General features: G+C 43.8%; 2 protein-coding genes across 3 annotated transcripts; one reads left to right on the forward strand and one right to left on the reverse strand.

The window, feature by feature from the left end:
• The first annotated feature begins 33225 nt into the window (after positions 1-33225).
• Positions 33226-35056, forward strand: LOC123119105 (SKP1-like protein 11). Its single transcript, XM_044538785.1, has 2 exons — positions 33226-33867; positions 34432-35056. Exons 1-2 carry the CDS (start codon positions 33334-33336, stop codon positions 34606-34608), a joined length of 711 nt encoding a protein of 236 aa, XP_044394720.1. The 5' UTR covers positions 33226-33333; the 3' UTR covers positions 34609-35056.
• A 382-nt stretch (positions 35057-35438) lies between these two features.
• Positions 35439-37562, reverse strand: LOC123119090 (uncharacterized). Of its 2 annotated transcripts, XM_044538774.1 has the most exons (3): positions 37118-37562; positions 36547-37020; positions 35443-36453 (listed from the first exon to the last, which is right to left on the reverse strand). In XM_044538774.1, the coding sequence occupies exons 1-3, from the start codon at positions 37484-37486 to the stop codon at positions 35746-35748; spliced, it is 1551 nt and encodes a 516-aa protein (XP_044394709.1). In that variant the 5' UTR covers positions 37487-37562; the 3' UTR covers positions 35443-35745. The 2 variants fall into 2 exon arrangements, with proteins under 2 accessions (XP_044394701.1, XP_044394709.1); XM_044538766.1 differs by having other exon boundaries at positions 35439-37020.
• Between the last annotated feature and the right edge of the window lie 34527 nt (positions 37563-72089).

The following is a 72089-nucleotide window of genomic DNA, read 5'->3' on the forward strand; positions in this document are numbered from 1 at the left end:
ACGGTATGGACGACGATGCAGGAGAAGAACAGGAACCACCGCCCACAGGGCGCTGGATAGCCACCTCATCATATGATATATATATATATATGGTGGACACCCCCAAAGAAATCAACGGCAATGAGGCAATGAAGGATAATCCCTTGGAGAAGCACTCTAGGCACCGGCGTCATAGGCGCCACTATAAGCCCTACCATAGCAAAAATAGTGATACCGGCACAAGAGATAATAACAATCCGGATGGTGCCGAAGACGAAAACAATCCTGCCCAGCCAGGCTTTGAGCAGGCCGAGCAAGAAGATGGGCAAGCTAGCCCTAAGGAACAAGCAATAGATGGTGAATCAGAGGATGATAATTACATGCCTCTCTCCGAAGACGAAGTGAGCCTTGGCGACGAAGAATTCATCGTGCCTGAGGACCCCGTCGAGCAGGAGCGCTTCAAGCGCCGGCTTATAGCCACTGCAAAAAGCCTGAAGAAGAAGCAGCAGCAGCTTCAAGCTGATCAAGATCTGCTAACTGATAGATGTACCGAGGTCCTGGCAGCCGAGGAATATGGACTCAAGCGCCCAACCAAAAGTTACCCAAAGTGCAAGTTGCTACCTCAAATCGAGGAGGAGGCATTAAAGCCCACACTACTAGCGCACGATATGGATGATCGGCCACCTCGTGGCCAGGACAAAGTGGCATATCAGCCCGGACTTCAGCCCGCACCCCGTCACCAATCAAACAATAACACTAAAGCCCGGGGCTACACGAAGGGCGTGCGAGACGTATTGGAGAACAAAGCAGGACAATCAAGATCGATCTACGGATCATGGGGCGAGCCACAACGCGTGATGACGACCGTCACGCCGGATACACTAAACACAAGTCCGGCCGGGCCGAATACAATAGACCAGACTCATTTGAACTGCGTCGTGTTGTAGCCCGGCATAGAGGCGCCGCACACCCCCTATGCTTCACTGATGAAGTAATGGATCATGAATTCCCAGAAGGGTTTAAACCCGTGAACATTGAATCATACGATGGTACTACAGACCCCGCGGTATGGATTGAAGATTTCCTTCTCCACATTCACATGGCCCGCGGTGATGATCTACATGCCATCAAATACCTCCCACTAAAACTCAAAGGACCGGCTCGGCATTGGCTAAATAGCCTGCCGACAAACTCCATTGGCAGTTGGGAGAACCTGGAAGGTGCATTCCTTGGCAACTTTCAGGGCACTTATGTGCGACCGCCGGATGCTGATGACCTAAGTCACATAAACCAACAGCCCAGAGAGTCAGCCAGGAAATTCTGGACTCGGTTCTTAACTAAAAAGAACCAAATCATCGACTGTCCGGATGCCGAAGCCTTAGCGGGCTTTAAGCATAACATCCACGACGAGTGGCTCGCCCGACACCTCAGCCAAGAGAAGCCAAAGTCCATGGCAGCCCTCACGACACTCATGACCCGCTTTTGCACGGGTGAAGACAACTGGCTGGCTCGTAGCAACATCACACCAAGAAACTCTGACAATGCAGATGTCAGAGATAGCAACAGCAAGCCACGACGCAATAGACACAAGCATCGCAATAATGGCGACAACACCGAAGACACGACAGTCAATGCCGGATTCAGTGCCTCTAAATCCGGTCAGTGAAAAAAGCCATTTAAAAGAAACAATCCGGGCCCGTCCAGTCTGGACCGCAGACTCGATCGCTCGTGTCAAATTCACAGCACCCCCGATAAACCAGCCAACCACACCAACAGAGAATGCTGGGTGTTCAAATAGGCCGGCAATTTGAATGCCGAAAACAAGGAAAAGGGGCTGCACAGCAATGACGATCAGGAGCCCTGGCCGCCGAACACAGGAGGACAGAAGAAATTTCCTCCCCGGGTGAAAACGGTGAATATGATATACGCAACCCATATTCCCAAGCGGGAACGGAAGCGTGCACTAAGGGACGTCTATGCGATGGAGCCAGTCGCCCCAAAGTTCAACCCATGGTCCTCTTGTCCGATCACTTTCGATCGCAGGGACCATCCTACCAGTATCCGTCATGGCGGTTCAGCCGCATTGGTCCTCGACCCCATCAATGACGGCTTCCATCTCACACGAGTCCTTATGGACGGTGGCAGCAGCCTGAGCCTGCTCTATCAGGATATAGTGCGCAAAATGGGCATCGACCCCTCAAGGATCAAGCCCACAAAAACCACCTTTAAAGGTGTCATACCAGGTGTAGAGGCCTGTTGCACGGGCTCAATCACACTGGAAGTGGTCTTCGGATCTCCGGACAACTTCCAAAGCAAGGAGTTAATCTTCGATATCGTCCCTTTCCTATCATGCACTGCTCGGGCGAACCGCATTTGCCAGATTCAATGCGGTACCGCACTATGCATACCTCAAGCTCAAAATGTCGGGACCTCGCGGGGTTATAACAGTAGATGGCAACACAGAACGCTCGCTCAATACGGAGGAGCACACTGCAGCCCTCGCAGTAGAAGTACAAAGCAGCCTTCTTAGGCAGACCGCCAATTCGACGATAAAGAACCCGGACACCGTCAAGCGAGTCCGGAGTACCCTGCAGCAGGATCGTCCGGCATGTCCAGAGCTCGCCTAGCAATTCGGCCTCCATCCTAGTGCCAGTCAAGCGGCAAAATTCGTGTCGCGCGTACATAATTACGCACTCAAAATACCATCGCCATAGGCGGAGGCACGACTACGACACGGTCCACAATGTGGCTCAACCGCCCCAGGACCCGTATACCTTCACACCTTTTCTTTTTCAGGTCCCTATTTGCAGGAGGCCCTCCCGATAGTCCGACCATCGGACACATAACGGGACGGACACACCAAGGAGGCAAGAAGCTTTGGCGTACAAAGGAATCCCCGGGTGGTCTCTGATAAACGATCGTAATACCTGTTTTACATACCCACATGCAGTTTACCCTTGGCCAGGACATATCAAATAGTCCTATTTTGCTTATCGCACTACTTGTATACATACGCTTTGACGTATTATTTAAATGGAAGATAATGTATAGCGTCAGCTTACTATTACATGTCTTTATCCTTTCCTTTACTGCTTATTCATTACAAATTACACCCGTACATTTTGGTACGTCCGGCCCGCCAGGGGCTTCAGTGCACCCCATAACGCGGCAAGAAAAGTCTGAACACTTTCGACAGTGCGACACCCCGAACTTATAGCATTATATGCATCAACTCCGAATCATTTCTTGGATCAATAGTTGGGTTTGCCCGGCTCCCATGTTTTGCTACCTTACGTTCCGCTATATCGGCTAAGGTAGCACAGGGAGAACTACTGCGATTGTGTCCCGATTCTTCCGGACGAGCACCTCAGTAGAGAAAGCCGAAAACTGACTGTCATGATGAGGCGAAAGCTGGTCGCTGTTCGAGAGGTCTCAAATCCTTAAAGATTTTTTCTGCTTCAGGCGAGGAATCGGCCTTGTCCGATTTAGGCATGTATAGCGCCCCAAGTTCGGTCTTCCAAATACTAGGGGCTTCGTCAAAATTTAAAATTGTAGACTTCTATGGCTAAGTGAGAGTGATAAAGATGTATAGTCCGATTGCCTTGTTCGTTGCGCTAAACACCTCCTTAAAGGACCAAAAATTTGGATAAAGAGTGTTTAGATTTATCCCGAATACCCCAGTACTAGTTACATGGGTGCAGAAGCCGACGACTGGCCAACTCTCAGACTTTATAAATGGCCACACAGAAGGTAATATTTTAAATCAACAAGCGTTCTATAGCGCACCTGAACTCGTTTTCATATTACAGGATGACATGAGTACATTCATTCAAACATTACATCCTTAGCACATTCATCCGCCACAAGGCGGGCACCCTTCAGCACATTGCCATAATACTGTTCGGGGTGGTGATGCTCCTTGCCCTTCGGCGGCCCCTCCGTCACCAGCTTCTCGGCGTCCATCTTCGCCCAGTGCACTTTCGCATGGGCCAAGGCCCTGCGTGCACTTTCAATGCAGACGGACCGCTTAATGACTTCAAGCCGCGGATAGGCATTTACCATCTGTTTTACAAGGCCGAAGTAGCTGTTGGGCAGGGGCTCGCCAGGCCACAGCCGGACTATGAAGTCCTTCATGGCCAGTTCGAAAGCCTTGTGCAGTTCGACCAGTTGCTTCAGCTGGTCTCTCAAGGTCATCAGATGTTCGGTCCCAGTATATTGAGGCCAGAACAACTTCTCCGTCGAGCTCCCTTCTTCGGCACGGTAGGACTCCGTGGCATACGATATATTGCGTGGCAGATCTGCGAACGCTCCTAGAGAGCTCCGAATTCGGGTAAGTAAAAGGAAAGTCTCCTTCACATGCTTGCTTTGCATGATGAATGCCTTACCCGCCGCTATTTTCTTGGCCGCCTGAATCTCCTAGAGGTCCTTTTGGGCTTCGGCCTTTGCGTCTTGCATGCTCTGGAGGGCCTTCGCAAGCTCGAACTCTTGCGTCTTGGAGTCACGCTCCAAGGACTCGAATTTTTTGACAAAGTCCTAGAGCTCTTGCTGGACCTCATTAAGCCGAGCCTCCTGTTTCTCATGCTCCGTGTGCTCCTTGGCCGCTTTGTCTTCAGCCTTGGACATTGCCTTCTTAAGGGTCGTCAGTTCATCGTGGCCCCTATTATATTCACGATGCTTCCATTAGCATCAACAATTTTTCCTTTATATGAAATTCAGATGGGGTATCACTTACCTTTGTTCTCCTCGGGCTGCCTCTTCACGAGGTTGAGCTCTTCCTCGGCCCGCCCCAGGTCCCGCTTCAGTCCGGAGACCTCCGCAGTACGGGCGGCAGCGGCCAGCAGCGACGTCTGCTTATTCACATAGACATAATGTGATTAGACTCATGTGGATGTTATTTGATCCTCTGTTCAGCCTTTCTTTCGGAACACCAAACAGAGCATCAGGGCCTACTGTCTATACTATGATATTTTCTCATAATTTAATTACTTGCCTCAAAGCCTGTTAGGAGGCTGGCGCAGGCTTCGGTTAATCCGCTTTTGGTGGACCAAACCTTCCCAATCACTGTACTCATAAGAGTACGGTGTTCTTCTTCAATGGAAGCACCCTGAAGCGCTTCCAGCAAATTGTCCGATGCCTCTCGATGGACAGAGGTCATCGGCACAGGCGGCTCGTCCCCCTTAGCGAGGGGCTGCCTGCCTGAATCCCGAACCACTGGAGGTTCCGGCGTAGTATCCGGCTAGGGGCCAAACTTACTATGGCCCCCCTCATCAGAATCCATGGGGGTATTCCCCCCATGTGCCCGGCGTCGGGGATTTTGCCTTGGGGCGCCTCCAGAACTGTCTTCCCCTGGCCCGGTATCCTCTGAGACAACACCTCGGTGTCGTCCGCGGGCCGGGGGGTGGTGGCCGTCGGGAGCGAATCACTGTTCATCGCCGCCGCGCTCAAAGAACCATCCGAGGAGGATAAGTCAATGCGGGCTTTGGACGGACTGCACGATCATATTTAACATGATAAGCGGCAATAAAGAGAAACATGCCAGAAATATTATGGTATCCGGATACTTACGACTTCGCCGGGGGCTTGTCCCTGGGCAGCCGCTCCTCGCCGTTGTAGGCGCCTGTTATGGAGTGGTCCGGAGGGAGGGTCCTTCCCTTCTTGGACCCTTCGGCCTCCCCAAACGGGGCGGCCTTCCTTTTCTTCTCCCCCTCGGTTTCGGGGGGAGGGTTTTCCTCTTCCTCCTCCTCGTTTTCGTTGGAGGAGTGCGCCTTGGTGTCTTCGGATGATGAGTCTGATACAACCTTGCGCCGGAGACCTTTCCTGGTCCCCGTGGCCTTCTTCTTGGCCTTCTTCTCCGACACCTCATAGGGCGCCGGAAACAGCATCTCTGTTAGGAGAGCAGTCGCTGGATCTTCAGGTAGTGGAGCTGGGCAGTCAATCCGCTTCGCTGTCGCCACCCAGTCCTGTTAAATTAGTGTGGAGGCTTAGATTCCTTTCACAAATATACTGGGGAAAGGATCATCTTGTAAAACATAGAGAACTTACCAGATTGGTGGGGCGCTTTGCGCTGAGTCCGTGATCTTCAGTAACGGGAGGAGGTACCTCGGCGGCCTTGAACAGCACCTTCCAGATGACTTTGTGTGTCGTGTCGAAGAGCTCTCGCAGCGTCTGGTGTTCAGTCAGGTCGAACTCCCACATATTGCATGCCCGTCTTTGACACGAGAGGATCCGGCGGAAGAGCATGACCTGGACCACATTAACAAGCTTGATTTTCTTGCTTATCATATTCTGGACGCAGTTCTGGAGTCCGGTCAGCTCCGCTGGCTCACCCTAGGCTAAACCCTTCCTTTTCCAGGAGGTAAGCTGCATGGGGATGCAGATCAAAATCCGGGGGCCGCCGCCCAGTTGGAGTCACGCGGCTCGGTGATATAGAACCACCTCGATTGTCACCCCTTCACGATCTCCACATAGGAGCCTTCAAGCCAGGTGACGTTGGGCATCTTGCCCACCATGGCGCCTCCGCACTCCGCTTGTTGGCCGACCACTATCTTCTGCTTCATGTTGAAGATCTTCAGCCACAGGCCGAAGTGGGGCTTGATGTGGAGGAAGGCCTCGCACACGATGATAAACACCGAGATGTTGAGGATGAAATTGGGGGTCAGGTCATGGAAATCTAGCCCATAGTAAAACATGAGCCCGCGGACAAATGGGTGGAGAGGAAATCCCAGTCCACGGACGAAGTGGGTGAGAAACACAACCCTCTCGTGGGGTTCTGGAGTACGGACGGTCTGTCCTGCGTCCGGGAGCCAGTGCGCAATGTCTGCGGCCAAGTATCTGGCCTCCCGGAGCTTCGTATTGTCCTCCTCCGTAATGGAGGAGGCCATCCACTTGCCTCCCGCTCCAGACATGTTTGGAATGGCTTTACGAAGAAGGTGAGAACTTGGGCGCTGGAGCTCGAGCGTGCGAGAATGGATGAGTGAAGGAAGAAGAAGGCGTGGGTGAAAAAGGAGAATCCCTATCTCCTTATAAAGGCGGTAGAAACTGTGTGCCTCCCCACTTGCCCGTTAAAATCGCTTGTTCCTCAAGTGCCACGATTGATGGCGCGGTTGGGTTACCCACACCCGTATTGATGAGAATCCCGTGATAAGGGGACACGATCTCTGCTTTGACAAGACGTGCCAAGGAAACCGCCTCGCAATATGTGCGGTAGCTGGTTGAGAAAAACGGTTCAAATAATGACCGGGCCGTGGCGTGATGTCACGCTATGAAAAGTTGTCAGCAGATTAGATTTGTGGAATATTGTGCTCTCTACGGTGGTATGTGGAATTTGTTTTGCAGAGCCGGACACCACCCTTGTGTTTAAAATCTTCTATGGAGTGTTCGAAGAAGGAACCCGCCTTGCAATGCCGAAGACAATCTGCGCGCCGGACTCATTGTCATTGAAGCCTCGTTCAGGGGCTACTGAGGGAGTCCTGGATTATGGGGTCCTTGGACAGCCGGACTATATACTTTGGTCGGACTGTTGGACTATGAAGATACAAGATTGAAGACTTCGTCCCGTGTCCGAGTGGGACTCTCCTTTGCGTGGAAGGCAAGCTTGGCAATTCGGATATGTAGATCTCCCTCTCTGTAACTGACCCTGTGTAACCCTAGCCCCCTCCGATGTCTATATAAACCAGAGGGTTTAGTCTGTAGGACAACAACAATTATATTCATAGGCTAGCTTCTAGGGTTTAGCCTCTACGATCTCATGGTAGATCAACTCTTGCAATACTCATATCATCAAGATCAATCAAGCAGGAAGTAGGGTATTACCTCCATAGAGAGGGCCCGAACCTGGGTAAACATCGTGTCCCCCGCCTCCTGTTACCATTAGCCTTAGATGCACAGTTCGGGACCCCCTACCCGAGATCCGCCGGTTTTGACACCGACATAACCCACCTGGGCGCGCCCTGGTGGGTTGTGCTCCCCTCGGAGCTCCCCTCAGGTACTTTATTGGCCCACTGGATGTCTTCTGGTCCAAAAAAATCCACAAAAAGTTTCATTGCGTTCGGACTCTGTTTGGTATTGATTTCCTGCGATGTAAAAAATAAGCAGAAAACAACAACTGGCACTGGGCACTATGTCAATAGGTTAGTACCAAAAATGATATAAAATGACTATAAAATGATTGTGAAACATCCAAGAATGATAATATAACAACATGGAACAGTCAAAAATTATAGATACGTTGGAGAGATATCAGCATCCCCAAGCTTAATTCCTGCTCGTCCTCGAGTAGGTAAGTGATAAAAACCGAATTTTTGATGTGGAATGCTACCTAACATGTTTATCACATAATCTTTTATTTGTAGCATGGACATTTGGACTTTTATATGGTTCAAATCAATAGTCTAGTTTTGACATGAAGGCTTTAATACTCAAGCATATCAACAAGCAACCATGTCTTTCAAAATATCAACACTAAAGCAAGTTATCCATAGCCCATTATGCTCAATCATTGATCCATTCATGAAACACACTCGAATATTAGTACACCCAATGCTCAAATACGATCATAGTGCCCCTTAGTTGGTGCTTTATAAGAGAAGATGGAGACTCAAATTCGAAATAAAAATTGCATAAAGTAAAAGAAAGGCCCTTCGCAGAGGGAAGTAGGGATTTGTAGAGGTGCCAGAGCTCAAAGCGAAAATTTGAGAGATAAAAACATTTTGGGAGGCATACTTTTCCCACCAACGAAAACGACTTAGAGCTCCCAACACTTTCCATGGTAGATACATCATAGGCGGTTCCAAACAGAAAATAAAATGTATTCCTTTTTCCATCATACTTTCACTTTCCATGGCTAACCGTATCCACGGGTGCCCTCCATACCAACACTTTCCAAGGAATTTATTATTTGACAACATAAAGTAAATTCATTTTTCATTTCGGGACTGGGCAACCCTAATACCTTTGCCGTACTCTTGTGTAATGACAAGTGAATAAACACTCATAGTGAGAATAACACATCTAGCGTGGAAAATATTGGCCACCCCTCATGCCTCGCAAGCAGTACTAGCACACAAAATAAATTTATTTTGAAAATTAGAGATGGCACATGCAAATTTGCTTAGAACGACACAGAAATACCACATATAGGTAGGTATAGTGGACTCATATGGCAAAACTGGTTTAAAGGGTTTTGGATGCACAAGTAGTGATCATACTTAGTGCACAAATGAAGGCTAGCAAAAAGGTTGAGAAGCGACCAACCAAGAAACGGAAAATCTCGTACCCAAGCATTAAGCATAAGTAACACCAAATAATGCACCACAAGTAGGATATAGATTTCATTGCATAACTATTGACTTCCGTGCTTGCATACGGAATCACAAACCTTAACACCAATATTCTTACTAAAGCACAATTACTCATCAACATGACTCACATATCACATCGTCATATCTCAAAACCATTATTAAGAACCAAGTTTATTTTGTCTGGTGATCTTCATGAAAGTTTTTATTATATCCTCCTTGGATATCTATGACTTTGAGACTAATTTCATATGTTGCTTTTAATAAGCTCAAACAAATATAAGTGAAGAACATGAGCATAATATTTATTTCTCTCAAAATAATTTAAGGAAAGCAAGAGAGAATTTCTATAAAAAAATTACTAACTCCCAAATTAATCTAAGTGAAGCATGAGAGCATTTCTTCAAAAATAACAAAGCACACCGTGCTCAAAAAGATATAAGTGAAGCACTAGAGCAATTCCATGGCTCTAAAAATTGAAGTGAAGCATATGAGCAAGCATAGCATAATTTTTGGCTCTCTCAAAAAGGTGTGTCCAGTAAGGATTCAAGACTTAAAACACAAAGCAAAACAAACAAAGACTCATATCATAGAAAGACGCTCCAAGCAAAACTCATAATATGTCACGAATAAAAATATAGTTCCAAGTAAAATACCGATGGTTGTTAAAAGAAAGAGGGGATGCCACTCGGGGGCATCCCCAAGCTTAGTTGCTTGCTACTTCTTTGAATATTATCTTGGGGTGCCTTGGGCATCCACAAGCTTAGCTTTTTGCTAATATTTATTCCTTCATCCATCGTAAGATCACCCAAAACTTGAAAACTTCAATCACACACAACTCAATAAAACCTTCGTGAGATCCGTTAGTATAAAAAAGCAAACCACTACTATAAGTACTCTTGCAAACCCATTCATATTTTATTTTTGCATTATATCTACTGTATTCCAACTTTTCTATGGCAAAAACTCTTCAAAGAAAAACATAGTATCATCAAAACAAGCACACGACGCAAAGAAAACAGAATCTATCAAAAACAGAACAGTCTGTAGCAATCTGACTACTTCGAATACTTATGTAACTCCAAAAATTCTGAAAAACTAGGACGACGTGAACAATTTGTTTATTGATCTTCTGCAAAAAGAATCAACTCAAAAGCACTCTTCTGTTAAAATTGGGAATTTGTTTCGTGAGTGCAAAAGTTTCTGTTTTTCAGCAAGATCAAATCAACTCTCACCCAAATCATCCCAAAGACTTTGCTTGGCACAAACACTAATTTAAACCACAAAAACACATCTAAACAGAGGAATAATTGGGTATACACTCAATAACAGAAATAAAAAGACAAAAATAAATTTTATTCATTGGGTTGCCTCCCAACAAGCTCTTTCTTTTATAGCCTTTAAGATTGGCTTTGAGATTTCAATGATGCTCACGTGAAAGAAAGTAATTGAAACACAAAGAGAGCATCATAAAACATGTGAAAAACACATTTAAGTCTAACATACTTCCTATGCATAAGAATTTTATATGCAAACAAATTATCAAGATAAGAAATATTTAGCATATGCAAGGAAGAAGAAAGAAACAATAGCAATCTCAACATAATGAGAGGTAATTTAGTAACATAAAAATTTCTACAACCATATTTTCCTCTCTCATAGTAATTACATGTAAGATCATAATCAAATTCAATAATATATCTATCATAGAAATTTTCTCTTCATGATCCACATGCATGCAAAGTTAACACTCTTCCAATATATTGGGATTATCATCAAATAAAGTCATGACCTCTCCAAACCCACTTTTATCAAAAATTTCATAAGATTGAACGCTTTCCAAATATGTGGGATTATTTTTACCTAAAGTTGACACTCTTCCAAACCACATTTCAATATTATTTCAAACATATTCATCACGAGGCTTAAATAAACTTTCAAGATCATAAGAATCATTATCACCCCAATCATGATCATTGCAACAAGTAGTGGAGATAGCAAAATTAGCATCCCCAAGCTTGGGGTTTTGCATATTATTATCACAATTGACATTAATAGAATTTATAGTAAAATCATTGCAATCATGTTTTTCATTCAAGGATCTATAATGAATTACTTCATAACTTTCTTCATCACAATTTTTAGATTCACGAATCTCAAGCAAAACTTCATAAAGATAATCTAGTGTACTTAAATCACTAAAAATTGGTTCGTGATAATTGGATCTCTTAGACAGATTAGCAAGTGGATGAGGATCCATATCAATAAATTTTTAGCAAGCGAAGATGCAAGCAAATAAAAGGCACATGACAACACAAGCAAACATGAGATTGAACAAGAAAAAGGCGAACGAAAAAGGAGGCGAATAAAATGGCAAATTTTTGTGAAGTGGGGGAGAGGAAAACGAGAGGCAAATGGCAAATAATGTAAATTGCAAGGAGATGCGATTTGTTATTATGAACCTGGTTGATGTTGATGGTCCCCGACAACGGCGCCAAAAATTCCTTTTGATGCCTGCTTGAACTACGTCAGTATTTCCCCAAAGAGGAAGGGATGATGCAGCACATCGATGGTAGGTATTTCCCTCAGTGATGAGACCAAGGTTATCAAACCAGTAGGAGAACCAAGCAACACAATGTAAACAACCCCTACACAAATATAACAAATACTTGCAACTCGACATGTTAAAGGGGTTGTCAATCCCTTTCGGGCAATGATTCCTCAAATTGGTGAGAAGACGTGATAAAGTTGCGATAGATAGGATAAATATATTGCAAAATAAATAAAGTGCAGCAAGGTATTTTTGTATTTTCTGGTTTAATAGATCTGAAAATAAAAGCAAAGCAAAAAAATAGACCGCAAAGGCAAATATGATGAAAAGACACCCGTGGGCAGTAGGTTTCACTAGTGGCTTCTTTCGAGAAAAATAACAAATGGTAGGAAAACAATTACTGTTGGGCAATTGATAGAACTTCAAATAATCATGATGATATCCAAGCAATGATCATTATATAGGCATCACGTCCAAGATTAGTAGACCGACTCCTGCCTACATCTACTATTATTACTCCACACATCGACCGCTATCCAACATGCATCTAGTGTACTAAGTTCATGGAGAAACGAAGTAATGCAATAAGAACGATGACATGATGTAGACAAGATCTATTTATGTAGAAATAGACCCCCATCTTGTTATCCTTAATAGTAACGATACATATGTGTTGTTTTCCCTTCTGTCACTGGGATCAAGCATCGTAAGATCGAACCCATCACAAAGCAACTGTTCGCATTGCAAGATAAATAGATCAAGTTGGCCAAACAAAACCCAAATATCAGAGAAGAAATAGGAGGCTATAATCAATCATGCATATAATAGATCAAAGAGGACTCAAATAACTTTCATGGATAAAAACATAGATCTGATCATAAACTCAAAGTTCATTGGATCCCAACAAACACACCGCAAAAAGACTTACATCATATGGATCTCCAAGAGACCATTGTATTGATAATCAAGAGAGAGAGAGAGAGAGAGAGAGAGAGAGGAAGCCACTAGCTACTAACTATGGACCCATAGGTCTACAAAGGACTACTCACACATCATCGGAGAGGCACCAATGGAGATGATGAACCCCTCTGTGATGGTGTCTAGATTGGATTTGGTGTTTCTGGAACTTGCGGCAGTTGGAATTGATTCTCGTCGACTCCTGTAGGGTTTCTGGAATATTGGGGTATTTATAGAGCAAAGAGGCGGTGCGGGAGGCCATAGGTCTACAAAGGACTACTCACACATCATCGGAGAGGCACCAATGGAGATGATGAACCCCTCTGTGATGGTGTCTAGATTGGATTTGGTGTTTCTGGAACTTGCGGCAGTTGGAATTGATTCTCGTCGACTCCCGTAGGGTTTCTGGAATATTGGGGTATTTATAGAGCAAAGAGGCGGTGCGGGAGGCCACCGAGGTGGGCACAACCCACCTGGGTGCGCCTAGGCCCCCAGGCGCTCCCTGGTGGGTTGTGCTCCCCTCGGAGCTCCCCTTAGATACTTTCTTGGCCCACTGGATTTGGACTCCGTTTGGTATTGATTTCCCGCGATGTAAAAAACAAGCAGAAAACAACAACTGGCACTAGGCACTATGTCAATAGGTTAGTACCAAAAAATGATATAAAATGACTATGAAATGATTGTAAAACATCCAAGAATGATAATATAACAACATGGAATAATCAAAAATTATAGATGCGTTGGAGACGTATCAAGAACCGTTTTGCAAACTCTTATAAAAGAGCGCCTTTATGCTAATATGGATAAATACCTTTTTGGTGTTGGTAAGCCTATTTTCTTGGGTTTCGTTGTGTCTTCTAAGGGTGTTCATGTAGATGAATATAAGATTCATGCTATTAAACTTGGCCCCAACCAACCAACTTGCAACAAGTGCGTAGATTTCTTGGCTTAGCCGGTCTCTATTGTAGATTCGTGAAGGACTTTAGCACCATCATTTTACCTTTACATGCTTTGAGCAAGAAAAATGCACAATTTGTTTTGGGACCATCTCAAGATACCGCATTCAATGAGTTTAATAATTTGCTTACGCATGCCCCTTTGATTGCATTACCCAACTTTGATAAACCATTTGAAATACATTGCGATGCTAGCGGTTGCGGCATAGGAGGTGTGTTGATGCAAGAGAAGCGCCCCATAGTTTACTTGAGTGAAAAACTTTCCGGGGCGCAACTTAACTACCCCATCTATGACAAAGAGCTATATGCTTTAGTGAGAGTCTTGCATGTTTGGGAACATTATCTTCGCCCTCATGAGTTCATTCTTCATACGAATCATGAACCGCTTAAGTACCTTAAGGGTCAAACTAAGCTAAACAAATATCATGCTAAGTGGAGTGAATTCATTGAGTCTTTTCCTTATGTCATCAAGTATATCAAAGGCAAAGATAATGTTGTGGCGGATGCGCTTTCCCGTAGATGCATCCTTGTTACCAAACTTGAATTGAATGTCATTGGCTTTGAGCACATAAAAGACTTGTATGCGCATGATCCTACTTTTGCTATTCCATATGCCAAATGTTTGATGCATACATCCTGGGAACGCTATTGCATCAAAGATGATTATCTTATGAGAGCTAAAAAATGATGTATTCCCAAGTTTTCTCTTTGTTTGTTACTGTTGCAAGAATCTCATGGAGGAGGACTTATGGGACACTTTGGACGTGACAAGACCTTTGCTACGCTCTCAAAGAACTACTTTTGGCCCAAGATGTTCCATGATGTCTCACGCTTCACCAACCGATGCTCTACATGTCACACAGCTAAGTCTAAAGCTCAATCCCATGGACTATATATGCCACTTCCTATTCCATATCATCCTTGGGAAGATATTATTATGTACTTTGTGCTTGGTTTGCCTCGAACTCAAAATGGCAAAGATTATGTGTTTGTTATTGTGGACTGATTCTCTAAAATGGCACATTTCATCCCATGCAACAAGATAGACGATGCTTCACATGTTGCAAATCTTTTTTGTAGGGAAATCTTGCGCCTACATGGAGTGCCAAAGACTATTGTCTCGGACCGTGACGTCAAGTTCCCAAGCTCCTTTTAGAAGACCTTATGCGCCAAGCTCGGAATCAAGCTCTTGTTCTCTTTGGCATACCAACCCCAAACCGATGGCCAAACGGAGGTCACGAACCGGATGCTGTCTACGCTCCTACGCATGTTGATCAAGAAGAACATCAAAGAGTGGGACGAGTGTCTACCCATCACCGAGTACGCTTACAATCGAGCACCACACTTTACTACCAGCAAGTTCCCCTTCAAGGTTGTCTACGGCTTCACCCCGTTGTCCCCTATTGGACATTCTACCCCTACCACTACAAGAGCGCATCAACATGGACGCAAGTGCACGAGTGAGCTACCTCAAGAAGATGCACGAAGATACACGGCTAGCGCCAAGTACAACGACTCGCGACCAAGCTCAACAAGCAACCCATGCTATTCAACATTGGAGGTCTTGTGTGGATACACCTTCGCAAGGACCGCTTCCCCAACAAACACAAAACCAAGCTTCTACCTCGAGCCAACGGACCCTTCAAGGTGCTAGCACGCTACAACAACAATGCTTACAAGATCGACCACCCGTGCAACAAGTACACTATGAGCGACATCTTCAATGTCAAGGATCTCTCTCCCTACCATGGCGATGAGGCTTTCAATCTATGGTCGGATCTTTCCCAAGGGGGGGGGGAGATGATGCGGAGCATCCCAAGGTCATCCCCATGGACCTACCTACGTCCCCCATGACACCACTTGTACCAATGACTAGAGCTCGAGCAAAGGCTATCGAAGATAAAGTGAACTCGCTCCTCTCCGAACTACCACTTTCTACATATGAGACATGGCTACTACCTCAAGCAGAGACCCTATGTGTGATCAGGTACTTGGAGGAAGGCCACGGATCATCTACACCCAATGGATAAGACGGCGAGGACACCAAGTACAAGGAACAAGAAGAAGAGATGCCAGAAAATCTCCAGCCACCGGACAAGGAGGCATGTCGGACGTCCGACGCCTGGAGCATCAGCCAGCCCGACAAGTCCCATCCGGCAGATGCTACAGTGGTCGGACGTCCTGCACGGACCGGACGACCGACACCCTCCAGCCCACGGACGACCGAGCAACTCCGGACGACCGACACCACCTGTCTAGTATGAAAACGTCAGAAGTATGGAGATCACCGGACGACCGATGCCCCGGATGTCCACCCACGACTGGATATTCGACAGAAGCCCACTAGAGATAAAATGTCAGAAGTCCGACGCGTACCGGACGTCCAAGCCCCCTCGAGACATCGGACGACCGATAGCTGTCAGACGTCCCACACCTATGAGTTGACTGCGAGTTGGGCCGGGGCCCATGTACCCTTTCGTCCACTTAGACTATATATACTCCTCCCCCTCCCTCATTTTAGGGTTAGCAATGTGATAGCTCATTTGAGAGATAGAGCTTTGCTCATCCCACTTGATTAATTCTCCATCGGAGTTCATGACCTCTATGGAGAAGATCGCCCAAGTGGATTCAAGACCCCTCACGAGAAGACCCCCTCAAGACCTCCTCACGGAGAAGAACTACCGCCTCTTGTATCGTTCGTTGTTGCGTTTGGATCTTGTATCACTCTTTATGTTCATGGATCTAGCATATGTGTGATTGGATCTCGTCAATTTGAGTGTTTTCCCCTCGTGTTTCCCCTCGTGTTCTTCGTGTTCGGCATAGGATCACCTCCAAATCATGAAAGATCGGCCTTAGGGAATCCACCCTACATCACTTCCCGAGAGGTAAAAACCCGTTTTGGACAGGACATCTAGCCAATGACCAACCAACATGTTTCCAACAGTAGGATTTCAAACGCACCCGACAACTTTACTTTAGGAACAAGTAAGATGACTCTTCGGTCGACAAGATATCTCACGTAGTCAAGAACAACAACATCTATGACTGATGAGTAAACTTTAGGTTCACAAAGAGATTTCTCTTGTCGCACATGGGTTTCAGTTTATCATCATAGAAACATAAGTTTAAAACACTATACCCCTCTTAGTAGTATGGTGGTCCTATGACTCAAAAAATATAAAATGAACTAGGAAAGAAAATACTGTGTTTTTCTCTTTTATCATTCTTCTCGTCTAAAGTCAATTTCTTTGGACCATTTACCGAAGCAATTGCTCACTTCAGCCTTTTTGGCGGTCGCCTTCGTTATGCATAATCTTCGATGATAATCTTCATTACTGCACAAGAGATTATCTTCAGATTTTGTACAAACTCCTCTTAACTCCTGAGACCTATAATATGTGTGTGCACTAGAAAACACATTAGTCCCTCACTGTTTATGACAACAATCTCCAAAAAACAAGGAGGCAAAATTGCATCAACGATCTCCCCCTTTTTTGGGCGATTGTTGACAAAACAAATAACCATCAAAGTAGGGATAGATATGAAACTAGTCACGTGCAAAAATTTACAAGTGTTATAAATCTCGAAGATAAAATGGGTTCCCCCTAAATGTATGCATGGATAGAAAAAGTTGAAGTTCAGTTTCCGAATAGACTTGGTGGAGAGACATTTCATGACTTTGAGAATAATGGATTGCACTGAAATATCATAGCCAAAGATTAATATAGTGCATCAATTCGTAACTTCTGATAATAATCCCACCTGCAAAACAGATTCTCCAAAGACATATAGTGCAACAGGAGGGCTTATTAACATTACAGACCAGAACTTTACGAAAGAGTTTTACAACACAATAAGATCGAATGAAGAGCAAGTGTTTTAAACTCGAGGGAAAATAAAAGCAACAAAAGGCGAGCAGATCTATCACTACTTGATGTCATTCTCCCCCTTTTTATCAATTGGTGTCAAAAAGGAATCGAACTACAAGTGTCACTTAGGAGTGGAAGAATCTGAAGCATTGCCCAAGGTCTCATCGCCTGAACCGCCGGAACTATCTATCGTGAGGATTCTTAGGAGGTGGCGGGAACCTGTGCTTCTTCTTCGGACGGACTCGCTTCTATTTCTCGAGGAATGACTTGATGTGGTTGAGTAGATGATCCTAGCATTTCTGGTGCGACATTGGATTCGGTGTTGGGCACTGGTTGTTCTTCGGCAGTTTTAGACAATGGGTGAAGTAGCTTCTAACTCATTGGACAACTTATGATGCTTTAGTTGAAGCCAAATTGTCAAGGAAGTACGAGTAGGAAGAGGTGGTCTGCCGCGCTGCTGAAAATCTTCAAGCTTGAATACCTCTTGAGCTTGCCTTGGTTTTTCTCTTGAAGAGGAAAGGATGATGCAGCAAAGTAGAGTAAGTATTTCCCTCAGTTTGAGAACCAAGGTATCAATCCAGTAGGAGACAACGCACAAGTCACCGAATAAAGAGGGATGCCTTCCGGGGCATCCCCAAGCTTAGGCTTTTGGTTGTCCTTGAATATTACCTTGGGGTGCCTTGGGCATCCCCAAGCTTAGGCTTTTGGTTGTCCTTGAATATTACCTTGGGGTGCCTTGGGCATCCCCAAGCTTAGGCTCTTGCCACTCCTTATTCCATAGTCCATCAAATCCTTACCCAAAACTTGAAAGCTTCACAACACAAAACTCAACAGAAAATCTCATGAGCTCCGTTAGTATAAGAAAATAAATCACCACATGAAGGTACTGTTGAAAAATCATTCTTTATTTATATTGGTGTAATATCTATTGTATTCAAAAATTTTCATGGTTCATACCCCCCGATACTACTCATAGATTCATCAAAATAAGCAAACAACACGCGAAAAACAGAATATGTCAAAAACAGAACAGTCTGTAGTAATATGTAACTCTCGAATACTTCTGTAACTCCAAAAATCCATACAAATTAGGAACACCTAAGAAATTTTTGTACCAATCCATATCAAAATGAATCAGATCAAAAGAACGTTTCTGTGAATTATCAAAACTAATTTACTGGGCACAAAAGTTTCTGATTTTCAGCAGGATCAACACAACTATCACTGTAAGCTATCCTAAAGGTTCAACTTGGCACAAACACTAACTAAAACGTAAAACCATATCTAACCAGAAGCTAGATGAATTATGTATTACTAAACAGGAACAAAAAGCAAGGCACAAAAAATAAAATCGGGTTGCCTCCCAACAAGCGCTATTGTTTAACGCCCTTAGCTAGGCATAAAAACGCGAATTGATCTAGGTATTGTCATCTTTGGCATGCAATCCATAAGTGGCTCTCATGATAGATTCATATGGCAATTTAATTTTCTTCCTAGGAAAGTGTTCCATGCCTTTCCTTAATGGAAATTGGAATCTAATGTTTCCTTCTTTCATATCAATAATTGCACCAATCGTTTCTAAGAAAGGTCTACCAAGAATAATAGGACATGTAAGATTGCAATCTATATCAAGAACAATGAAATCTACGGGAACAAAATTCCTATTTGCAACAATAAGAACATCATTAATCCTTCCCATAGGTTTCTTAATAGTGGAATCCGCAAGATGCAAATTTAAAGAACAATCATCAAATTCACGGAAACCTAACACATCACACAAAGTTTTTGGAATCATGGAAACACTAGCACCCAAATCACACAAAGCGTAGCATTCATAATCTTTAATCTTAATCTTAATAGTAGGTTCCCACTCATCATATAGTTTTCTAGGGATAGAAACTTCTAATTCAAGCTTTTGTTCAAAAGATTGCATCATAGAATCAACAATATGTTTAGTAAAAGCTTTATTTTGATTATAAGCATGAGGAGAAATACAATCTATTAAAGAACAATTATCATAATTAAATTCCTTGAAATCCAAAAGAGTGGGTTCATTGCTACTTAAGTCTTGACTTCTCCAATCCCACTTTTATCAATTTTTGCATCTAGATCTAAAAACTCTGAATCATTGGGACGCCTTTTAACTAAAGTTGACTCATATCCAGTCCCATCTTTATCAAGATTCATATTGGAAAACAAAGTTTTAATAGGAGTCACATCAATCACTTTTAGATCTTCATCATTATTATCATGAAAACTAGAAGAACATGCTTTTATAAACTAATCTTTTTTTGCATGCATCTTAGTGGTTCTTTCTTTGCACTCATCAATAGAAATTCTCATGGATTTGAGAGACTCATTGATATCATGCTTAGGCGGGATAGATCTAAGTTTCAAAGAATCAACATCAAGAGAAATTCTATCCACGTTCCTAGCCAAATCATCAATCTTGAGAAATTTTTCTTCAATCAAAGCATTAAAATTGTTTTGTGAACTCATAGATTCTTTAACACTATTCTCAAAATCAGAGGACATCTTATTAAAATTTCCATAGGAATTGTTGTAGTAATTACCATAATTATTTGAGGAATTACTAGGAAACAGCCTAGGATTAAAATTACCTCTATATGCGTTGTTACCAAAATTATTCCTACCAACAAAATTCACATCCATAGATTCATTATTATTCTCAATCAAAGTGGACAAAGGCATATCATTAGAATCAGAAGAAACACTCTTATTAGCAAATAATTTCATAAGTTCATCCATCTTTCCACTCAAAACATTAATCTCTTCAATCGTATGAACCTTTTCACTAGTGGATCTTTCGGTGTGACATTGAGAATAATTAACCATGCTATTATCTAGGAGCTTAGTAGCCTCTCCTAAAGTGATTTCCATAAAAGTGCCTCCCGCGGCCGAATCTAAAAGATTTCTAGAAGCAAAATTCAATCCGGCATAATTGTTTTGTATAATCATCCACAAATTCAAACCATGTGTAGGGAAATTACGTATTATTAATTTCATCCTCTCCCAAGATTGTGCAACATGCTCATGATCAAGTTGCTTAAAATTCATAATATCGTTCCTAAGGGAGATGATCTTAGCGGGAGGAAAATACTTAGAGATGAAAGCATCTTTACACTTATTCCACGAATCAATACTATTTTTAGGCAAAGATGAAAACCAAGTTTTAGCATGATCTCTAAGCGAAAACGGAAATAGCTTCAATTTAACAATATCATTATCCACATCTTTCTTCTTTTGGATATCACACAAATCAATAAAATTGTTTAGATGGGATGCGTGATCTTCACTAGGAAGGCCAGAAAATTGATATTTCATAACAAGATTCAGCAAAGCGGCATTAATTTCACAAGATTCAGCATTATTATTGGAAAAGTCACACAGTTTGGTATTGGAAAAGTCACACAGTTTGGAGCAATCGGAGTGCTAATAAAATCATTGTTGTTTGTATTGGAAAAGTCACACAGTTTGGTATTATCTTGAGCCATCGTGACAAAGCAAGCAATCCAACACACAAGCACACAAGAAGCAAGCGAAAAAGACGAACGAAAGAGGGGCAAAGAAAAGGCAAAGGTTTTCGAAAACTGTTTTGGAGGTGGGGGAGAGGAAAATGAGAGGCGAACGATGAATAATGTAATGCAAGAGAGAAGAGATTATGGGTACTTGGTATGGCTTGACTTGACGTAGATCTCCCCGGCAACGGCGCCAGAAATTCTTCCTGCTACCTCTTGAGCTTGCGTTGGTTTTTCCCTTGAAGAGGAAAGGGTGATGCAGCAAAGTAGAGTAAGTATTTCCCTCAGTTTGAGAACCAAGGTATCAATCCAGTAGGAGACAATGCACAAGTCACCGAATACCTGCACAAACAATCAACAACTCGCGCCCAACGCGATAAAGGGGTTGTCAATCCCTTCACGGTTACTTGTAAAAGTGAGATCTGATAGAGATAGATAAATGGTAAAGTAAATATTTTTGGTATTTTTGGTTTATAGATCGGAAAGTAAAAGATTGCAAAATAGTAGATCGGAAACTAGTATGATGTAAAAGAGAACTTATATGATGGAAAATATATTCAATATAATGGAAAAGAGACCTGTGAGGCATAGGTTTCACTAGTGGCTTCTCTCAATATAGCAAATATTACGGTGGGTGAACAAATTACTGTCGAGCAATTGATAGAAGAGCACATAATTATGATGATATCTAAGGCAATGATCATGAACATAGGCATCACGTTCGTGTCAAGTAGACCAAAACGATTCTGCATCTACTACTATTACTCCACATATCGACCGCTATCCAGCATGCATCTAGAGTATTAAGTTCATAAAGAACGGAGTAACGCATTAAGTAAGATGACATGATGTAGAGGAATTTGTTGGGGAACGTTGCAGAAAACAAAAATTTTCCTACTCGTTTCACCAAGATCATCTAGGAGTTCATCTAGCAACGAGTGATTAGATGCATCTACATACCTTTGTAGATCGCGAGCGGAAGCGTTCAAAAGAACGGTGATGATGTAGTCGTACTCGACGTGATCCAAATCACCGATGACCAGCGCCGAACGGACGGCACCTCCGTGTTTAACACACGTACGGAACAGCCACGTCTCCTCCTTCTTGATCCAGCAAGGGAGGGAGGAGAGGTTGAGGGAGATGGCACCAGCAGCAGCACGACGGTGTGGTGTTGATGGAGCTGCAGTACTCCGGCAGAGCTTCGCTAAGCACTATGGAGGTTGAGGAGGTGTTGGGGAGGGAGAAGGAGGCAACCAAAGGCCGAGGCGTTCAGGTATGAAGTCCCTCCTCTCCCCCACTATATATAGGGGTGCCAAGGGGGGGTGGTGCGCAGCCTAGGAGATCCAATCTCCTATGGCCGGCGGCCAAGGGGAGGTTTCCCTCCCCCCCAAGGCACCTAGGAGGTGCCTTACCCTCCTAGGACTCTTGCCCCCTTAAACCCTAGGCGCATGGGCCTATGTGGGGCTGGTGCCCTTGGCCCATTAGGCCAAGGCGCACCCCCTTACAGCCCATGTGGCCCCCCCGGGACAGGTGGACCCACCCGGTGGACCCCCGGGACCCTTCCGGTGGTCCCGGTACAATACCGATAACCCCGAAACTTGTCCCGATGCCCGAAACAAGACTTCCCATATATAAATCTTTACCTCCGGACCATTCCGGAACTCCTCGTGACGTCCGGGATCTCATCCGGGACTCCGAACAACATTCGGGTTACTGCATATACATATCCCTACAACCCTAGCGTAACCGAACCTTAAGTGTGTAGACCCTACGGGTTCGGGAGACAAGCAGACATGACCGAGACGACTCTCCGGTCAATAACCAACAGCGGGATCTGGATACCCATGTTGGCTCCCACATGCTCCACGATGATCTCATCGGATGAACCACGATGTCGAGGATTCAATCAACCCCGTACGCTATTCCCTTTGTCTATCGATATGTTACTTGCCCGAGATTCGATCGTCGGTATCCCAATACCTCGTTCAATCTCGTTACCGGCAAGTCACTTTACTCGTACCGTAATGCATGATCCCGTGACCAGACACTTGGTCACTCTGAGCTCATTATGATGATGCATTACCGAGTGGGCCCAGTGATACCTCTCCGTCATACGGAGTGACAAATCCCAGTCTTGATCCATGTCACCCAACAGACACTTTCGGAGATACCCGTAGTCTACCTTTATAGTCACCCAGTTACGTTGTGACGTTTGGCATACCCAAAGCACTCCTACGGTATCCGGGAGTTACACGATCTCATGGTCTAAGGAAAAGATACTTTGACATTGCAAAACTCTAGCAAACGAACTATACGATCTTGTGCTATGTTTAGGATTGGGTCTCGTCCATCACATCATTCTCCCAATGATGTGATCTCGTTATCAATGACATCCAGTGTCCATAGTCAGGAAACCATGACTATCTGTTGATCAACGAGCTAGTCAACTAGAGGCTCACTAGGGACATGTTGGTGTCTGTTATTCACACATGCATTACGATTTCCGGATAACACAATTATAGCATGAATAAAGACAATTATCATGAACAAGGAAATATAATAATAATGCTTTTATTATTGCCTCTAGGGCATATTTCCAACAGTCTCCCACTTGCACTAGAGTCAATAATCTAGTTACATTGTGATGAATCGAACACCCATGGAATTCTGGTGTTGATCATGTTTTGCTCTAGGGAGAGGTTTAGTCAACGGATCTGCTACATTCAGGTCCGTATGTACTTTACAAATCTCTATGTCTCCATATTGAACATTTTCACGAATGGAGTTGAAGAGACGCTTGATGTGCCTTGTCTTCTTGTGAAACCTGGGCTCCTTGGTAAGTGCAATAGCTCCAGAGTTGTCACAGAAGAGCTTGATCGGCCCCGACGCATTGGGTATGACTCCTAGGTCGGTGATGAACTCCTTCACCCATATTGCTTCATGTGCTGCCTCCGAGGCTGCCATGTACTCCGCTTCACATGTAGATCCCGCCACGACGCTTTGCTTGCAACTGCACCAGCTTACTGCCCCACCATTCAAAATATACACGTATCCGGTTTGTGACTTAGAGTCATCCAGATCTGTGTCGAAGCTAGCGTCGACGTAACCCTTTACGACGAGCTCTTCGTCACCTCCATAAACGAGAAACATTTCCTTAGTCCTTTTCAGGTACTTCAGGATATTCTTGACCGCTGTCCAGTGTTCCTTGCCGGGATTACTTTGGTACCTTCCTACCAAACTTACGGCAAGGTTTACATCAGGTCTGGTACACAGCATGGCATACATAATAGAACCTATGGCTGAGGCATAGGGGATGACGCTCATCTCTTCTATATCTTCTGCCGTGGTCGGACATTGAGCTGAGCTCAATTTCATACCTTGCAACACAGGCAAGAACCCCTTCTTGGATTGATCCATATTGAACTTCTTCAATATCTTATCAAGGTATGTGCTTTGTGAAAGACCTATGAGGCGTCTTGATCTATCTCTATAGATTTTGATGCCTAATATATAAGCAGCTTCTCCAAGGTCCTTCATTGAAAAACTTTTATTCAAGTAGGCCTTGATGCTGTCCAAGAGTTCTATATCATTTCCCATCAAAAGTATGTCATCTACATATAATATGAGAAATGCTACAGAGCTCCCACTCACTTTTTGTAAACGCAGGCTTCTCCATAAGTCTGTGTAAACCCAAACGCTTTGATCATCTCATCAAAGCGAATGTTCCAACTCCGAGATGCTTGCACCAGCCCATAAATCGAGCGTTGGAGCTTGCACACTTTGTCAGCATTCTTAGGATCGACAAAACCTTCCGGCTGTATCATATACAATTCTTCCTTAAGGAAACCATTAAGGAATGCCGTTTTGACGTCCATTTGCCATATTTCGTAATCATAGAATGCGGCAATTGCTAACATGATTCGGACGGACTTCAGCTTCGCTACCGGTGAGAAAGTCTCATCGTAGTCAACCCCTTGAACTTGTCGATAACCCTTAGCGACAAGCCGAGCTTTATAGATGGTCACATTACCATCCGCGTCTGTCTTCCTCTTAAAGATCCATTTATTTTCTATGGCTCGCCGCTCAACGGGCAAGTCAGTCAAAGTCCATACTTCGTTTTCATACATGGATCCTATCTCGGATTTCATGGCTTCCAGCCATTTGTCGGAATCCGGTCCCGCCATCGCTTCTTCATAGTTCGAAGGTTCACCGTTGTCTAACAACATGATTTCCAAGACAGGGTTGCCGTACCACTCTGGTGCGGAACGTGTCCTTGTGGACCTTCGGATTTCAGTAGGGGCTTGATCAGAAGTATCTTGATCATTTTCATTAACTTCCTCTCTAGTCGGTGCAGGCACCTCAGGAACATTTTCTTGAGTTGCGCCATTTTCCGGTTCAAGAGGCAATACTGCATCAAGCTCCACTTTCCTCCCACTTACTTCTTTCGAGAGAAACTCTTTCTCCAGAAAGGACCCATTCTTGGCAACAAAGATCTTGCCTTCGGATCTGAGGTAGAAGGTGTACCCAATAGTTTCTTTTGGGTACCCTATGAAGACGCATTTTTCCGATTTGGGTTCGAGCTTTTCAGGTTGAAGTTTCTTGACATAAGCATCGCATCCCCAAACTTTTAGAAACGACAGCTTAGGTTTCTTCCCAAACCATAATTCATACGGTGTCGTCTCAACGGATTTCGACGGAGCCCTATTTAAAGTGAATGCGGCAGTCTCTAAAGCATAGCCCCAAAAAGAAAGCGGTAAATCGGTAAGAGACATCATAGATCGCACCATATCTAACAGAGTGCGATTACGACGTTCGGACACACCATTACGCTGAGGTGTTCCAGGCGGCGTGAGTTGTGAAACTATTCCACATTTTCTTAAGTGTGCCCCAAACTCGTGACTCAAGTATTCTCCTCCACGATCTGATCGTAGAAACTTGATTTTCCTGTCACGTTGATTTTCAACCTCACTCTGAAATTCCTTGAACTTTTCAAAGGTTTCAGACTTGTGTTTCATTAAGTAGATATACCCATACCTACTTAAATCATCAGTGAGGGTGAGAACATAACGATAGCCACCGCGAGCCTCAACACTCATCGGACCGCACACATCAGTATGTATGATTTCCAATAAGTCGGTTGCTCGCTCCATTGTTCCTGAGAACGGAGTCTTGGTCATTTTACCCATAAGGCATGGTTCGCACGTGTCAAATGATTCATAATCAAGAGACTCTAAAAGTCCATCAGCATGGAGCTTCTTCATGCGTTTAACACCTATGTGACCAAGGCGGCAGTGCCACAAGTATGTGGGACTATCATTATCAACCTTACTTCTTTTGGTACTCACATTATGAATATGTGTAGCATCACGTTCGAGATTCATAAGGAATAAACCATTCACCATAGGAGCATGACCATAAAACATATCTCTCATAAAAATGGAACAACCATTATTCTCAGATTTAAAAGAGTAGCCATCTCGAATTAAACGAGATCCCGATACAATGTTCATGCTCAAAGCTGGCACTAAATAACAATTATTAAGGTTTAAAACTAATCCCGAAGGGAGATGCAGAGGTAGCGTGCCGACGGCGATCACATTGACCTTGGAACCATTCCCGACGCGCATCGTCACCTCGTCCTTTGCCAGTTTCCGCTTATTCCGCAGCCCCTGCTTTGAGTTACAAATGTGAGCAACTGCACCGGTATCAAATACCCAGGAGCTACTACGGGCACTAGTAAGGTACACATCAATTACATGTATATCACATATACCTTTTGTTTTGCCGGCCTTCTTATCCGCTAAGTACTTAGGGCAGTTCCGCTTCCAGTGACCGCTTCCCTTGCAATAAAAGCACTCAGTCTCGGGCTTGGGTCCATTCTTTGGCTTCTTCCCAGCAGCTTGCTTGCCGGGCGCGGCAACCTCCTTGCCGTCCTTCTTGAAGTTCTTTTTACCCTTGCCTTTCTTGAACTTAGTGGTTTTATTGACCATCAACACTTGATGTTCCTTTCTGACTTCTACCTCTGCTGATTTCAGCATAGCAAATACTTCAGGAATGGTCTTTTCCATCCCCTGCATATTGAAGTTCATCACAAAGCTCTTGTAGCTTGGTGGAAGCGACTGGAGGATTCTGTCAATGACCGCATCATCCGGGAGATTAACTCCCAGCTGAGTCAAGCGGTTATGCAACCCAGACATAGTGAGTATGTGCTCACTGACAGAACTGTTTTCCTCCATCTTACAGCTAAAGAATTTGTCGGAGACTTCATATCTCTCGACCCGGGCATGAGCTTGGAAAACCATTTTCAGCTCTTCGAACATCTCATATGCTCCATGTCTCTCAAAACGCTTTTGGAGCCCCGGCTCTAGGCTGTAAAGCATGCCGCACTGAACGAGGGAGTAGTCATCGAAACGTGCCTGCCAAGCGTTCATAACATCTTGTTCTGCAGGGAGAACGGGTGCGTCACCAAGCGGTGCTTGTAGGACATAATCTTTCTTGGCAGCTATGAGGATGATCCTCAGGTTCCGGACCCAGTCCGTATAGTTGCTGCCATCGTCTTTCAGCTTAGTTTTCTCTAGGAACGCGTTGAAGTTGAGGACTACGTTGGCCATTTGATCTACAAGACATATTGCAAAGATTTTAGACTAAGTTCATGATAATTAAGTTCAACTAATCAAATTATTAGTGAACTCCCACTTAGATTAGACATCCCTCTGGTCATCTAAGTATTACATGATCCGAGTTAAACTAGACCGTGTCCGATCATCACGTGAGACGGACTAGTCAACATCGGTGAACATCTTCATGTTGATCGTATCTTCTATACGACTCATGCTCGACCTTTCGGTCTTCTGTGTTCCGAGGCCATGTCTGTACATGCTAGGCTCGTCAAGTCAACCTAAGTGTTTGCATGTGTAAATCTGTCTTACACCCGTTGTATGTGAACGTCTGAATAAAACACCCGATCATCACGTGGTGTTTTGAAACAGCGAACTGTCGCAACGGTGCACAGTTAGGGGGAACACTTCTTGAAATTATTGTGAGGGATCATCTTATTTACTACCGTCGTTCTAAGTAAACAAGATGCAAAACATGATAAACATCACATGCAATCAAATAATAAACGTGACATGATATGGCCAATATCACATAGCTCCTTTGATCTCCATCTTGGGGCTCCATGATCATCTTGTCACCGGCTTGACACCATGATCTCCATCATCATGATCTCCATCATCGTGTCTCCATGAAGTTGCTCGCCAACTATTACTTCTACTACTATGGCTAACGCGTTTAGCAATAAAGTAAAGTAATTTACATGGCGTTTCTTGATGACACGCAGGTCATATAAAAGAATAAAGACAACTCCTATGGCTCCTGCCGGTTGTCATACTCATCGACATGCAAGTCGTGAATCCTATTACAATAGCATGAACATCTCATACATCACATATAGATCATTCATCATTCATCACAACTTTGGCCATATCATATCACAAACCACTTGCTGCAAAAACAAGTTAGACGTCCTCTAATTGTTGTTGCAAGTTTTACGTGGCTGAATTAGGGTTCTAGCAAGAACGTTTTCTTACCTACGTTAAAGCCACAACGTGATTTGTCAACTTCTATTTACCCTTCATAAGGACCCTGTTCATCGATTCCGCTCCAACTAAAGTAGGAGAGACAGACACCCGCCAGCCACCTTATGCAACTAGTGCATGTTAGTCGGTGGAACCGGTCTCACGTAAGCGTACGTGTAAGGTTGGTCCGGGCCGCTTCATCCCACAATACCGCTGAAGCAAGAAAGGACTAGTAACGGCAAGAAAGTTGACAAATCTACGCCCACAACAAATTGTGTTCTACTCGCGCAAGAAGAACTACGCATAGACCTAGCTCATGATGCCACTGTTGGGGAACGTTGCAGAAAACAAAAATTTTCCTACTCGTTTCACCAAGATCATCTAGGAGTTCATCTAGCAACGAGTGATTAGATGCATCTACATACCTTTGTAGATCGCGAGCGGAAGCGTTCAAAAGAACGGTGATGATGTAGTCGTACTCGACGTGATCCAAATCACCGATGACCAGCGCCGAACGGACGGCACCTCCGCGTTCAACACACGTACGGAACAGCCACGTCTCCTCCTTCTTGATCCAGCAAGGGAGGGAGGAGAGGTTGAGGGAGATGGCACCAGCAGCAGCACGACGGCGTGGTGTTGATGGAGCTGCAGTACTCCGGCAGAGCTTCGCTAAGCACTATGGAGGTTGAGGAGGTGTTGGGGAGGGAGAAGGAGGCAACCAAAGGCCGAGGCGTTCAGGTATGAAGTCCCTCCTCTCCCCCACTATATATAGGGGTGCCAAGGGGGGGTGGTGCGCAGCCTAGGAGATCCAATCTCCTATGGCCGGCGGCCAAGGGGAGGTTTCCCTCCCCCCCAAGGCACCTAGAAGGTGCCTTACCCTCCTAGGACTCTTGCCCCCTTAAACCCTAGGCGCATGGGCCTATGTGGGGCTGGTGCCCTTGGCCCATTAGGCCAAGGCGCACCCCCTTACAGCCCATGTGGCCCCCCGGGACAGGTGGACCCACCCGGTGGACCCCCGGGACCCTTCCGGTGGTCCCGGTACAATACCGATAACCCCGAAACTTGTCCCGATGCCCGAAACAAGACTTCCCATATATAAATCTTTACCTCCGGACCATTCCGGAACTCCTCGTGACGTCCGGGATCTCATCCGGGACTCCGAACAACATTCGGGTTACTGCATATACATATCCCTACAACCCTAGCGTAACCGAACCTTAAGTGTGTAGACCCTACGGGTTCGGGAGACAAGCAGACATGACCGAGACGACTCTCCGGTCAATAACCAACAGCGGGATCTGGATACCCATGTTGGCTCCCACATGCTCCACGATGATCTCATCGGATGAACCACGATGTCGAGGATTCAATCAACCCCGTACGCTATTCCCTTTGTCTATCGATATGTTACTTGCCCGAGATTCGATCGTCGGTATCCCAATACCTCGTTCAATCTCGTTACCGGCAAGTCACTTTACTCGTACCGTAATGCATGATCCCGTGACCAGACACTTGGTCACTCTGAGCTCATTATGATGATGCATTACCGAGTGGGCCCAGTGATACCTCTCCGTCATACGGAGTGACAAATCCCAGTCTTGATCCATGTCACCCAACAGACACTTTCGGAGATACCCGTAGTCTACCTTTATAGTCACCCAGTTACGTTGTGACGTTTGGCATACCCAAAGCACTCCTACGGTATCCGGGAGTTACACGATCTCATGGTCTAAGGAAAAGATACTTTGACATTGCAAAACTCTAGCAAACGAACTATACGATCTTGTGCTATGTTTAGGATTGGGTCTCGTCCATCACATCATTCTCCCAATGATGTGATCTCGTTATCAATGACATCCAGTGTCCATAGTCAGGAAACCATGACTATCTGTTGATCAACGAGCTAGTCAACTAGAGGCTCACTAGGGACATGTTGGTGTCTGTTATTCACACATGCATTACGATTTCCGGATAACACAATTATAGCATGAATAAAGACAATTATCATGAACAAGGAAATATAATAATAATGCTTTTATTATTGCCTCTAGGGCATATTTCCAACAGAATTAGCTCAAGCAATATGATGAAAACCACATCTTTTTATCCTCGATGGCAACAATACAAAATCGTGCATTGCTGCCCCTGCTGTCACTGGGAAAGGACACCGCAAGATTGAACCCAAAGCTAACCACTTTTCCCGTTGCAAGAAAAATCAATCTAGTAGGCCAAACTAAACCGATAATTCGAAGAGACTTGCAAAGATATCAAATCATTATAAGAATTCAGAGAAGACTCAAATAATATCCATAGATAATCTAATCATAAATCCACAATTCATCAGATCTCAGCAAACACACCACAAAAGAATATTACATCGAATATATCTCCAAGAATATCGAGGAGAACATGGTATTGAGAATCAAAGAGAGAGAGAGAGAGAGAGAGAGAGAGAGAGAGAGAGAGAGAGAGAGAAGAAGCCATCTAGCTACTAGCTATGGACCCGTAGGTCTGTGGTAAACTACTCACACTTCATTGGAGAGGTAATGGTGTTGATGTAGAAGCCCTCCATGATCGAACCCCCCTCCGGCAGGACGCCAGAAAAGGTCCCTAGATGGGATCTCACGGGTACAGAAGGCTGCGGCGGTGGAAAAGTGGTTTTGTGGCTTCACTAGATGTTTTCAGGGTATAAGAGTATATATAGGCGAAGGAATTAGGTCAGAAGACCCACGAGGGGCGCACGAGGTAGGGGGGCATACCTTACCCCCCTGGGCGCACCCTCCACCCTCGTGGCCGCCTCGTTGCGTCTCAGACTTCATCTCCAAGTCTCCTGGTTTGCCACTGGTCCAAGAAAGATCACCACAAAAGTTTCATTCCGTTTGGACTCCGTTTGGTATTCCTTTTCTACGAAATTCTAAAATAGGTAAAAAAAACAGAAACTGGCACTGGGCTCTCGGTTAATAGGTTAGCCCCAAAAATAATATAAAATAGCATATTAATGCATATAAAACATCCAAAACAGATAATATAATAGCATGGAACAATCAAAAATTATAGATACATTGGAGACGTATCAGTAAACATCGATATAATCGTAGATATGCTTTATATCATCCTTCGCAAGTTTCTTCTTGGAGAAAAACTTTCGGAGCAACTTCCATAGGTGCTTCTTATTCTCATCAGCTATAAGATGAAGCAAGTGAGTGCGGTTATGAAGAGAATTCAACTCCTTTGGCAGATCTTCTTTCTTTTGTCGATCTTTGGCCATATGCTTCAGAAGCAGTTGTTGCATGCGCATGCTAACATCCAAGTGAGTGGGAGGTTGAGTCTTCAAGATTCTATCTCCTTGAGGAATTTGAGGACCATCAAATGTTCAGATACTTGGTTGAGGGCGATCGGGAGATTTGCCCGAAGAAAATTCTTGCATGACTTGCACTATATCCCAAACCGGTGGTATGAAACTTTTGTGGCTCCCGTTTGCCAGAAAGGTCGTGCGCATGCTGTGGTAAATTACCTTTTGGATCCATGGCATGAACACTTTGAGACTGTAGGGAATTTGAGTAAAGTCGGAGAGAAAGCGAAGAAACATGTCTTGAACATCGAAGATATATACAGCGACCCGCAATGGCATAGATAACATTTGGAAGGATACCCATGATATAGCCATCATCAGTTAAGGGGGCAAATAATATAGGTGAGCATATGGTAGATGGTTTGATTTGCAAATGTCAAATGCTCGGGACGGGCGAAGGCCCTATGTAGTCATGAACTTTCTCGGGGTCCATTGTGAAGCGAAATGCTTCAAGAGATACGATATCGATGCAATGCACACGAATTTCTTTTCCAGTATTCTTGAACCGGGGAAAATTGAAGTGATGCAAAAATTCATAGCAGAGCATTTGGTTCATTGCCTTTAGCTCATCTATTCCATCACTCATGTGGTGCTATTGGCCTCATATCCAGAGATGTACAGAATGGTATAAAATTGAAGAATGGACTCACGATTCCAAGGATGCCAGAACTCAAAATCTTTATCAGATGAAAGTCATCGAGATCTTGAAGAATTGGATGAAAGCATTTGAGACTACGCATCAAATGTATGTCGAGATACTCGTGAGGAAATATCCGATGACTGTCGTGGAGCACTAGTGTAATAGATAGCTTGTTCACGCATCCAAAAGCGGCCTGACTCAGAGGTACGAGGGCCATCATAGGGTCTGACCTTTTTTTGAAGCATTTTGTGCATCCACACCGCTACGAGCTTAATAAGCTACGAGTTTAACGAGCCAAACGATCGAGTGCTCATTACGCTTGTGAGATGTGTTCATCGAAATAGAGAGTGCGTATGCACATTTATACGATGAGTGTATGTATGTGTATGTGAGCGTATGCAATTGTAAATACCCATTATCCAGACAACGAGGAACCGTTTCCGAAGCCGGCAAGCCGCAGTTCAAACGAATTGCGCCATGAACCAAACCCCACGCATCGGTTCGAGTCGGACACCTGGTTCGGTTCAGGTTCAAAGACCCCTGGTTGAAGTTCTTTCCCTTCCCTAGAAACGCGAAGAAACCCCAATCCCTCAAAGCCCCCAAAGCCCCCAACCATGGATTCCAGTGCCGACCTCAAGGGCAAGCGCCCTCTCTTCCAGCCAGAAGACGTGCCTGCCGCCGCCGCCGCAGCGGCGGTGCCGGATGAGGCGGAGGCGAAGCCCTCTTCTTCTTCGGAGGAGGTGAAGGAGCCGGAGCCGGGGGCAGAGAAGCAGGAGGAGAAACCCGCCCTGGTGCTGGTGGCCGAGGACGGCGTGGAGGTGCGCATCTCGGAGCCCGCGGCGCGGATGTCGCAGATGCTCCGCCACATGATGGAGGACGGCTGCGCTGACGGCCGCATCCCAACCGCCAACATCCACTCCGACATCCTCGAGATGGTCGTTGAGTACTGCGAGAAGCACGGGCCGTACTACGACCCCGAGGCCTCTGAGCGCGACCGGTATCCCTTCCCGCCCTTCCCCGTCGAGCTCACCCCTACTGTCTCCTCCATCAAGCCCGTCACCTACGTCGACCCGGACCCCCACGGTCTCAAGGACTGGGACAACGATTTCATCTCCCTCGACAACTCCACCCTCTTCGAGATCATCCTGGTAAAGCGACCAAGCCGATTGTTTACATTCTTTGCTCTATATTCTACCCCAAGTAAGAAAACGCGATGAAGTCGATATCTTTATGAGTAGTATGTGTTGTGAATAGCAACGATGGTATATGTGCAAATAGAAGGAAAGTTCTGTTGGTAACTCTGCGCACAATGTGGAATACAACCTATGTGCCTTATGATGTGAGAATCAGAACTACCGGGAACATAATGTATGGAACGTTTTGGCCATGATGCAAATTATAGATGTAAAATGTTGGAAGGAGCGTCAATAGTTGTCCAAAGAGTTTAATGAATTTGACAAACTACGATTAAATTGTATAGGAAGGAAGCAATATTTAATTGAACAGAGAGGAATTAAGGGAGATAGATAGAGGGAACGGGCATAGAATGTCTATGTGTCAGCGATTTGTTAGATCTAATGTGCACAGTGCAGTGATTTAATGGTTTTTTTGTGTGTGGTGGTTAATTGTAGTGGTGGCAAAATAACTAGTGTGGTTTGTCTATGTAAGATATATAGATTGGGGATAAATTTATTTTATTGGGGTTTGTGCAGGCCGCAAACTACCTGAACATTGAGGATCTGCTGGACCTGGGCACCTCGACTGTGGCTGACAAGATGAGGGGGAAAAAGCCAGAGGAGATCCGTGAAATCTTTGAGATCGAGAACGACTACACACCAGAGCAGGAGGCGGAAGTCAGGAAGGAGAACGCATGGGCCTTTGAGGACTAAAAGATGTCGGTTGATCTTGCTTTTGTCTATGCTGCTATTCTTGGTTTCAAGTACAAGTCCTTACGTCCAGTTCTGTTCCAAGTAGTCTGGTAGATAAATAGATGGATGAGTCGGTGAAGACAGAAAACAGAGAAGCACCGTATGAGTTAGTTATAATCATCGTATACAGGAGAGTTTTGGTGTGAATTGTGGATGCGTGGATGGATGGTTTCGAAATGGTTGAATCGGTAGAACCTTAATAGCAACCTGTGTTCAATTAAGTTATACTATTCGCCAATTGCACATTTTTTGCAGTTAAGTTGTTGCTGGATCGTATCTTGGATAACCTGTTTGGTTACATTTTATTGTTGGTGCTGCCACGCTTGGCCTTATCTAGGAACTGGGAACCTGTATGTTGTACACAATTAATTCTGTAGAGTCGGACACAGTTGTTTGGTCTGAGCAGAAATTATCACCTTGAGTTTATGGATAAGTTGGAGAAAACTGCAGACTAGGGTACAAATTAAGCTTGTAATATACTCTCTCCGTTCCTAAATATAAGTTTTTTTTAGAGATTCCACTATGAACTACATACGGAGGATTTATGCTGCATGTTTTTGTGTAAATGTCTCCAGTCTGTTGAGAAATGTTTGTGGCTTTTGAGCAAAGCTTTTTAACTGGGGAAAATGCAGTATTTACGAAATAGACTTGGTGCTTGTATAGTGTTTAATTTAATAAAAGTTCTGGCCATTTGAAACTTGGTAAACTATTCTATCTAGTTTGTATTATCTTGTGGGCATGTATAGATTTTTCATATTAATATATGGTTGTTGCCTGGGAAGGACATTTCCTGTTCAACTTGCAAGAGATGCATCGAAGATAAATGTCCTGTTCAACTTGCAAGAGGTGCATAGAAGATAAATCAGGTACTAACATCTTTCCATTCTGAATTTTTTTTGGTGGCTTATATGGCATTAAGCTTTCTAATTCCATTGTGCTACGCAATTCCATAGGAGCAATTTCACAGCTCAAACATTTCTGTGCCACGAACTAGCAAGATTTCCCGTCAGCTGCTGAGCAGTCAAACAAGAATAGCTGCAGTTGCAGGGAAGAAGAAAGAACATAAACCATGCATTGTGAAGAAGCTGCAGGTGATCATCACATGAACCAGGTCGACCGCAGGACCAACGCCGGAGTCCGCTTCTCCCCCTCCATGACATACACCAGGCCAGGCTGCAGCTTGCCGCCCCTGCCGAGGTTGAAGCTGAGGAATCCTTCCAGGTGCGGGCCGTGCGTATCCCCCTCCGCCGCACCGCCCATCCTCACTCCCCATCCCAGCTCATGCTCAGGGGTGTCGGACAGGCAGCAGCCCCACCGCACCGGCCCATGCCCGGACCACCCTTCCATCTCTACCCAGCCTTGTGCTCTCATGGCTTCAAACAGCTCACACTCCACCATCGCAGCAGCGATTGACTGCACAGGCCTGGGCTGCGGTCCGTGTGCCGCAGGGTCGTTCCTCGCCATGGGAGCAAGAAGAATGTCCGGAGGAGGAGTGCCCCTTTGTGGTTTTAGGCTGCCAAAGGGAATGGCAAGTGTCCCGAGGTTGTTGAACCGGGACAGCAACGGGCGGATCTGCCATAGCCCCGACAAGCTGAGCTTGACATCTTGGGCTGGTTCGTAGCGCACCTGCCCAAACGTTGTCATGCGGTTAGCCACCATATGATCGCCGTCCTGTGCTCCTGAACCGAAGACAAGCTCGGCGAGCAACACGGTGAAGTTGGACCCCCTCATACTCAAACCAGCGGCGCAGTTGTGTTGTTCCGAGAACGAAGGCGGGCCGTCGAGAGAGGCCTGGCTCCGGAGATTCTGACAAGAAAACCTCAATCGGATTAACTCGCCGAGACACGCCGGTGGAAAAAAAAAAATCTCTGGCCAGAGGCCGGACAGGGGAGACGTTACCTGGATCAAGCTCGTGCCGTGCAGGAAGCCGTTGCATTGAGCTCCGAAGGGAACTAGGATCATGGACAGCCAGTGGTTGACGTGGGCGCAGTACTGCAGCCTGGTCAGCTCCAGCGGCCTCCTCTCGGTGTCTTCTTCCCCGAGGGTCGCCCCTATCCCGAGCTTGGTGCAGAACTCTGCTGCAATGGTGTCGTTTCCCCTGGTCTTGGACTCGAGGACGAACCTGGAGTTGAGGCCCGTCCTGTTCCCCGCCTTGCCGAGGATCTCCCTGGCGTGGTCGAACTCCTCGTCGTTGACGAGGAGCAGCGCCCCGACCGCGTCAAGCGCGACCTTCACCCGGACGGGGAGCTCCGGGAAGTGGAACCCCTTGCCGCTCCTGTACATGGAAAGGATGCGGTCGATCTGCTCGTGCTTGTCCATGAGCCTCATCACATCAGGGAACGTCTCGCGCTGCAGCCGCTTCATGATTTCACCCTGCAGCCGAAGCCAATGCCAGTGAGAGAGAATGTGTGAGACTACAAGATGCTCGGTCGTCTTTGTGAATCATGGTACGGCATTATAAAAGTTGTACAGGGTGGTTGCGGTGGTGCTGCTGCGGCGGCGGCTGCTGTTGCTGCTGCTGAGACGTCGGCGGCCATGGAGGAGACGCACGTCGGGAGTTGCCCCGGAAGGCTCCGCGAATGAACGACTCCCCGGACCTGAGCAGACTCAGGACGCCGTCCAACACTGTGGGCCTCGGGTTGGCTCTGGCCGGCGGTGGGACGAGCGCCTGCTCCGGCACCGGTGGTGGCAGCAAAAGAAGCGGAGGCGGCAGCGCAGGGTCGGAGGAGGCCATGGCGGCGTTGTCGCGCTGCTGCCGCTTCCTTAAGGACACGTCACAGGTGGATATCCGCTCGAAGAAACCAAGTGGCGGCGCGTCAGCCTGCTGCTGCTGCGCCATGCTCCGCTAGAAGAAGGCGACCTCGGGAGACAGACCGGCGGCTCGCGTCCCGCCTTTTTCTTTTCTTCACGGTGCCTCCTTCGGTTATTCCTTTTGCTTTTTGTCGCTTTAGCTTTCGCTTTTTTGTTTTATTGGTTACCTGTATACTGTGCATTCAAAAGGAGAGGAGAGGCGTTTACACAGGAGCAAGCAATCGCTCAATCTCATATTGCAAAAGATCCGTTCATTTCTCGAAGCACTAGCACGAGCAAGAAACTGTTGCAACGTCTACTCTTTGAAAGAGGGCAACACTATAAAAAAAAACCATTTCCATGATGATACGTATTTATCATAGTAGGTTACGTTATTTGTCATGCATGTACATCCATGACGATTATATGACAGAATTAAGATAGTCATACATGTGTTGTTGTAGAAGCGTTTCATGACAGTACCAAAATTATCATCACGGAAGTACTCACTTCCATGACGATAAATGACGCGTTATGAAAATGCTTTCGTTATGGGTAACCGACACGTGGCATCTCCGTAACGGGTCGTCGGGTTGTCGTTAAGCTACCGGGTCCGGTTTTTGGTCCGATAATCCGCTAACAGCCAACGATCAATGACGATTTTCACGTGTAAAATTTTCATTGGCCGATGGAACCACGTGTCAGCTCCGCGCTGACACGGACGTCATTCATCCAATGGGCGAGATGTACCTATGCTATGTTGACACGTGGACCGGTCCAAAAGTGGCCCATAAAGATTAAATGGGTCGGCCCAGCTAAAGGCCCACAAGATTTTGCAGACCATAATAGGCCGGCCCAGCTAAAGGCCCACAAGATTTTGCAGACCATAATAGGCCGGCCCAGCTAAAGGCCCACAAGATTTTAAAGACACTAGTGGGCCGGCCCATTAACAAGCTGTCATGTTTTGGGCCAAATGCCGATTCATATTTGATCTGGATCATTAACAGTCTGCCATGTTGTAGGCCTAATTAGGGCCCATATGAGATCCGACCCGTTAATAGCCTAGCACGTTCTGGGCCATATTGCGGCCCATATTAGATCCGGCCCTTTAAGAGTCTTTCATTCTTTGGGCTAAATTATGGCTCATATCAGATTCAGCCCATCAACTGGACGTTGTGTTTTTGGGCCCACTTGAGGCCCGGTTAGAATTTCTGTTTGCTAAATGCCCATTTAATAGTATGACCTGATATTAGTTTCGGCCTGTTAAAATCTCGTTTAAAATTTAGGCCCTATATTTATTTTGACCTGTTAAAAGTCCGTCATATAGTTGGGCCTAATTATGACTCGCTTTGCATCCGGCCTGCTCACAGCCGATAATCTGATTGGGCCAAATAAGGACCGAGACAATTTTGACCTATTAACGGCCCTTGATGTGATTGGCACAATCATGGGCTGGGGTCTGTTTCGGCCTGTTGTTGGCCCGTGAGCTGTTCGACGCGTTTCAGGCCCAACCTACCTTTCAACCAACTAAAAACCCATTGAATTTTCTTGCCAAAATAGGGCTGACGGTTTACTCGGTCTATTAAAGGCTCGAAACTACTAGTGGGCCAGTTTACATTTAGGCCTGTTAACGGACCAAGATGACTGGGCCCATGATGCGGCCTATACATAGTGATTTGCATGGCGGCCCGATTATGTATCGTAATTTTACGGTTTGGTCGGTTTACTTTTCATGGAGCGAAGACATGACATATATATACAGTAAAATAACTACAACATCGTGAATAAGAAAAAAAAAACTAGACTATACAAAGAAACTACGGCATATTACATTCACTAGGCATCAAAGTTCGCCACTATGGTAATAATGCATAAGCAGACATCAGATTACATACACTGGGCATCAAAGATCGCCACCAGTGCAAATAAATAAGCCGACAAAATAATATACAAAACGGACAACACTTCAATAGAGTTCAAGAAAGGTTAGCCCTGCACGGGAGCTGCAGTGCAAGCAGCTGAGCAAGCTGATGAGACTGTGCTTGTTTGACGCTTATATCCTCCTCACTCTGAAAGAGAAACAAACAGACATATGACAAGTTTTGCACATATAAGTATCAGTGCTGACAATTCATCACATTTCTTATTGGCGAATAAAGTGACACAATTTAAAATAGCATTAAAACAATATGGTATTGTCCAGGTTAAGACATGGCAGGAAATGATATTGTGAAGGAGTTGACAGCTTCACAACACCACTGGATTACAGATCAAGAACTCATAAGTATCAATGGTTAGTGTGCTATCAATTTATCTCATTTCAGATTGGCAAATAAAAAGATGGTTTAAACAATAGTAGAATAATATGACATTGTTCATAGTTAAGACATTGCAGAATATGATATTTTGCTGTAGTGGGTAGTTTCACCACACCACTGGATTACGGATCAAGAACAGAAGCATACATGCAGTGTAAAAGAAGATCACTTGCTCTGCATGGTTTAATTTACATGGCATGAAGAAGGAACTTGGTTGTACAACTGAAAACTTAAATTGAGAAGGACAAACTTTTGTTTATAAACTTCATAATAAACTTTATACATGCAATTTGATGCAAACACCAAAAATAAACAGCTGTTGCAGTCATGCCTAACCAAATATACACAATAAAGTTTAAAGGCTTGAGAATGACAAACTTATATTCGTGGTGAAGACCGGCTCTATAAAGCCCTTGTCCATGCTGATGTGGGGGGGGGGGGGGGTCAATTCAAGAAGTTTACCACATAATCTTCTTCATAAGCATTGCATTTATTCTACATTTTGTTAAGAGTGAATATAGATGTGATAATATAAGAAAAAATGGAGAATATTTAAGATAAGATGAAGAGTGATGCTACATAACCAAGTAGTTATAAATGTAAGTACAGCGATACAGAAAAAAGGTCCAATCAAGAGCAATGCAGAGCTAAACTTCTTCAGTATCATTGGTGTTATCCAACCTTATGGTAAGAGTAAATATAGATCTGATGTGTAGAAAATGAAGGGCAAAGGGAAATAAGCTGCAGAGTGATGATACATGAACAACTAGCTGTCAATATAAGTACACTGATAAAGGACAGCAAGTACTTCGAAGAACACTGTAGAGCTAAACTTTTTCATTGGCATTGGGTATATTCTACATTAATGTAACCATTAATACATATATGATAATTTGGAGCGAACAATTGATAAACAAGCTATCATCACATAATGAACCAGGTATGAATGCAAGTACAATGATACAGGACAACAGGTACTAACAAGAGCAAAGCAGCGGGCAGCATATTTGCAATATCCTGTCGTCCTTTTCAAACCGGAATTCTTCTTTGAGCAGATTTCCTGCAAAAGAGATCTGTAAGGCACATGCGGAAAAGTAGAAGTTGAAATTGTCATGTGATATCATAGACAATACCTCATCCTGGGAACGATACTAGTGCATACTAAGGTTTTTCCATTCAATGTGTTCTAAATTTAGCACAGGAGACTTCACCGGAAATTCCTTTATAGACTTGCCATCAAAGTATGATTTCCTCAGGTAGCACCGATACTGCTGCAATGCTTCCTTGAAAAGTGCAAGCAAGCTTTGCTTGTCACGACTATCCAGATTGACCTTCGCCTACTTACAACATTGTAATGTAAATCATTGATGTGTTCAATCAGCAGAAAACAGGAAAATAATCACCATGAATAATAGCATTTACATGTAAGTGGGACAGGAAGATGTAAAAATGGTGTTTGTCTTCACTATAATCTTCCCATGATGGGAATATATGCACATAGTCTCTAACAACATTGAAAGCATTGTCTTTTAAACTGGGAATAACTGGAATGGGGTTCCAATCTGCAGGAATTGGTTGTCTCTGCAGTTGGGATATGTCTTCGACCGGTGGACTTGCTGTACTTTTTGCTGGAGTGGGATTTTTCTGTGGTATGGCTGATGCTATGGCAACTGAAATCGACATACCTTTTGCTGGAGTGCAAGTCCTGTGTGGTGGGGCTAGTGGTGTGACCAGTGAAGTATGGGTACAGTCTGCTAGAGTCGATCCTACATTTTGTGTCACTGGTTGTAGAGCCCATATAAGTGGGGTGATATCTGATTTCTCTGTCACCACCACGTTTTTCAAGGACTTTGCTGGTGCTCCTTCAAGTTCGGCAATCATCCTCTTCCTTTTTGATGTCTGATGCACAAGAATAGCATTTGAGTGGAAAACATGGTATGATGATAGATGAAATATATATTGATAATGGATGGGCATGGCATCTTGACATATATGATGGGTAAACTAAGCAGATGGCGGTGCAACAAAGTAGAAGAAATGCAAGACACCTTATGCAAGATACGGGCAATCAATAAAACCTTGCCAAATTAGAACATGCACCTTGATGGATGAACAGGACATGCCATCTGCCTTCGACTCCTCGAGGTCAGAATAGTCAATAGAATCATATGTTGAACAAGAATCTGCAGGTGGGGAGCGTATGAGTTTCATTGCATCCAGAATGGAACTCAATGCCTTGGTGACAATTTTGTTAGTCATTGCAGTGTTCCACAATATTCTTCTGATCCGCGCATTCTCATATTCATTGTGATTACGTACAATATCTGAGAAGCATGAAAACATAAATAGTAGTGAGATTATCTTTGTAGTGCAGATGATATTCTAATATAGGGGTTCCCTGCAAACCCTTGTGTGCTATCACTGGATTTTGATGAGAGAGCCCATGTGTGCTATAATAGACATTATCTTTGTAATGCAGAGGATATTCTAATATAGGGGCTCCCTGTAAACCCTTGTGTGTTGTCACTGGATTCTGATGAGAGAGCCCATGTGTGTTGTAATATGGTGCGTGCTTTAATATAATCTGGCACAAGTACACACAAAAATAGGCTCCAAAAGTAAGGATAGTTGGCAGATGATAGGTTCATAATATACTGTATAGAGAGTTTATTGCCAAACCATGATAACAAGAGCACACAACAACTAGGCAGATCGTAGTGTACATAAAAGGGGTACACCATAACCAGTATATATAAATCAGAAAAGTGGAACTGGCTGGAAAATATGGTGTTGTATTACCGCTACTAATTGAAAGCCTATCGATCACGTACAGGCTAGCTCTATCAACTGTTGACTACAGATGTCCCTGCTCCCCTTCCTGACAAGGAACATACTATATGTACTAAACACAGAATAACAAAAGAGGATCATATTAAAGAACAGAAGAGGAAGCATATTCTTGAGGTTCCGCTTCTTTTCATACAATGTTGGCTGCCCACTCATGATGAATCACAGCGCCCAAAGAAATGCAATTCCATGTTGTCTCTCTATATGTGGCCACATGCATTTGGAAAATCAAGTGGGAGCATTAGCTGACCAATTAAATGTGTGTCTGTTAACTAATATCAGTATCATATCATAATTCATATTTGAAGAAGTAAGATTTGGACTTATGATTGGTGTGTTGTTTAGCTTCAAGAGTGGACTGCTGCTAGTGCGACACAAAGCAGCTACACATATTATAGTGTAGATATAACGGGAAAACCGTAAGCATCACAAGTAAAATCAGGAAAGTGGAACTTGCTGGAAAATATGGGCTACTATAGCCGGTACGGCTAGAAAGGCTTCAGATACCAGCTCTCTTCAACTGAAGGTGTGGTACTGGTAATATCAATGTAACTCTCAAAGGCGACACAGCTCCCCGCATTTCCTTGCTAATCTTATAGAATTCAAGTGGGTTAGGCCACTATAATTCCTATTTCTATGTTTACAAAATCCTATGAATCAAAGAGGCCTGAAGAGTTGAAAATGTCCATCACAACCGACCGAATAGACCTGTACACTGCAAATGTCCCTGCTCCTCTTCACTACAAGGAACATACTGTACTACTATCATACTCCATCTGTTCCAAAATGTAAGTCTTTGTAGAGATTTCCACTATGGATCACATATAGATTTATACATATACATTTTAGAGTGTAGATTCAATCATTTTGCTCCATATGTAGTCCATGGTGGAATCTATACAAAGACTTGTATTTAGAAATAGAGAGAGTACTTATTAAAGAATAACAAAAGAGGAACATGCTAAAGAAGAGCAAGCAGATTTGGATAATAAAATGTTTGCTGCGCAGTGCCCATACATGATGAACCAGAGCATATTAAGAATGCAACTCCCTATTGTCCCTCTATATGTGGTGCACGTGCTTTTTGAAAGTAAAGTAGGAACATTAGCTGACCAATTGAACGTTATCTGTTTTAGTAATATCAGCATCATATCAGATTCATATTTGAGCAACAAGTTTGTAACTATGAGTGGCACGTTGTCTAGCTTGATGGACTGAGGAGCAGTGCTAAGCAGCTACGATGATGGTACTGAATATAAAAGGAATGTCTGCATGCATTTCCTCATTTGGGTCAGTCGACCATTTCAGGTGGTTGGATGAAGATCCTACGTCTTCTAACCCTTCTTCTTCCTCGTGTCTGATTCTTCCCCTATAGAACACCGCACAGGCCGCCGGCCGAACCACCGCCCCCCCCCCCCCCCCCGCCCTCCCCTGAACCGCCCCCACCACATGTGTTCCTCCGCCACCCCCACCCCCTGCCCTGACCCGCGTCAAGTTTTTTTTTGTTCAGCGAGGCCCCACCACCGCTAGGCCACCCCTCCCACAACCACCGTCCCCACCCGAGCCCCTTCTTTCCCTCCGGCGAACTCCGACGAGCTCTCAAAAATCAACTGACCCAATTTTGAAATTTAGTCTACTGTCATTTAACTAGTGTGGAATATAAAAGGGGAAAACCATAAGCATTGTGAGTATAGTGTTGAGCGTGCCATGACGGATCTGAACGTGCAAACCGGACAAAGGCAACTTCGGAACCAATGTTTGCTTTCAACTAACAAGTAAGATCCTAAGTGATGGACAAGAAACCATAGTAAAGCAGTGGTGATCTATTTTCTTGCTGCGATAAATAAGTTGAGCAGATACGAAAGAGTACCGCCTCAAGTGCGACGCCGTGTATGCATCTGCTGAGAATTTGACGGTGCTGCGATAGCGATGGCTGTCGGCGGTGTGGAAGCAGATCTAGAATGGTAGACGGTGGCGGCGGGGGAAATATCCCGGCACAGTGGACGAGACGGTCGTAGGAGCGGCGCCGACAAGGTGGACGATGGCGAGGATGAAGCGAGAGGACGGGATGCAAGGATCCTAGTCTGAAGCCGTAGATGAGAGAGGTCAATCTCTTGTAATGGACGACGGCGTCAGGGTATCAGCTCCGGCATGGTGGAGGAGGACGACGGTGGATGGGGTAGCGGACGGAGGAGGCTGGGGTGGAGAGGGTGTTTTGGCTCCCATGGAGTATGAATAGGGAAATAAAGGGAGAGAGGTGATACGTCTCCATCGTATCTATAATTTTTGATTGTTCCATGCCAATATTCTACAACTTTCATATACTTTTGGCAACTTTTTATACTATTTTTTGGGACTAACATATTGATCGAGTGCCCAGTGCCAGTTCCTGTCTGTTGCATGTTTTATGTTTCGCAGAAACCCCATATCAAACGGAGTCCAAACGGGATAAAAACAGACGGAGAATTATTTTGGAATATTTGTGATTTTTGGGAGGAAGAATCAACGCGAAACGGCGCCCGAGGTGGCCACGAGAGTGTCCCACACCACCACTCCAGGTGGGCGCGCCCCCCACTCTCGTGGGCCACCCGTAAGGCGGTTGATGCCCTTCTTTGGCCACAAGAAAGCTAATTTTTGGAAAACGATCCGGGCGAAGGTTTCAATCCAATCGGAGTTACGGATCTCCAAATATAAAGGAAACGGTGCCAGGGCAGAATTCGAGAACGCAGAAACAGAGAGATAGATCCAATCTCGGAGGGGCTCTCACCCCTCCCACGCCATGGGAGCCAAGGACCATAGGGGAAACCCTTCTCCCATCTAGGGAGAAGGTCATGGAAGAAGAAGAAGAAGAAGGGGGGCTCTCTCCCCCTTGCTTCCGGTGGCGCCAGAACGCCGCCGGGGGCCATCATCATCACCGCGATCTTCACCAACACCCCCATCATCTTCACCAACATCTCCATCACCTTCCCCCATCTATATCCAGCGGTCCACTCTCCCGCAACCCGCTGTACCCTCTACTTGAACATGGTGCTTTATGCTTCATATTATTTTCCAATGATGTGTTGCCATCCTATGATGTCTGAGTAGATTTTCGTTGTCCTATCGGTGATTGATGAATTGCTATGATTGGTTTGAGTTGCATGTTTTATTATTGGTGCTGTCCTATTGTGCCCTCCGTGTCACGCAAGTGTGAGGGATTCCCGCTGTAGGGTTTGCAATATGTTTATGATTTGCTTATGGTGGGTGGCGTGAGTGATAGAAGCACATACCCGAGTAAGTAGGTTGTTTGCGTATGGGATAAAGGGGACTTGATACTTTAATTCTATGGTTGGGTTTTACCTTAATGAATCTTTAGTATTTTGCGGACGCTTGCTAGAGTTCCAATCATAAGCGCATATGATCCAACTAGAGAAAGTATGTTAGCTTATGCCTCTCCCTCAAGTAGAATTGCAATAGTGATTACCGGTCTAGTAACGTAGTCAATTGCTTAGGGACAATTTCACAACTCCTACCACCACTTTTCCGCACTCGCTATATTTACTTTATTGCATCTTTATCTAAACAGCCCCTACTTTTTATTTACGCGTTCTTTATATTCTTGCAAACCTATCCTATCACACCTACAAAGTACTTCTAGTTTCATACTTGTTCTAGGTAAAGCGAACGTCAAGCGTGCGTAGAGTCGTATCAGTGGCCGATAGGACTTGAGAGAGTATTTGTTCTACCTTTATCTCCTCGTTGGGTTCGACACTCTTACTTATCGAAATAGGCTACAACTATCCCGTATACTTGTGGGTCATCAAGACCTTTTTCTGGCGCCGTTGCCAGGGAGTCATAGCGTGGGGTGAATATTCTCGTGTGTGCTTGTTTGCTTTATCACTAAGTAATTTTTATTTGCTGTTCTTAGTTGTTCTCTATCTTTAGTTATGGGTAGGAAATGCAAAATACCAAAAAAATTAGTTGTACCTATTGAACCAATGGTTGAAGAACCACTCAAAATGTATCACACTCCTGAAGCTTTTTACTTGGATCATCTTCGATCCCTTTGTGCTCGTGGTGAAACCCCAACTAGCTTAGTTGAGGGAAAATCTTTAAATGAGCATGCTTGTTATGTGCGACACCGTATATCTGAAAAAGGGAAACTATTATGGGATCAAATTCAACGTTTGCAATGCTATGCTTGGAATTTATGTGAAATATATGAGTTTACTTGTTGTTCTGAAGACCCTAAGAAACACCTACCCTATCAATGCTTGTTTAGTGATAATGGAATCGTATCTTCGTATGCTAAGGGTGTTTACAATTATTATGATGTTCAACAAATTGAAGAATTTGTTGCTTTTAAAGGTGCTTATGAGATTGCCTCTTTGATTGAAAAGTATGATGCTACTCTTTACAAATCTGAAAATTTTGCCATATTCAATATTGTTATGATAATTATGCTTCTAATGCCTATGTTAAACCATATATTGAGGACTTCTCCGTTGTCCAAGAAGAGACTAATATTTTGTAGGAAGCTATGGAAGAAGAAATTGATGAAACTGTGAGCTCATTGGATGAAAAAGATGATGAGGAGAGCGAAGAAAAAAAGGAGGAAGAGCGGATTAGCTACCCGTGCCCACCTTCTAATGAGAGTAACTCTTCAACTTATACATTGTTTAATTCCCCTTCATGCTTACCGAAGGATGATTGCTATGATGATTGCTATGGTCCCGCTGATTCTCTTGAAATATCCCTTTTTGATGATGCTTGCTATGCTTGTGACCAAGATGCCAATATGAATTATGCTTATGGAGATGAAATTGCTATAGTTCCTTATGTTAAACATGAAATTGTTGCTATTGCACCCATGCTTGATAGTCCTATTATCTTTTTGAATTCTCCCGACTACACTATATCGGAGAAGTTTGTGCTTATTAAGGATTATATTGATGGGTTGCGTTTCACTACTTTACATGACGATTTTAATAGATATAATATGCATGTGCTTGCTGCTCCTACTTGCAATTATTATGAGAGAGGGACTATATCTCCACCTCTCTATGTTTCCAACACGATAGAATTGCAAGAAACTGCTTATACTATGCATTGGCCTTCACTTGGTGTGCATGAATTGTTCTTTTATGACATGCTGATGCATAGGAAGAGCGTTAGACTTCGTTGTTGCTTGATATATGTTACTTTGTGCTCACTACTTAATTACAAATCATTGTTAATTAAAATTGGCTTTGATATACCTTGGGATACGGGTGGATCCATTACTTGAGCACTATATGCCTAGCTTAATGGCTTTAAAGAAAGCGCTGACAGGGAGACAACCCGGAAGTTTTAGAGAGTCATTTATTTCTGTTGAGTGCTTTTATATAGTTTAAAAACAAAAAAATAAAGAGGGGAACCTAAAAACTTTTCAAAAAGGAAAGTGAAAGTTAGAGAGACAAGCATTGTTGAAGTGGGAGAGCTCCTTGAACTTTGTCCATGCTCACGAAAACTTTGTGAATCTTGATTACAGAAACTTTTCATCAAAAATAATTATTCCCTTGTACAATTCCTTTGTATTATAAATAATGTGTCAAGGTTTGCCTTTAGGATGTTTACAATGCTTGTTGGTTTGTACGGTGCAGGACAGAAACTTTGGTTGTAGTGCGCGGTTTTACATTTGTAACTGAAAGGTCAAATAGTTATGATTCCTTCCGCACTGTCTTTATGCACAACTTGTTTATTTTTCCTAATTTTGGTAGAATTTTTGGGATACCAGAAGTATGGTGGATGTTCAGATTGCTACAGACTGTTCTGTTTTTGACAGATTCTGTTTTTGATGCATAGTTTGCTTCTTTTTATGAAACTATCAATTTCTATCAGTGAATTAAGCCATGGAAAAGTTATATTACAGTAGATACAATGCAAAAACAAAATATGAATTGTTTTTCAACAGTACTTTGAGTAGTGATTTGCTTTATTATACTAACGGATCTTACCGAGTTTTCTATTGAAGTTTTGTGTGGATGAAGTGTCTAAACGAGGAGGTCTCGATATGAGGAAAAGGAAGAGAGGCAAGAGCTCAAGCTTGGGGATGCCCAAGGCACCCCAAGTAAATGTTCAAGGAGACTCAAGCGTCTAAGCTTGGGGATGCCCCGGAAGGCATCCCCTCTTTTTTCAACAAGTATCGGTATGTTTTCGTATTCGTTTTGTTCGTGCATTATGTGCAAGTCTTGGAGTGTCTTTTGCATTTAGTTTTCATTTTTCTTTTATGCACCATGCTGGTATGAGATAGTCCTTGGTTGACTTATAGAATGCCCTTTGCACTTCACTTATATCTTTTGAGTATGGCTTTATAGAATGCTTCGTGTGCTTCACTTATATCATTTGAAGTTTGGATTGCCTGTTTCTCTTCACTTAGAAAACTGCCATTTGTAGAATGTTCTTTTGCTTCACTTATATTTGTTAGAGCGTGGGCATATCTTTTGTAGAAAGAATTAAACTCTCTTGCTTCACTTATATCTATTTAGAGAGATGACAGGAATTGGTTATTCACATGGTTAGTCATAAAATCCTACATAAACTTGTAGATCACTGAATATGATATGTTTGATTCCTTGCAATAGTTTTGCGATATAAATATGGTGATATTAGAGTCATGCTAGTGGGTGGTTTTGCATTGTAGAGACACTTGTGTTGAGGTTTGCAAGTCCCGTAGCATGCACGTATGGTAACCGTTGTGTGACAAATTTGAAGTATGGGGTGTTTCTTTGATTGTCTTCCTTATGAGTGGCGGTCGGGGACGAGCGATGGTCTTTTCCTACCAATCTATCCCCCTAGGGGCATGCGTAGTAGTACTTTTCTTCGAGGGCTAATAAACTTTTGCAATAAGTATATGAGTTCTTTATGACTAATGTGAGTCCATGGATTATACGCACTCTCACCCTTCCATCATTGCTAGCCTCTTCGGTACCGTGCATTGCCCTTTCTCACCTCGAGAGTTGGTGCAAACTTCGCCGGTGCATCCAAACCCCGTGATATGATACGCTCTATCACACATAAGCCTCATTTTATCTTCCTCAAAACAGCCACCATACCTACCTATCATGGCATTTCCATAGCCATTCCGAGATATATTGCCATGCAACTTTCCACCATTCCGTTCATCATCATCATGACATACATTACTTTTGTCATATTGCCATTGCATGATCATGTAGTTGACACCGTATTTGTGGCAAAGCCACCATGCATAATTTTTCATACATGTCACTCTTGATTCATTGCATCATCCCGGTACACCGCTGGAGGCATTCATATAGAGTCATATCTTGTTCTAGTTTCGAGTTGTAATTCAAATGTTGTAATCAATAAAAGTGTGATGATCATCATTATTAGAGCATTGTCCCCAAAAAGAAAAAAAGGCCAAAAAGGAAAAAAAGAAAGGCCAAAGAAAAAAAAGAGAAAAAGAAAAAAAAAGAAAAAGAAAATAAAAAAGGGGCAATGTTATTATCTCTTTTTCCACACTTGTGCTTCAAAGTAGCACCATGTTCTTCATATAGTGAGTCTCATAGGTTGTCATTTTCATATACTAGTGGGAATTTTTCATTATAGAACTTGGCTTGTATATTCCTACGATGGGCTTCCTCAAATGCCCTAGGTCTTCGTGAGCAAGCAAGTTGGATGCACACCCACTAGTTTTCTTTTGTTGAGCATTCATTTATAGCTCTAGTGCATCCGTTGCATGGCAATCCCTACTCCTTGCATTGACATCAATTGATGGGCATCTCCATAGCCCGTTGATTAGCCGCGTCGATGTGAGACTTTCTCCTTTTTTGTCTTCTCCACATAACATCCATCATTATATTCTATTCCACCTATAGGGCTATATCCATGGCTTGCGCTCATATATTGCGTGAGGGTTGAAAAAGCTAAAGCACGTTAAAAAGTATGAACCAATTGCTTGACTTGTCATCGGGGTTGTGCATGATGGGAGTATTTTGTGTGACAAAATGAAGCATGGCCAAGCTATATGATTTTGTAGGGATAAGCTTGCTTTGGCCTTATTGTTTTGAAAAGACATGATTGCTTTATTAGTACGCTCGAAGTATTATTGTTTTTTATGTCAAATGATAGACTGTTGCTTTGAATCACTCGTATCTTAATATTCATGCCATGATTAAACATATGATCAAGATTATGCTAGGTCGCATTCCACATCAAAAATTATCTTTTTTATCATTTACCTACTAGAGGACGAGCAGCAATTAAGCTTGGGGATGCTGATACATCTCCGTCGTATCTATAATTTTTGATTGTTCCATGCCAATATTCTACAACTTTCATATACTTTTGGCAACTATTTATACTATTTTTTGGGACTAACATATTGATTCAGTGCCCAGTGCCAGTTCCTATTTGTTGCATGTTTTATATTTCGCAGAAACCCCATATCAAAGGGAGTCCAAACGGGATAAAAATGGACGAAGAATTATTTTGGAATATTTGTGATTTTTGGGAGGAAGGATCAACGCGAAACGGTGCCCGAGGTGGCCACGAGAGTGGCCCACGCCACCACTCCAGGTGGGCGCCCCCCACTCTCGTGGGCCACCTGTAAGGCGGTTGATGCCCTTCTTTGGCCGCAAGAAAGCTAATTTTTGGAGAATGATCTGGGCGAAGGTTTCAATCCAATCGGAGTTACGGATCTCCAGATATAAAGGAAACGGTGCCAGTGCAGAATTTGAGAACGCAGAAACAGAGAGATATATCCAATCTCGGAGGGGCTCTCGCCCCTCCCACGCCATGGGAGCCAAGGACCAGAGGGGAAACCCTTCTCCCATCTAGGGGGAAGGTCAAGGAAGAAGAAGAAGAAGGGGGGCTCTCTCCCCCTTGCTTCCGGTGGCGCCAGAACGCCGCCGGGGGCCATCATCATCACATCGATCTTCACCAACACCTCCATCATCTTCACCAACATCTCCATCACCTTCCCCCATTTATATCCAGCGGTCCACTCTCCCTCAACCCGCTGTACCCTCTACTTGAACATGGTGCTTTATGCTTCATATTATTTTCCAATGATGTGTTGCCATCCTATGATGTGTGAGTAGATTTTCGTTGTCCTATCGGTGATTGATAAATTTCTATGATTGGTTTGAGTTGCATGTTTTATTATTGGTGTTTTCCTATTGTGCCCTCCGTGTCACGCAAGCATGAGGGATTCCCGCTGTAGGGTTTGCAATATGTTTATGATTTGCTTATGGTGGGTGGTGAGTGACAGAAGCACATACCCGAGTAAGTAGGTTGTTTGCGTATGGGATAAAGGGGACTTGATACTTTAATGCTATGGTTGGGTTTTACCTTAATGAATCTTTAGTATTTGCGGACGCTTGCTAGAGTTCCAATCATAAGTGCATATGATCCAACTAGAGAAAGTATGTTAGCTTATGCCTCCCCCTCAAGTAGAATTGCAATAGTGATTACCGGTCTAGTAACGTAGTCAATTGCTTAGGGACAATTTCACAACTCCTACCACCACTTTTCCACACTCGCTATATTTAGTTTATTGCATCTTTATCTAAACATCCCCTACTTTTTATTTACGCGTTCTTTATATTCTTGCAAACCTATCCCATCACACCTACAAAGTACTTCTAATTTCATACTTGTTCTAGATAAAGTGAACATCAAGCGTGCGTAGAGTCATATCAGTGGATGATAGGACTTGAGAGAGTATTTGTTCTACCTTTAGCTCCTCATTGAGTTTGACACTCTTACTTATCGAAAGAGGCTACAACTATCCCGTATACTTGCGGGTCATCAAGAGGTAAGGGGAACCATGTCTTTGGGACGGGCTTGTCTCAAATGCGGGGAAGGTTACTAACTTATCCCCCGTTTAAAATTTCAGACATCACAGGAATATTGGGCTACTGGGGATAGCATAGTAATCTCGCATACACCGTATATTTGCTGACAGAGATTTTGGCCAAGGAGAGTTTGTTTTGGCGCCCACCGTGTATGAATCCGGGTGAGAGGCGATTTCATCCGAGGAGACACTGTGTTTTGGCGCCCACCATGTATGAATCCGGGTGAGAGGCGGTTATGTCACGTTTGAGTGAAATTACAAACCTGCCCCTATCAAGACCTATTGAAATCGAGCCGACATGTGTTGCATGTCAAGGATAGGCAGTAATTTCCATCTCCCGTATTTTGGTTTCGGGCGGTTACTACGAGTTTGGCTGCTTCGTTCAAATTTTTGAGAAAAAGCTTGCACGTTTACTGTGCCAACTCAATTCCAATCCACTTTTTATTCTTTTTTCCGGGCAGGATCCATTTTTGATTCGAATAAAATTCTATATACTTCATTTTTTATATATACTTTCGAAAGCACAACAAAGAATTCTGCTCCTTTATATATACAATCTGATTTACAAATACAATGATCTCAAAATCATATGGTTGAATTCAAAAATTTTAAACAAAATTATGTTATACTGAAATGTATGGATTAGTAATATCTAGATATTAAATAACATAGATGCGCGTGAATTCATATGAGCATGCATGTTTGATAGATCAATTTTGGTTCGAGTATGAATTACATGTATCATCATCTCAAATTCAAATATTTGAATCCCTTTTATGTTGACATTTTCTATAAACGCAACTAAATATTAGAATCTCCTTTCACGCCCATCTCTCTCGCGTGCTCCTTCATGTAGCTATCACACTCTTTTCTCTAGCTCACCCGCACGCTCACTTCATGTTTCTCCTATTTTTGCAAACATGGTCCCTTGACGTCTCCCTTGAGAAGTGTCACACTCTCCCTATCATTATACATTACATGGTTTTCATTATCTCTTATGTCTCTATCATTCTCTGGTATCACTAGGTACCTAAGCTTTCTTTTTCATCGCCACACACACATTCTCACTCATCTTGCACTTTGTCTTTCTCTCTAGGGTTCTCTCACGCACCCTATATCTTTCTAGATATGACTCCTACCACTAAAATTACTCTCTCCCGCACACATAATGTCTGTTGGGGTCTCCTTTCCGTCTTCATCTCAGTTATAAAACTGACATTATTCATTTGTTTCTTGATCAGACAAACTCCTCTCTCTCTCTCTCTCACTCTCTCTCTCACACACACACACAACTCCTGCTTCCACTCCCCCTCCCGACTACCGTCCCTCTCTCTCTCACACACAAACTCTCGCTTTCGCACCCCGACTCATATTTCTCTCACAAACATTGATCGACTAGCCTGCAGATAGGTTTATACATCCACACACTCTTGCTTCTACTATCTCGTACATGTCTCTCTCGCGCTCGTTGTATCTATGTAGATTTTTCGTCCCTTCTTGAGACACGCCCTCTCGATTGTGCACGCACACACTATCGCCTCATTTTATGGTGATACCTCTCGCACACACACTCTTTTTGTCTTTGTCACACACGCACTCCGTCCTCCTCCTCTCTCCCTCTCTCTCTCACACACACCACACACACACATGGGCTTTTTGCAACAATATACCACTTCTCGAATCTTGAAACCAACCACATTCCTCCCTTATCTCATCAAAACCGCCAAAGTAATATATCTTAAGTTAAACACAACACATTTTTTGTGATATACGTATTTCAAAACTAGACTCTTTTCTATCAAATCAGTGAATATGTATTAATCTACTTTGAACATGTGGCAACGCATTGGCACATTGCTAGTTATTACTAATGTATACTTTTTTGGACACTAGACAAACGGTGGAGTACATATACAAAGAGAAGAAGCGCACGCACGCAGTCGGTCTCTCGCTGTCTCGCACACATGAAAGTTACGTAAATGCACCGTAAACAAGTAAACCCTAAAACCCTAGGTGCACGATTGCTGCATGCGCGGGTACCGTGTACGTGGTGGAGCATACCTTTGTAGGAATAGTCGGCTCGAGTGATAATTTGATCCGTAGGAGTTGATGGTCGGGACCACAGGTGAACGACCTGGAGGCAGTGGCTCGCCAGTCGCCACTGATCGAGTAGCCACATTTAAAATATAATTTTTAGCGGGGTAAGAGTTCCGATTTTGAATGGCGCGTTATACTAGTTTTTAGAATGATTGGTATGGAGCGAAAATGGAATTCATAACTACTACCTCCGTCCTAGTTTACTAGTCCCCATCGTATTTTGGGTCAAAGTTTGTCCATGAATTTTACTTGTAAAATGTGAATGGAAAATTACATTTTGTTATACCCAAACAAAAAAAGGACTAGAGGGAGTGATTGATCTAACACGGACGCGACCTCTCATAGCGCAGGCATTGAACCGCCGCGCCGGCCAAGAGGGCCCCACTCTCTGCAGACCAGGCTGAACACACCTCCTCGCCGCATGAAACCGGCTTTAGACTGCCCCGCCTGCCTCCATTGAATCCGCGCGTGTGCTGGCAACACGTCCTTCCGCGAGCCGACCCGCATTTTAGAACACAACGCCGGTTGGCTCCTCTTATCCGCCCGCTATGTAAATGAGGCCAGACGCCTGGCAAGAACCGCACCACACCGCCGCTCCCCATATCCTCCTTGCAACATTTTCTCTACACTCTCCATAGCATCCGGTGAGCAGGAAGACGAGTTCTCCGGCGTAAAAGCCGGCTGGGTGCCCCCATGAGCCGGGAAACTCACTGCCCCACCTCCCTCCCCGCCCTGGGCTGTCAGTACCATGGGCAAGGCTGCAGGTGGCAAACGGAGGAGCAAGCCACCACACCAAGCTGCCCCCCTGGTGCATCAACTCGACGCTCCAAGCCTGTCGCAGAGGAGTGGCCAGTTGCTGCATGCCGGCACACGGGGGACCATGGCGTCCAGTGCACCATGGTTGGCCGCACCATCCGACGCAAATGTTGGCAGAACTGCGGCATGCTGGCGGAGGTGGCCAACACATCTGCGGCCACCGCCGACATCTGCACTTTGTGAGAGTTTACAAAACTTGACTTTGACCAATGCTAATATGCAGACTTAAATAAAAACGGAGGGAGTACACATTTATTTTCTTAGTTTGTAGTGGAATTAATCATTTGTTGTAATCGTGGAATAAATATATTAGGCAACTGACACCGAATGTAATGGTTTATACAATTCAATAGTTAGAATCATTATTGAATTCCAAGATGTATACGAGGTCTACAGTACTTCACAATATGCTCAAACTCACATAATCGCAGTCAAATGAAAATCTAAATGCATTTCATAGTTATTACTTTGTAGGATGCAACAAAACCAACCACAACTCTACATGATCCATTATAAAGCAACATTTTGAACACATCCCAATGTGTGAATGAAACATGTAGAGACAGCTTGCGAATATGGAGCAAATAGGGCAGGAAATATTGTATGTATGTGGGCGAGAGAGTAGGAGATAAACCTAACGAGAGAGAGAGAGAGAGAGAGAGGAAGTTAGGTCAGTGAGAAAGATGGAGACATGTAATATACGTGAGATGCATGTGCATCCGAATTTTGTACATGTGGAAGGAGAAGATACAACGGGTTTGATGAGAGAGATGGAAAAAATGGACGAGAGGGGAAGGATCTCGTGGGTTGAGGGATTGTTATTTTTGTTTGGGAGAGAGGGGGGAGGAGTCAGTCAGCCGTCGTCACATCATCCTGCTTCCAAATGGCCCCGCATTCTCTAGCACAGTGTGGTCGTCGTCTTTGATCTCCTTGATGCCCTCTTTGAAGATTGAGGAGGTGTGCATGCTGTGGTGCAGAGAAGCACAAGCGAGAGTGGTCGCCATATAACCTTGGATGGGGATGAATTGTGTGCTCAGGGGAGGGGTGAGTGTGTGTACAGTGTGTGTGTGTGTGTGTGTGTGTCGGATATTGAGAGAAATCAAACCTATGGAGAGAATCTGTGTGTATGTCATGGAAAGCTACATGCTAAATACGGTTTTGACGAAGAGATTGTGCGTGCGAGATAGAGAGCAATGTGTGGGCCTTGAGGCAGGCAGGGGCCGGGTGAGGGTGTCAAAATGTGTGCGTTGATGCATGTGTTACATGTGATCGTGTGAGGTACGGACGAATCAGGAGAGATGGTTGTTGTGTTACATATGCTCCTCTCTCTCTCTCTCACACACGCACACACACACAAAATTACGAATAGAAGACCGTTATCTCATGTATGCACAACATATCGGCATCTCTCTATGTCTCACTCATGCATGATCATTTGCACATTCACACCTCTCTATGTCTCTATTACACACACACCGTCTCCACATTGCCCTTCTGCCACAACACACATATGGACACATACACGCGTTCTCAGTCACACACAGAGAATCAGTATGAAAAAAAGTCTAGGGCGCACCTAAAACGTCCAAATTCAAATAAGTACGAACTGAAGCTAAATTCAAATATGAGGATATATTGTAGCGTGAAGAACTTTTTGAAGAGAAAAAAGTAGAGTAATATTCGGGGATTGTTTTCACATACACAAAAAGGTTCGGTGGATGTCCTTCGAGCGCGACATGGTGACGCATCATTCGATCGACCGCGTGGCCGCAGTGCACGCGCTTGCACAAGATTCCCTATCGATGTTGTGCTAAGTAATGTGGTAGTATAAGCGCTGCCTCAGTCTAATATTTACGTGTACTAGTATGGTGTTCTTTTAAGTTTGACCAACCCTATATAAAACTAAACTAAGCTCCCATATGCGCACTCATCAATATGCCGCCGCCGCCGTTGCGCATGCCAGCGCCCGCCTGCTCCGGCCGACCATTTCTTGCCCATCAGCGTCGTGTCACTGCAATCCCTGTGCCATGAAGCCGAAGGATCACCCGCTCACATCGTCTGCAGTCCCTCCTCATGGTACCGCCGCGCTGCCAAGCATGCGAGCGGGTGGAGCCGCGTCTATGCCCGCAGCTTACGAAGAGAAGGACGAGTGTGTGCTCTAGCACACCAGCGAGGAGAAGCTAGCGTGTCATTGTCGTCCCCGCCCACGCAGAGGAGGAGCGCATGGTGGCTGTCATGGCGGAATCCGGTCGCGCCCGCACCGAGCCCGTAGACCGGGTGCGGACGTGGAATCTACCTTCGAGACCTTGAATGCCACGTGGATCCTGCAATCTGAAGGAACAATTTGGGTCAGTTGACTCTTGGGAGATGCAACATGGACGACCAGAAGGGCTTCTTCAACCTCCGAAAATGATGCACTGTTCATCTTCTCACTCAGGCATCAAGACGCCAGTCCGCCACAGGCCTAACCGCCTGCCGCCGCCGCCCCTCCCTCCCCTGAACCACCTGCCACCGCCATGCTCACCCACCCCTGCCATCCATTTAGATCCAGGCACAATCCATTTTTACGGCTAACTGCATTCCTCACCCAACACTCAGAAGATAGATCATGGGCACCCTGCCACCCTAATATAGATATTGGGGTAGCTTCTCTCCCATCTTCTTCTTTCGCTCCATCAAATTTGTTTCACAAATTGACTAACCCAAATTATACTACTAGTATGTATTAAGTACAGTAGGAACGCGAAGATACGAGTAGTAGTACCAACTACAAGAAGAACAATAGTAAGACATACTAGTACTACTGTACGTACTAAAGAGTTCAAATAACGAGAAAAATATAACATAGTTCTGCTGGGGGCTCGGCACAACACACCCCTGAAATAAAACTAAGCAACTAGTCCGCTTGACACTGCAGTAGAACCAGCATGAGCAACAACACTGCCACCTTACTCGGAGTCCGAGTCCACGTCCTCAACTTCGTCCTCGTCCCTCTTCCTCTTCCTCTTCTCTGACACTTCTTTGCTTGAACCAGGCACTTGGCTCTGCTTCTTCATCCAACCCTTGTAGATATTTAAACAAAGGTAGGCATCTGCTGCTGCGTACATGATGTGATCTTCATCTATTGTCTTCGACTCCAATGCATGATGAAACTCCAGGTGAGGTTTCTTCAGTTGAGCGTACGAAGGACGAATCATGGCTGCTACCAGGGTCAACATTGAAGGCTGAGAGGAGGACACCAGGGTTTCCTTCTGGAGATCAAAGGGCTGGCCTACAACGAGGCCTATCCGGCCTAGGACTCTCCTGTCATTCGTAACAGTAACATTTTTCACTCTTTTGTCCTTGAGGAAGAACTCAAAATCCTGGCACCTAAAGTCGGCATGGCATATGTGGTAGACCAAGCACACGTTATGTATGCAAACCTGGATCACGGCGGGCTTCTTCATCTCTGCCACCTTTAGAAGCTTCTGCCTTTCCAGGACTATGGTGTACTCAGCATCTAGCCCAGCGACCCATCATCCTTTGAACTTTTGAACATGTGTAGGAAGCGACCAAGGCATGCTTCCACCACGCGGATCTACGGGTGTACATGATGATGAACTCATAACCGGTGATGGTTCTAACCTTGTACTCACCGTCGATCATGGAGATTTGGGAGGCCATGGATTTTGGAGGCGGGTTAGGAGAAGTGGAACTGGTGTAATGTGAAAGGACGGGATGACTGGTAGCAAACTGTTGTAAGGTAGAAGACGGGGACAAGTAGGGCGTGCGAACGGCGTGGGGTGGTGGCTTGCCCGATGGATAAATGGCTGCATGCCCCCAAAGAGTTCTCGAGTACTATGCGGGACCCACTAGATGTCATGTCTACTAGACCCATATCATAGGCCTGACGATATAGCTTCTGTGTGTTTGCACGCCATGCCGACGCGTGCATGTAACTTCACTTAATTCCATCAACCGTCGTGCCTCCCACGACCTTCGCCTCCCTCGTGAGGTCGTGCCCTTTGAGACTTCAGACGGCTATAAATGATATTTTTTTGCCTACTCCACATGCATGATACTCCCTCTTGTCCTTTTTGCTCCACATAAGATTTGTGTCAAGTCAAAGTTTGACCAAATTTATACTAAAAATATCAATATCTACAATACCAAATATATATTTTATGGAACTACATTTCATAATGAGTATAAAAATATTGACTTGACATTGTGAATGTTGATACTTTTTTCTATAAGTTTGGTCCAAGCAGAGGTACATTGACTTCAGATAAAACTTATATGCACAATGCAGACTAGTTCCTCCGTGCTGGTGCGTGCCATGTCCTATCTAGTCATCACAACAAGGTTAGCTATTAGAGTACTACTACCTCCTTTCTAGTTTAAAGGGCTCGATTCAAAATTTTCACCTGCTCTTACCAAGATAGATGCAGTGGAATAGTTTTTGTAGTCTGCAAAAGTACTCAATTAATGCTCTCGTTCGTCACAAAAAATGTGTTTACCAATGCATTATCGTATTGCATGCATGCATGAACACTAGTAAATGACAAACATTTTTACATGCATTAGTCAATATTCTCTTTAGGCTACTCATAGTAGAAAGTATCATATACTATTATCATGTGCATGATACTAGTGTATGATACGGGACTACCTTTATAGTGCCATGCATGACACAAAGTAGCACAGTATTTAACATGATACGGTATCTACCTATGTTACTCTAACCCCCCTCTTCTTTAATTCTTTGCCACATCAGCATGTTTGCTATTCTCGTGTGCATGATACTAGCTAAGGTACCACCACTATGGCCAGCCTTAATCATCGCATGCAATAATTTAGTGCACCTTGAAATCTGAACATGTGTGGGGCGTGTATGTTTTTAATGACTTGAGACTATACCTAGCCCGGCATGCAATGGTCAGTTCATTGCATGTAAGATGAATTATTATGCACCATTCCCCATACGTGCAGGAAGCTCATTCACATCCAAATCTTTTCCTCTCCACGTGTGAAAACAATTTGCCTGCTTGACTCTCCTTCTCCCTCTAACAGTCCCACCACTCCACCCCATGTGGAAAAAAATGTGCATGCATAACTCTCATCCCCCCACGCTCGTCCAGTCCGTTGTGACTAGCAATATTTCCACCCCTTCCCTCCCCGTAATTTACTCCAATAAATATGCCCACGTAGTTGTTACGTTAATCACGCAACATATCTTACGTAGGTGTGCCATTGCTCGCTATAAATACCGCGCCTCCCACGACATTCGGAAGAAAGATCACGTTCATCGCTATCTCCTCCCCCTCCCTCTCACATCGACCACCATGGCATCGCCCCTCCCAAGCCCTAGGCGCCCCTTGCTACACTGCGCGGAGGGCCACGCGTCGCCATTCCGTTCCTCGCCGCCACTTGTTGAGGAGGACTGATAACCCACAAGTGTAGGGGATAGCAACAACTTTCGAGGGTAAAGTATTCAACCCAAATTTATTGATTCGACACAAGGGGAGCCAAAGAATATTCTTGAGTATTGCCAGTTGAGTTGTCAATTCAACCACACCTGGATAACTTAGTATATGCAGCAAAGTATTTAGTAGCAAAGTAGTATGATAATAAAGGTAACGATAGCAAAAGCAATTTTTTGGGTTTTGTAGTGATTGTAACAGTAGCAACGGAAAAGTAAATAAGCGAAACACAAGATGTGAAAAGCTCATAGGCAATGGATCAGTGATAGATAATTATGTCGGATGTGATACCTCATGTAATAGCTATAACATAGGGTGACACAGAACTAGCTCCAGTTCATCAATGTAATGTAGGCATGTATTTCGAATATAGTCATACGTGCTTACGGAAAAGAACTTGCATGGCATCTTTTGTCCTACCCTCCCGTGGCAGCGGGGTCCTAGTGGAAACTAAGGGATATTAAGGCCTCCTTTTAATAGATCAACGGATCAAAGCATTAGCACATAGTGAATACATGACCTCCTCAAACTACGGTCATCACCGAGAAGAATCCCGATTATTGTCACTTCGGGGTTGTTGAATCATAACACATAATAGGTGACTATATACTTGCAAGATAGGATCAAGAACACACATATATTCATGAAAACATAATAGGTTCAGATCTGAAATCATGGCACTCGGGCCATAGTGACAAGCATTAAGCATAGCAAAGTCATAGCAACATCAATCTCAGAACATAGTGGATACTAGGGATCAAGCCCTAACAAAACTAACTTGATTACATGGTAAATCTCATCCAACCCATCACCGTCCAGCAAGCCTACGATGGAATTACTCACGCACGGCGGTGAGCATCATGAAATTTGTGATGGAGGATGGTTGATGATGACGACGGCGACGAATCCCCCTCTCCAGAGCCAAGAACGGACTCCAGATCAGCCCTCCCGAAAGAGATTAGGGCTTGGCGGCAGCTCCGTATCGTAAAGCGAGATGAAACTTTCTCTCTGATTTTTTTCTCCGCGAGACGGAATATATGGAGTTGGAGTTGAGGTCGGCGGAGCCTCAGGGGGCCCACGAGACAGGGGGGTGCGCCCAGGGGGGAGGGCACGCCCCCCACCCTCGTGGACAAGGTGTGGGCCCCCTGGTTTTGATTCTTTCGCCAGTATTTTTTATATTTTCCAAAAAGTGCCTCCGTGGATTTTCAGGACATTCCGAGAACTTCTGTTTTCTACACATAAAACAACATCATGGCAGTTCTGCTGAAAACAGCGTCAGTCCGGGTTAGTTTCATTCAAATCATGCAAGTTAGAGTCCAAAACAAGGACAAAAGTGTTTGGAAAAGTAGATACGTTGGAGACGTATCAACTCCCCCAAGCTTAAAGCTTTGCTTGACCTCAAGCAATTCAGTTGATAAACTGAAAATGATAAAGAAAAACTTTTACAAACTCTGTTTGCTCTTGTTGTTGTAAACATGCAAAGCCAGCATTCAGGTTTCAGCAAATATTATGAACTAACCATACTCAAATAACACTTAGGTCTCACAATTACTCATATCAATAGCATAATCAGCTAGCGAGCCATAATAATAAAACTCGGATGACAACACTTTCTCAAAACAATCATAACATGATATAACAAAATGGTATCTCACTAGCCCTTTCTGAGACCGCAAAACATAAATGCAGAGCACCTTTAAAGATCAAGGACTGACTAAACATTGTAATTCATGGTAAAAGAGATCCAGTCAAGTCATACTCAATATAAACCAATAGTAATGAATGCAAATGACAGTGTGCTCTCCAGCGGGTGCTTTTTAATAAGAGGGATGATGACTCAACATAAAAGTAATAGATAGGCCCTTCGCAGAGGGAAGCAGGGATTTGTAGAGATGCCAGAGCTTGATTTTAAAATAGAGAGGAATAACATTTTGAGCGGCATACTTTTGTTGTCAACACAACAACTATGAGATGGCTGTATCTTCCATACTAGATGCATTATAGGTAGTTCCCAAACAGAATGGTAAAGGTTTATACTCCCCCAACCACCAACAAGCATCAATCCATGGCTTGCTCGAAACAACGAGTGCCCCCAACTAACAACAGCCCTGGGGGAGTTTTGATTAATTATTTTGATTTGCTTTGATCTTTTTGGATCATGGGACTGGGCATCCCGGTTACCGGCCCTTTCTCGTGAATGAGGAGCGGAGTCCACTCCTCTTGAGAATAACCCACCTAGCATGGAAGATATAAGCAGCCCTAGTTGAAACATGACCTGCTCGAGCATACAAAACAGAATTTCATTTGAAGGTTTGGAGTTTGACACATACAAATTTACTTGGAACGGTAGGTAAATATCGCATATAGGAAGGTATGGTGGACTCATATGGAATAACTTTGGGGTTTATGGAGTTTGGATGCACAAGCAGTATTCCCGCTTAGTACAGGTGAAGGCTAGCAAAAGACTGGGAAGCGACCAACTGAGAGAGCGACAACAGTCATAAACATGCATTAAAATTAATTCACACCGAGTACAAGCATGAGTAGGATATAATCCACCATGAACATAAATATCATGAAGGCTATGTTGATTTGTTTCAACTACATGCGTGAACATGTGCCAAGTCGAGTCACTCAATTCATTTAAAGGAGGATACCATCCCATCATACCACATCATAATCATTCTAATAGCATGTTGGCATGCAAGGTAAACCATTATAACTCATAGCTAATCAAGCATGGCACAAGCAACTATAATCTCTAAATGTCATTGCAAATATGTTTACTTCATAATAGGCTAAATCAGAAACGATGAACTCATCATATTTACAAAAACAAGAGAGGTCGAGTTCATACTAGCTTTTCTCATCTCAATAAGTCCATCATATATCGTCATTATTGCCTTTCACTTGCACGACCGAACAATGTGTATAATAATAATAGTGCACGTGCATTGGACTAAGCTCGAATCTGAAAGCATTCAACTCAAAAGAGAAGACAAAGTAATATGGGCTCTGAATTAATTAAACAATCATGCATATGACAGCCACTAAATATTTTCAATATGGTCTTCTCGACCCCCAAAGGAAAGAAAAGAAAATAAAACTATTTACACGGGAAAGCTCCCAACAATAAGAAGAAGAACTAGAAATATTTTTGAGTTTTCATTTTAATTCTACTACAAGCATGGAAATTAAACTAACTATTTTTTTTGGTTTTTCTTAAGGTTTATCAAACACACAAGAAGAAAGCGAGAAAGAAAATTAAACTAACATGGATAATACAATGAAAGAGTATGAGCACCAACGACTAGTGTGTGAACATGAATGTAAAGTCGGTGAGAAATACGTACTCCCCCAAGCTTAGGCTTTTGGCCTAAGTTGGTCTAATACCAAGGACCACTGCTACTCTCCCCGGTGTACTGGGAGGTGTAATCAGGATACCACTGGCTGGCCATCTCCGGATCCCACTGGAAAGATGATGCACGATAAGGGTCCAGTGCAGGTTTCGGCTCAGGTTCAGGTTCTGGAGTGGATGCTTGGCCTCGATGAGCGTACACCGCTTTCGGTGTGACAAGAAAATTATCCATCCGGTCGTGGAGGAAATCGGTGAGGTTTGGCTTTTTCCTTCTCTTTAGCTTGTTTTTCCTGAGAGCCTTGGCTAGAAGAGCCCCTCAAAAGTTTCCTTAACATTTTCTAAAAATTTCTGAAATTTTAGTAACTTCAAAATAAAAGTGAATAAAACTAAACAAGATTGATAGCAACTACTCCTACAAGTGCCTAGAGCCTATATCATGCATTAGAATTGCTTGGGACCTTATAAATTCAACATGCAAGCTCAAGAACATGGTCACCTATGCAGCAAAAATTTGCAATGAATAAAGCACTAGAACAAAAACTAATTGGACCAATGGAGGAGTCACATACCAAGCAACAATATCCCAAAGCAGTTTTGTGAATGGAGCTTTGAGCAAGGAGATCAAAAATCACAGCAAAATGAGCTAGAACTCGTGCTTGAGCTGGATGGGGATTTTTTGGTAGAAGATGGAGTGTGTGGGTGCTGGCATAAGTGGAGGGTGCACCAGGGGCCCACGAGACAGGGGGCGCGCCCAGGATAGGTGGGCGCGCCCTCCACTCTCTTGGCCTGGTGCTTGCCCCTCCTGCAGTGATTTCAGTGCCTAAAATCCTCAAATATTCCATAAAAATCATACTGAATTTGCAGGGCATTTGGAGCACTTTTATTTTCGGGATATTTTTTAATGCACGAATAATTCAGAAAACAGACAGATAAAACTATTTTTTCTTTATTTATTCTAAATAATAGAAAGTAAAAAGAGGGTACAGAAGGTTGTGCCTTCTAATTTCATCCATCTCGTGATCATCAAAATGAATCCACTAACAAGGTTGATCAAGTCTTGTTAACAAACTCATTCCGAATAACACGGAACCGGAGAAATTTCGAATAACACTAAGTTACCTCAGTGGGAATATGAACATCCCCAACAATAAGAATATCATACTTTTTCTTGACAGTAGGGAGAGGAAATTCAAAACCTCCAATAATGATAGTTGGAACTTTTCCAATAGAATTGATGCTATGGACTTGAGATTGTTTCCTCGAAAAGTGTACTGTATGCTCATTACCATTAACATGAAAAGTGACATTGCATTTGTTGCAATCAATAACAGCCCCTGCAGTATTCAAAAAAGGTCTACCAAGGATAATTGACATACTATCGTCCTCGGGAATATCAAGAATGAAAAAGTCCATTAAGATAGTGACATTTGCAACCACAACATGCACATCCTCACAAATACCGACAAGTATAGCAGTTGATTTATCAGCCATTTGCAAAGATATTTCAGTAGGTGTCAACTTATTCAATTCAAGTCTACGATATAAAGAGAGAGGCATAGCACTAACACCGGCTCCAAGATCACATAAAGCAGTTCTAACATAATTTCTTTTAATGGAGCATGGTATAGTTGGTACACCCGGATCTCCAAGTTTCTTTGGTATTCCACCCTTAAAAGTGTAATTAGCAAGCATGGTGGAAATTTCAGCTTCCGGTATCTTTCTTTTGTTTGTAATGACATCCTTCATATACTTAGCATAAGGATTTACTTTGAGCATATCAGTTAAGCGCATACGTAAGAAGATAGGTCTAATCATTTTAGCAAAGCGCTCAAAATCCTCATCATCCTTTGTCTTGGATGGTTTAGGAGGAAAAGGCATGGGTTTCTGAACCCAGGGTTATCTTTCTTTACCATGCTTCCTAGCAACAAAATCTCTCTTATCGTAACGTTGATTCTTTGATTGTGGGTTATCAAGATCAACAGAAGGTTCAATCTCTACATCATTATTTTTGCTAGGTTGAGCATCAACATGAACATTATCATTAACATTATCACTAGGTTCATGTTCATCACCTGATTGTGTTTCAGCATCAGAGATAGAAATATCATTGGGATTCTCAGGTGTGTCTATAGTAGGTTCACTAGAAGCATGCAAAGTCCTATCGTTTTTCTTTTTCTTCTTTTTAGAAGAACTAGGTGCCTCTAAATTGTTTCTCTGAGAATCTTGCTCGATTCTCTTAGGGTGGCCTTCAGGATACAAAGGTTCCCGAGTCATTCTACCAGTTCTAGTAGCCACTCTAACAACAAAAGCAGGTTTATTATTTAATTCATCAAGCAAATCATTTTGAGCTTTAAGTACTTGCTCAGCTTGAGTAGCAACCATAGAAGCATATTTGCTAATGAGTTTAAGTTCACCTTTAACTCTAGCCATATTATCGCCCACGCGTCCTATCTCGAAAGCATTATTCTTTAACTCTCTGCCAACATAAGCATTAAAACTTTCTTGTCTAGCCATAAAATCATCAAATTCATCTAAGCATGGGCTATGAAATTTAGTAGAGGGGATTTCAACTTTATCATATCTATAGAGAGAATTTACCTTTACTACCTATGTCGGGTTATCAAGACAATGTGGTTCTTCAACAGGTGGTATATTAAGACCATGTATTTCTTTAATAGGAGGTAAATTCTTAACATCTTCAGCTTTAATACCTTTTTCTTTCATTGATTTTTTTGCCTCTTGCATATCTTCAGGACTGAGAAATAAAACACCTCTCTTCTTTGGAGTGGGTTTAGGAATAGGCTTAGGAGTTGGCTTAATTGGTTCAAGAATTGCCCCAGGAATTGGCTCGGGAAGAGTCCAATTATTTTCATTAGTCAACATATTATTCAATAGTAATTCAGCTTCGTCGACTGTTCTTTCCCTGAAAACACAACCAGCACAACTATCCAAGTAGTCCTTGGAAGCATCGGTTAGTCCATTATAAAAGATATCAAGTATTTCATTTTTCTTAAGAGGATGATCAGGCAAAGCATTAAGTAATCGGAGAAGCCTCCCCCAAGCTTGTGGGAGACTCTCTTCTTTGATTTGCACAAAATTATATATTTCCCGCAAGGCAACTTGTTTCTTATGAGCAGGGAAATATTTAGCAGAGAAGTAATAAATCATATCCTGGGGACTACGCACACAACCAGGAGCAAGAGAATTATACCAAGTCTTAGCATCACCCTTTAACGAGAACGGAAATATCTTAAGGATATAATAATAGCGAGATTTATCATCATGAGTAAACAGGGTAGCTATATCATTCAACTTGGTAAGATTTGCCACAACAGTTTCAGATTCAAGGCCATAAAAAGGATCAGATTCAACTAAAGTAATAATCTCAGGATCAACAGATAATTCATAATCCTTATCAGTAAGACAGATATGTGAAGTAGCAAAAGCAGGGTCAGGTTTCATTCTAGCATTAAGAGACTGCTGCTTCCATTTAGCTAATAATTTTTTAAGATCATATCTATCATTGCAAGCAAAGATAGCTCTAGCAGCTTCTTCATTCATAACATAACCCTCAAGAACAACATGCAATTCATAATCATTGGGAGAATTTTCATCATCACTATCATCAATAATAGCATCTTCAATAATTTAGTTCCCTCTAACCCTAGCAAGTTGTTCATCAAGAAATTCACCTAATGGCAAAGTACTATCACGCACAGAAGTAGTTTCATCATAAGTATCATGCAAAGCAGAAGTGGCATCATCAATAACATGCGACATATCAGAGTTCATAGCAGTAGCAGGTTTAGGTGTTGCAAGCTTACTCAAAACAGAAGGAGAATCTAGTGTAGAGCTAGATGGCAATTCCTTACCTCCCCTTGTAGTTGAGGGATAGATCGTAGTTTTCGCGTCTTTCAAGTTCTTCATAGTGATCAACAGATATAAATCCCAAGTGGCTCAGAGAATAGAGCTATGCTCCCCGGCAACAGTGCCAGAAATTAGTCTTGATAACCCACAAGTGTAGGGGATCGCAACAGCTTTCGAGGGTAAAGTATTCAACCCAAATTTATTGATTCGACACAAGGGGAGCCAAAGAATATTCTTGAGTATTACCAGTTGAGTTGTCAATTCAACCACACTTGGATAACTTAGTATCTGCAGCAAAGTATTTAGTAGCAAAGTAGTATGATAATAAAGGTAATGGTAGCAAAAGCAATGTTTTTGGGTTTTGTAGTGATTGTAACAGTAGCAACGGAAAAGTAAATAAGCGAAACACAAGATGTGAAAAGCTCGTAGGCAATGGATCAGTGATGGATAATTATGTCGGATGTGATTCCTCATGTAATAGCTATAACATAGGGTGACACAAAACTAGCTCCAGTTCATCAATGTAATGTAGGCATGTATTCCGAATATAGTCATACGTGCTTATGGAAAAGAACTTGCATGACATCTTTTGTCCTACCCTCCTGTGGCAGCGGGGTCCTAGTGGAAACTAAGGGATATTAAGGCCTCCTTTTAAAAGAGAACCGGAACAAAGCATTAGCACATAGTGAATACATGAACTCCTCAAACTACGGTCATCACCGAGAAGTATCCCGATTATTGTCACTTCGGGGTTGTCGGATCATAACACATAATAGGTGACTATAGACTTGCAAGATAGGATCAAGAACACACATATATTCATGAAAACATAATAGGTTCAGATCTGAAATCATGGCACTCGGGCCCTAGTGACAAGCATTAAGCATAGCAAAGTCATAGCAACATCAATCTCAGAACATAGTGGATACTAGGGACCAAACCCTAACAAAACTAACTTGATTACATGGTAAATCTCATCCAACCCATCACCATCCAGCAAGCCTACGATGGAATTACTCACGCACGGTGGTGAGCATCATGAAATTGGTGATGGAGGATGGTTGATGATGACGACGGCGACAAATCCCCCTCTCCGGAGCCTCGAACGGACTCCAGATCAGCCCTCCCAAGAGAGATTTGGGCTTGGCGGCGGCTCCATATCGTAAAACGCGATGAAACTTTCTCTCTGATTTTTTTCTCTGTGAGACGAGATATATGGAGTTGGAGTTGAGGTCGGCGGAGCCTCAGGGGGCCCATGAGACATGGGGGCGCGCCCAGGGGGAGGGCGCGCCCCCCACACTCGTGGACAGGGTGTGGGCCCCCTGGTCATGATTCTTTCGCCAGTATTTTTTATATTTTCCAAAAAGTGCCTCCGTGGATTTTCAGGACATTCCGAGAACTTTTGTTTTCTACACATAAAACAACATCATGGCAGTTCTGCTGAAAACAGCGTCAGTCCGGGTTTGTTTCATTCAAATCATGCAAGTTAGAGTCCAAAACTAGGGCAAAAGTGTTTGGAAAAGTAGATACGTTGGAGACGTATCAAGGACGCATCGGTGTTCCGCTCCTTGTCGCGACGCGTCGAGGTGGACACGTCATCATTCCGCTCCTCGCCATGATGCGTCGAGGTGGACGCGTTGGCGTTCTGCTCCTCGCCGCGACGCGTCAAGGTGGATGCGTCGGTGTTCCCAGTCTCGCCACCACGCGCGTCGGAGGATGCGTCGACTCTCCACTATGAGGAGAACGCCGCGCCGCCCGCCAAGCCCCCCCACCCTTGTGGAGCTTTGGAAAGAAATGGAGGTCGCCTTGTGGGAGGCTTTGCCTCCGGTAGTGCACGCCAAAATAGAGGCGGAGAAGAAGGACGAGGAAGAGAAGCGCGTCACGAGGCATGCTACCTGGCAGGCCTATGTCGTGTCCGAGAGAGTCAGGCAATTGGATCTTTGGCAAAAGGCTCGTGCGAGGGCTGTGAGGGTGGCGGAGGACGCCCGTGCCAAAGCCCTGAGTGCAGTCGAGCCCAAGTGCCTCATCTACGCTTGGCGGTACATGGACCGTGTGCATGCTTCCAGTGAGGAGGACTACCTGTTTGCGCCGGATCACCACAACGGTGAGATCGCGCTCGCTCGCCAGCAATCCGCCAATTAGCATGTCTTGAGTTGCGAGGCTGAGGAAGAGGCGTTGTGTTGGCGCGCTGGGAAACAGCCATGCACCAGGGCACTCGTGGCGCGCCACAAGCACTCCTGCGAGCACCGTGGCTTTTATTAGGAATAATTTAGTTTCGTAAGGCAATCTCATTAGTTTTGGGATGCAAATGATAAATCCCGAACATTCGGGAACTATTAGCGTCCTTAATTAAGTATGTAAAAGGAAAAGTTTAGAAACCTTGTGCATTCGTACGCATTTTGTAAGTACGTGCATATAGCACAAACTTAAGTATATTTCGCACTACACATTTCTCTCTATATTTGCTTGCAGACTGTGCTACTAATATTACTTATGTACGTGCAAATGCATGTTTTAACATTACGATGCGTTTTTTTGTAAAAGTAGAAAAACAACACTAGTCAAGCTTGTGAAACGATTCAATGCAAAATAAATGCAAAAATGCTTGTTTGATTGTTTACTTTTAGCTTCCTTCTCTGTGGTTATTTCTCTATCGTACTTTGTACGGAGTATCTCACTGGTCGGGAAGGCCATGCAAATTCCCAAACCGCTTCGTACCCTCTGTATCGAATTTTTTGCCTAACAAGTTGTGCCGTGCAATTGGAATTCCAACTTGAGTATTGTGCCGTGCAATTGGAATTCCAACTTGAGTACTACTACTAGGAGTACCAGGGGCCAGTTCTTTTAGGCTTCTAGATTAGTAATCCCATAACTAGCACCTTCGTCCTGGTTTATTGGTCCCCATTGTAATCTGTGTCAAATCTTGACCGTAAATTAAACTAATGAAATGTTTATGCATGTCACCAAAAATTATATAACTTTTGTCGACATGCACTAACATTTTATCAGTTAAATCTTTGGTCAAAATTTAGCACAAATTACAATGGTGACTAATAAACCAGGTCGGAGGTAGTAGTTTAGAAGCCCAAATGAATGAGTGAGGCGCCTTATGTTACTCTCCACTATGACTAGTCTTATGGGAAAATCTGGGGAAGAGACGACTTATTTTTTAAGCCGCCAAAAGAACTGGCCCTAGGAGTAGTAGCTAGGGATACTAGGAGTAATAGATAGGGATCGAGTGTGCGAGATGAACCGGACAAAGTAAATGCAGAGAGATGAAGTGCGAAAAAGACAGAGGGATGTGATGGTTGCTTGTCCGTTTATTCTACCAGGCCACTTATTACTAGGAGTGGTGGGGTTTTGTGATATGACGGCAATACTGCCGCGCCACGAGCGGGGTGAGACTCCCATGCAGTGCCTCCCTCTACACTAGTACAACCTATGTCGTGGTTTATTAGTCCTCCATGTAATTTGACGGAAGATTTAACTGACAAAATGTTAGTGCGTGTCAACAAAAACTATATCGTTGGATTCGTATTCGAACATAGTTTTCAATAATATAATTTTTGGTGACATGCATGAGCATTTATCGTACTATATATAGTGTTAGTTGAAGTTATGGTTGTACTATATATGGTAAGGTGCCCGTGCGTTTCACGGAACAGTGAAATGCATTGATCGAGGAGTTGTTTATTTTGACAAAGTATGTGGGGGTCATCTCATGTGTAACAAGTATCGATAGGTTTCTTCAGATATTATTTCTTTTCAAGAGCTCACAAACATCTGGGTGAATAGTAAATGTAGGCTAAATATATATAAAGTACTCCCTCCATTTTTATTTACTTCGCATATTAGCTTTGGTCAAAGTCAAACTTCATAAACTTTGACAAAGTTTTTGCACAAAAATATTAAGATACACCAAAACAAATCAATCACATTAGATTCATTGTTGAATACACTTTCCCATCGTATAGATTTGCTATTGTAAATATTCATACTTCTCTCTGTAAGGTTGGTCAAAGTTTATGAAGTTTGACTTCAGTCAAACC

Source organism: Triticum aestivum, chromosome 1B (genome assembly GCF_018294505.1).
Source record: "Triticum aestivum cultivar Chinese Spring chromosome 1B, IWGSC CS RefSeq v2.1, whole genome shotgun sequence".
Lineage (NCBI taxonomy): Eukaryota > Viridiplantae > Streptophyta > Magnoliopsida > Poales > Poaceae > Triticum > Triticum aestivum.

Excerpts from the sequence above, each read along its gene's own strand:
- LOC123119105 (XM_044538785.1), top strand. The coding sequence starts at position 33,334 with ATGGATTCCAGTGCCGACCTCAAGGGCAAGCGCCCTCTCTTCCAGCCA. Across the intron at positions 33,868-34,431 it reads CCCTCTTCGAGATCATCCTG|GCCGCAAACTACCTGAACAT; the intron begins GTAAAGCGACCA and ends GGGTTTGTGCAG.
- LOC123119090 (XM_044538766.1), bottom strand. The coding sequence starts at position 37,486 with ATGGCGCAGCAGCAGCAGGCTGACGCGCCGCCACTTGGTTTCTTCGAG. Across the intron at positions 37,021-37,117 it reads AGCACCACCGCAACCACCCT|GGTGAAATCATGAAGCGGCT; the intron begins GTACAACTTTTA and ends CTTCGGCTGCAG.